We start from the raw sequence: 71930 nt of genomic DNA, 5'->3' as shown, positions 1-71930 counted from the left end.
AATCCCGGATTGTCCATTTAACAAATATCATACCTCCCCCCAAAAATGCTAACCTCTCACCATTACAATAACAGGGGAGGTTAGCATGTCTTGTGGGTATGATATTTGTGCGTCTAACTTTCTCACTCATCATTATTCACAAGTCGTTCAGGATTAACTGTAATCATGGTAGCATCCACATGAATGTAGATGTGTTTAGAAACATATTATATTCTTATTTCCAATAAAAGTGACAACAATTAAACAATACATTATTTACCATTAATTTCTATTGGGCACAAAATAATCTGAAACACAACCAAAACAAACAGAAAATGCATCCAACAAATTTGTAGAGTCACAAGCTTGATGTAATTATTGCATGGGACCAAATACTAAACCTTTTACTTCTTTAATAAACATATAAGTGAATTTGGAAACACTTCCTTTTAAGGGGTCATCATTACAGTGTAATTACCCTGTAACCAGTAGTGTAGTTGACTGTAAAAAAAATCATAGTTACAGTGTAATAACAACATGTAACTTGTAGTAACTGCGGTCTGTAATTACAGAAGTGTAACAACGAATGCTTCTTACCATGTTTGTTACAAATGTGTAGGTTTCTACTAAAATAAACAATTTATTGTTTCGATTATTCTCAGCTGCATCCGATTAATTAACAACTGTGACAAAGGTTGGGATCCCTTGTGGATGCAGTGGGTGTCTGAGAGATTATAGTCTATGCTCAATAGGGTCTAATTACTTAACCATGAATGTGAACTGTTCAAAATATATCTCCAGTATACATTGTTGCTAGCACTTGCTCCCAAAATAAAGTGTACCATCTGGGTTAACTTGGTTGAGTTTACAAAAACTGATCTAATACGAGTGTCATCCCAGATGAGGAATAAGACACTATTTCAAAGCACATGTAATGTTTGCCTAAGTACAATGTAATTACTAGTTGTTACACAGGATTTAGCTAGGTAAAATGAAGTGTATCTTGAGGAGTACTTACTTGTAATTAATGTGTACTTATACAGTACATTACCCATCCTGACAACCTGACCAGATATGCATCTGTTGGTCACAGATACCTTTAAAAAAAAGGTAGGGACGTGGATCAGAAAACCAGTCAGTATCTGGTGTGACAACCATTTTCCTCTTGCAGCGTGACACATCTCCTTCGCATAGAGTTGATCAGGCTGTTGATCGTGGAACGTTGTCCCACTCCTCTTCAATGGCTGTGCGAAGTTGCTGTATATTGGCATCCCAAACATGCTCAATGTGTGACATGTCTGGTGAGTATGCAGGCCATGGAAGAACTGGGACATTTTCAGATTCCAGCAATTGTGTACAGATCCTTGCGACATGGGGTTGTGTATTATCATGCTGAAACTTGAGGTGATGGTGGCGGATAAATGGCACGACAATGGGCCTCAGAGGGATCTCGTCACGGTATCTCTGTGCATTACCATTTCCATCGATAAAATGCAATTGTGTTCGTTTTCCGTATCTTATGCCTTCCCAAACCATAAACCCACTGCCACCATGGGGCACTCTGTTCACAACGTTGACATCGGTAAACCACTCACCCACACAATGCAATACAGCGCACACTTCTCCAGCGTGCCAGTGGCCATCGAAGGTGAGCATTTGCCCACTGAAGTCGGTTGCCGAACTGCAGTCAGGTCAAGACCCTGGTGAGGACGACGAGCACGCAGATGAGATTCCCTGAGATGGTTTCTGACAGTTTGAGCAGAAATTCATCGGTTGTGCAAACCCACAGTTTCATCAGCTGTCCGGATGGCTGGTCTTCGACAACCCCAGCATGTGAAGAAGCCGGATGTGGAGGTCCTGGGCTGGCGTGGTTACACGTGGTCTGCAGTTGTGAGCCCGGTTGGACGTTGGAGGCGGCTTATGGTAGAGAAATTTGCATTAAATTCTCTGGCGGACATTCCTGCAGTCAGCAGGCCAATTTCACGCTCCCTCAAACTTGAGACATCTGTGGCATTGTGTTGTGTGACAAAACTGCACATTTTAGAGTGGCTTATTTTACTGTCCAGAGCACCTGTGTAATGGTCATGCTGTTTAATCAGCTTCTTGATATGCCACATATGTCAGGTGGATGGATTATCTAGGCAAAGGAGAAATACTCACTAACAGGGATGTAATCAAATTTGTGCACAACATTTGAGAGAAATACGCTTTTTGTGCTTATGGAACATTTCTGGGATCTTTTATTTCAGCTCATGAAACATGTTACGAAAACAGCCGAGGCTGCCCCTCCTCCTTGCTCGGGCAGGCTTCGGCATTCGTCGTCACCGGAGTACTAGCTGCCACCGATCGATGTTTCTGTGTTACACTAGTCTTGTCTTTATTAATCACACCTGTTACCCATTATGCTTATTTGTGTCCCGTTTGGTGAGCTGTTGTTCTGCTCTTCCCTGCGTGGAGGGTTTGTTTTGGTTTACTTTTGTTTAGTAAATCCATTCATTTTCTCAGTTCTGTGTCCTGCGCCTGATTCCGTTTCACCACTTCACCCAGACGTTGACAGAATCACGCACCACCTATGGAGTCAGCAGGCATGTCCGATCACAGCGCCTCTGTGGAGGAACGCATCCAGCAGCACTCGACCATGCTGCAGGCTTTAGGGTCAGCTATGGATCGAGTGGTGAACACCATGGATCGATGGGAGAGAAGTGGGTTTCCTACACTTCCTCATCCTCCGATTTCTCCCCCATCAAGACCATCAAACCCTGGATCCAGTGGAATTCGGCTCTCGCTCCCGAGGGAATATGATGGGACAGCTGCCGGGTGTAAGGGTTTCCTGCTCCAGGTGGAGCTCTACCTGGCAACCATCCACCCGGCTCCCTCGGGATACGAGAGCATGTCTGCCCTCATCTCTTGTCTGTCGGGCAGAGCGCTGGAATGGGCCAACGCGGAGTGGGGTGGAATAGACGCTGAGTCCGTACGTTACAAGGATTTCACCCGCCATTTCCGGGCTTTATTCGATCATCCGCCAGAGGGGAGAGCGGCGGGGGAGCGTCTGTTTCACCTCAGACAGGGGAGGAGGAGCGCACAGGACTTCGCCCTGGATTTCAGGACACTGGCAGACAGCGCGGGATGGAATGAGAGGGCCCTGATTGACCACTACCGATGCAGTCTACGGGAGGACGTTCGTAGTGAGCTGGCCTGCAGGGACACAAATCTAAACCTGGACCAGCTGGTAGATTTATCGATCCAGCTGGATAACCTGTTGGCCACCCGCGGACGTCCGGATCAGGGTCCGTCCAGTCCATCCCCCAGCACTTCCGACTCCACTCCTATGGAGCTTGGAGGTGCTGATGTGGAGAGACCCGGCAAGGGGGTGGTCTCCTGCACCAACTGTGGCCGCAGAGGACACATGGCGGGCCGGTGCAGGAGAGGACCCTCATGGAATCGAGGCAGCAGGCAGGGCCCTGGTGGACCATCCCAGGTGAGTAGGCTTCACCTCACCCAGAGCTCCCTGTTGCTCACATGACGGTCAATGTACATTTCCCTGGGTTTTCCCCAGATTCCCAGCATAAGGCGCTCGTAGATTCCGGTGCAGCTGGGAATTATATGGATAGGCTGGTTGCACATAAATTAGGGATTCCTATATTGCCTATAGATGTGCCCTTCCCCATACGTGCCCTAGATAGTCGCCCTTTAGGGTCGGGTATGGTTAGGGAGGTCACAGTTCCACTCCGGATGGAGACGCAGGGGGGTCATGAGGAGAGAATTAGTCTCTTCCTTATCGATTCTCCTGTGTTTCCCGTGGTGCTGGGGCTTCCCTGGCTAGCCAACCATGACCCCAGGATATCGTGGCAACAGAGGGCTCTTAAGGGATGGTCAACTCAGTGCTCGGGAAGGTGTGTAGGTGTTTCCGTAGGGGCAACTACGGTGGAGAGTCCAAACCATGTCTCTACAATGCACATTCCCTCAGAATATGCCGATTTGGCTCTCGCCTTCAGTAAAAAGAAGGCGACTCAATTACCACCCCATCGACGAAGGGATTGTGCGATAGATCTCCGGGAGGGCGCTGCACTTCTCAGAAGTCACGTGTATCCTCTGACACAGGAGGAGACGGTGGCTATGGCGACATATGTCACCGAATCTCTGGGACAGGGATACATTCGGCCCTCCACTTCCCCTGCCTCCTCGAGTTTCTATTTTGTGAAGAAGAAGGATGGAGGTTTACGCCCGTGCATTGACTATCGAGGTCTAAATCAGATAACCGTAAAATACAGCTATCCTCTACCTCTCATAGCAAGTATGATGGAGTCAATGCATGGGGCGCGCTTCTTCACAAAATTGGACCTCAGGAGCACGTACAATCTGGTTCGTATCCGGGAAGGGGACGAGTGGAAGACGGCATTTAGTACCACCTCTGGTCACTATGAGTACCTCGTCATGCCGTACGGGTTAATGAATGCTCCCTCTGTCTTTCAATCCTTTGTCGATGAGATTTTCAGGGATCTGCACGGACAGGGTGTAGTGGTGTATATAGATGATATTCTCATCTATACACGCAACAATCATGTGTCCCTGGTGCGCAAGGTGCTTGATAGACTGTTGGAGCATGACCTGTACGTTAAGGCTGAGACATTTTCTGTTCTTCAAACAATCCGTCTCTTTCTTACGATACCGCCTGTCAGAGTCAGGGGTCGAGATGGAGTGTGACCGCATTCAGCCCTGCGTAATTGGCCGACTCCTACCACGGTAAAGGAGGTTCAGCGATTTTTGGGGTTTGCCAACTACTACCAGAGATTTATCCGGGGCTTTGGTCAGGTAGCAGCTCCCATAACCTCTTTGCTGAAGGGCGGACCGGTGCGCCTGCAGTGGTCAGCTGAAGGCGCTGTTCACTTCGGCTCCCGTGCTGGCTCATCCGGATCCTTACTTGCAATTCACAGTAGAGGTGGACGCGTCCGAGGCTGGGATAGGAGCTGTACTGTCTCAGCGCTCGGGTACGCCTCCCAAACTCCGCCCCTGTGCTTTCTTTTCGAAGAAGCTCAGCCCGGCGGAGCAAAACTATGATGTGGAGGACCGGGAGCTGTTAGCTGTTGTGAAAGCTCTTAAGGTGTGGAGACATTGGCTTGAGGGGGCAAAACACCCTTTTCTCATTTTGACTGACCACTGCAATCTGGAGTACATATGGGCAGGGAGGAGACTGAACCCTCGTCAGGCAAGGTGGGCCATGTTTTTCACGTGTTTTGTGTTCACCCTATCGTACTGACCAGGTTCCCAGAATGCTAAGGCAGACGCTCTGTCCCGGCTGTATGACTCAGAGGAGCGGACTAGGGAGCCCACTCCCATACTTCCGGCTTCTTGTCTGGTGGCACCGGTGGTATGGGAGGTTGACGCGGACATCGAGCGGACGTTACGCATGGAGTCCACTCCCCCCCAGTGTCCAGTGGGTTGTGTGTACCGTCCGTCTGAGGTTCGCGATCGTTTGATCTATTGGGCTCACACGTCACCCTCTTCTGGCCATCCTGGCATCGGTCGGACAGTGCGCTGTCTTAGTGGGAAGTACTGGTGGCCTACCTTAGCTCAGGACGTGAGGGTTTATGTTTCTTTCTGTTCGGTGTGCGCCCAGTGCAAGGCACCTAGACACCTGCCCAGATTACAACCTCTCTCCGTTCCGCAACGGCCGTGGTCACACCTATCGGTGGACTTTGTTACTGATCTTCCTCCGTCACAAGGTAACACCACGATCCTGGTCATTGTGGATCGGTTTTCTAAGTCCTGTCATCTCATTCCTTTACCCAGTCTCCCTACTGCCCTACAGACCGCAGAGGCCCTGTTTACACACGTCTTCCGGCACTACGGGGTACTTGAGGATATAGTGTCTGATCGGAGTCCCCAGTTTACATCAAGGGTCTGGAAGGCGTTCATGGACCATCTGGGGGTCTCGGTAAGCCTGACCTCAGGGTTTCACCCCGAGAGTAATGGGCAGGTGGAGAGAGTAAACCAGGATGTGGGTAGGTTTCTGAGGTCATATTGCCAGGACCGGCAGGGGGATTGGTCAGTTTACATCCCCTGGGCAGAGATGGCACAAAATTCCCTCCGCCACTCCTCCACTGACCTGTCTCCCTTTCAGTGTGTACTAGGTTACCAGCCGGTCCTGGCACCATGGCATCAGAGCCAGATCGAGGCACCTGCGGTGGATTAATGGTTTCGGCGCTCGGAGGAGACATGGAACGCTGCTCATGTACGCCTGCAAAGGGCTATTAGGAGACAGAAGGCGAGTGCCGACCGCCACCGCAGTGAGGCTCCGGTGTATGCACCGGGGGACCGGGTCTGGCTCTCAATCCGAAACCTGCCCCTTTGCCTGCCCTGCCGGAAGCTGGGTCGGCGGTTTGTGGGGCCCTTTAAATTCCTGAGGAGGTTGAATGAGGTTTGTTATAGGTTACAACTCCCCCCTGATTATCGTATTAACCCCTCGTTCCATGTGTCTCTCCTCAGGCCGGTGGTAGCTGGTCCGCTCCAGGAGTCTGAGGTGCGGGAGGTTCCTCCGCCCCCATTGGACATCGAGGGGGCACCGGTGTACTCGGTCCGTTCCATTCTGGATTCAAGGCGTCGGTTGGGAGGCCTGCAGTATCTCGTGGAGTGGGAGGGGTACGGTCCGGAGGAACGGAGCTGGGTTCCCAAGAGGGACATCCTCGACCCCTCCTTGTTAAGGGATTTCCATCGTCGTCATCTGACTCGCCCTGCTCCGCATCCGACTCGCCCTGCTCCGCGTCCTCCTGGCCGTCCCCGAGGCCGGTGTCGAGCGTCGGGGGGGGGGGGGGGGGGGGGGGGGGTACTGTGATGAATACAGCCGAGGCTGCCCCTCCTCCTTGCTCGGGCAGGCTTCAGCGATCGTCGTCACTGGAGTACTAGCTGCCACCGATCGATGTTTCTGTGTTACACTAGTCTTGTCTTTATTAATCACACCTGTTACCCATTATGCTTATTTGTGTCCCTATATTACCTCTGTTTTCCCTCCTGAGTTTGTGCGTGATTGTACGTTGTCTTACGTCATTTGGTGAGCTGTTGTTCTGCTCTTCCCTGCGTGGAGGGTTTGTTATGGTTCACTTTTGTTTAGTAAATCCATTCATTTTCTCAGTTCTGTGTCCTGCGCCTGATTCCATTTTCACCACTTCACCCAGACGTTAACAAAACATGGGACCGACCCACACTTTATATGTTGCTTTTATATTTTTGTTCAGTGTAGGTAGGCCTACCAACTTGGCTAGCTAGCTAACAAAAACGCCAGCTAACTTTTTCTATATAGCTAGCTACGGCTCTGCAGTTAGATAGTTCGCTAAACAACACTTGGCTAGGCAGCTGGCAAATGCTAGCTAGATGGCTAACTTCCTATGCTAAATTGTCCAGCAGAATTCATGTATCCCCCCAAAACACTAAACAAATTGCATGAAAAACGTACTTTCTCTCTCCTGTCTTGACATTTTTGTCTGGTCTACAAAACGTTTCTTATTTCGCGGCAATATATAATGTCTGGAGTTTGCACATTGACCTTCTTCTTGACCCCGTTCTTTTACAAAGGGACAAGTTCGGGGTCATCGTTATTTTAAGCGTGTAGCGCAGATTGGGAGATATTAAGCTTTAATTACTTGACATGCCTTATATCCTGGGATAAATAATTGCACCAATGCATCACATCCAAAAGTGAGAATGTTCTTCAACATTGCAAGGTTATATGATGGAATAAGAGTTTGTCTCATGACAATTTTAAGTGCATTTATAAACCATTATTCAACCAAGCTTACAATTTGGCAAGCACAAATTACTATCTCAGAATTGTAACCATAACTGTTTATTAATGAGTCATTTTTTTTTGACCCATTGTCAATTTAAACTCCTTTGACTCATGCCCACCACTTTCAAAACTACTGGCTGAAATTATACAAACGTTTGAGAGTGCATCTTTAAGTAAACATACTTCAAAGTACTACTTAAGTCGTTTTGGGGGTATCTGTACTTTACTACTTTTACTTTTCCTCCACTACAGTTCTAAAGAAAAATAATGTACTTTTTACTCAATACATTTTCCCTGACACCCAGCAGTACTCATTACATTTCGAATGCTTAGCAGGACAGGAAAATAGTCAAATTCACACTCTTATCAAGAGAACATCCCTGGTCATTCCTACTGCCTCTGAGCTGGCGGACTAACTAAACACGAATGCTTTGTTTGTAAATTATGTCTGAATGTCAGAGTGTGCCCCTGGCTATCCATAATATGTTTTGAATTTTTTTAATGTTTGCCGTCTAGTTGGCATAATGTAAGGAATGTGAAATAATTTATACTTTTACTTTTAGACTTTTACTCAAGGAGTATTTTACTGGGTGACTTTCACTTTTACTTCAGTCATTTTCTATTAAGGTATCTTTATTTTTATTGAAGTGTGACAATTGGATACTTTTTCCACCACTGGCTATCGGGACACTATCATTACAAGTAAGTGCCCCTCAAGATAAACTTCATTACAACTAGCCACATCCAGTGTAACAACTAGTAATTATATTGTACTTCACATAGTAATTACATATTACATGTACTCTATGGTGTACTAGTGTGTTTATTCTCCCACTTGGATCGCACTTCCAGAAGCTTCAAAATGAGGGCCAGGTTGTCAGGATGGGTAATGTACTGTATAAGTACATATTAGTTACAAGTAAGTACCCCTCAAGATACACTTCATTTTTACTAGCTAAATCCTGTGTAACAACTAGTAATTACATTGTACTTGGGCAAATATTACATGTGCTTTGAAATAGTGTCGTATTCCTCATCTGGGATGACACTCGTATTAAATCTGTTTTCGTAAACTCAACCAAGTTAACCCATATGGTACGCTTTATTTTTTAGACAAGTGCTAGCAACAATGTTGACTGGAGATATATTTTGAACAGTTCACATTCATGGTTAAGTAATTAGAGCCTATTGACCATAGGCTATAATCTCTCAGACACCCAGCGCATCGACAAGATATCCAAACCTTTGTCACAGTTGTTAATGAATCAGATGCAGCTGAGAAGAAGCAAAACACTAAGTTGGTGAATTTAGTGGAACACTGCCCATTTGTAACAAGCATGGTAATAAGCATTTGTTGCTACACTTATGTAATTACAGACCACAATTACTACCAGATACATTGTAACTATGAGTCGCTTCAATGCTTATTAGTGTAATTACACATGTAGATACACTGTAATAAGGACCCCTTAAAAGGAAGTGTTACCGTGAATTTGGCCCAATACCTTTGGTCCCATAAAATGGGGGGACTAAGTACAAAAAGGGCTGTAATTTGTAAACGTTTCACCCAATATGGATGAAAATACCCTCAAATTATAGCTGACACTTTAACCTCATAGTCATTATATCATTTCAAATCCAAGGTGCTGGAGTACCGAGCCAAAACAACAAGACCTTTGTCACTATCTCAATACTTTTAGAGCTCACTGTATGTTGAACAATAACTAAGCAGACCCTGATTGTTTGGCGCCCTCTTGCTGTAGAGTCAAAATACGACTGCAATAGTGAAATATGATGTATCTTCAGACTGATGGAGGCGGTCTTTGTCCAGTCATAATTTCTTCACATAAACCTTTCAGGAGACTGAGTTAAAGTGGCACTCCAGTCTCCTTTTCACCTCATTTAACACCTGATTTACTTAACAAAAGGCACATCTGAATTGAGTACCACAGTATGAGTCATAATACCCATAAAACTTACGGTAAAGCCCCGAAATGGTTCCAATCGTTTTTCCACCATTCATTTTTCCGTAAGGATTTTAGAACTATACTCTTCCTGTTTCTTCAAGAACGTTGTGGTGGGAAGCTAGCTAGCAAGATGGCAGAGAAAACAGCCTTCACATGGTGGAAGTATTCACATTATTTTTAATTGGTAGAAGAAAAGGAGAGAAACAAGAATAACATGCAAACTGTGCCTCTGGGATAAGCGCCTGTCAGCTGTGAAGAACCCAACTTCAAATATCAAGAAGCACTTTCAGGCCAAGCACAGTAACACCAGACTGGTGGAGAAAGACCCATGCCAGAGTATGACGGTGCTTCTACTCCAAAACAGCAAAAGTTAGATTTCTGTTCAACTAAACCTGTCACCCCAAGAACTAAATGAACATGTATGCGTCTTTGATGATTGTAAGTAATTCCTTTGATTGCATGCCATTTATTTCAATGCATTATGTTTTGGATTTCTTTGACAGTTTGCATTCATGGTCAGCAGTTTAGTGCACAGGTTAAATATATGTTCATGTTGAGCTTGTTGACTTAATAGCCTGTATTTAGTGACTTTAATATGTATATTTCGTTTAATAAAGCTGCTTAAATGTTGTTTTTGATTCATGGACAATGTTCCTTTGATGCAACACTTTGCATTCATCAGACATTTCGATAGTTGAATTTAGAATTTCTTTAGAACACTTGGACATAGGCTATTATTTATACATCTTTCTTTATTATCATAATGTGTATACATTTCTCCTCCATCATGCATTCTTTGTGGAACAGTTACATTTCAATAGGCTTCTGAACTACAAAGGCCAAATAATAATGCAATAAAAAAAAGAAGACATTGTTTCTTGCAAAATACACACTTCAATTTACTAAAAGAACTGAAAAAAACTATTAGGAAATCTGACAGAGATCTCGGTCTTGAGCTCTCCCATGATGTCCGATGACATCAGTGCTGCCTACAGTGTGGCGCATTGCCAACTCTTTAGGTGCTTATATATCCGGCGAGTACTAAGTAGGCAAGCCATTCTAAGGTAGTGTGCACCCTCTACTGGGCATAGCAATGACTAACACGCCCAAAGCATTTTAAGAGGGTTTTCTGTTTTTGGTAACACAAAAGTAATGTAAGGACTAGCAAGTTACTTTCCACAGTAAGTAACGGTGTAATGTAACAAGTTACTTTTAATGGTAGTAAAGTTGTAACCAAACGAGTTACTTTTAAAAATACCTTTCCCCAACACTGGTGTTTCTTGTAGGCTTACCCTGGCGTGCCGTTTTGATATTCGTGCAAATCTCTCTCGGACAAGGTAACTTTTATCAATATATTTGCCTGTAATTACCCCCAAAAATGAAATGCTAATTATCCGCTAATGTGGCTATCATACAGAACTACACATCCTGTCGCAAGCTTTGACGTAATCACTCAAGACCCAGGGTGGGGAAAAACCTCCATGTTTCTCCATGCAAACTCTCATCGACAAGTTGCAAGTAACATAGCGAATAGATATTATAGCCATTTTAGTTTCTCGTGTAAATAATTGATTTTGTATATTTCTCGTGTGATTTCTTGTTTAGCATTTTTCAATTATCTAGTTAGCTACCTTAGGTTTTTTAAATTACTAGAATTTTTTTAAATTACCCTGGCCTTTGTAGCGATCAGAAACAAGGATGGTTCTGTGCTAGGTACCGGATTGTAACCCCTACCCTGTTCAACACGTGCATTTGATCATTTTCCGACCTCTGTAAGCGAGAGGCATCGCTGGAGCTGTGTGATAAGGTAAGCCCTGTTTGCTAGCTGCTAACAAGCTATAATGGTTAGGTCAAAGATCTGTGGTTAGCTAGATGCTTTTGAAAATTATCTACATAACCACTGACTGTAGTTACGTGTACAACATACGTTACCTTCTTTACAAGTAAAAAGAAATCCAGCATTGGCTAGCATAATGACTGTTGTTACCTCTTGTGAGCTAGCCAGCTAGTTAACGTTAGCTCACAGTTTGTGTAGTAATACTTTTTCACATGCTAACTAACGTAAGCCCAAGGTGCTAGTTAGGCACCTTGGTTGGCTAGTTGGCTTCATTAGCTAATGTTGCACCGTATCTCACCGTGGTGTAGTCAGACATTCCTGACAGGTAGTGTCACCACCCGTGGGGTCAGGGGAAAAGTCTGACTACACGAACGATAAGCTAACATAACTATCTAGCTAAACGTTAACTAAATATCCATGCCCTGGTTGGGTAACATTAGCTAGCATGTCACCACGTGGAAAAGTGTGTACACGAACGATGAGCTAACGTTAACTAGCTGGCTAACTAGCTCACAAAGGACTTGTGGGCTCAATGTTTTTTCATAGAAAAAACAAATGGTTTTGTTCCACAAGTGCATCTGTTGTACATGACTAATAAAATGACCTTTAAGTCAGTTATACATGTCAGCAGCGATGGAAAGTAAGCTAGCCCAAGGCTAGTACTTTTCAGACTGGGCTAGTAGACATTGTGCCAAACTTGCCTGGCACAGTAGTGACATTTTTCCTTTACAAACATCGCATGCCACAGATTTAGGACCTGAATGTTACCCGGGCTAGTAGAAATCGTGGTCTGCTGGCCAGTGGCCAAAATTATTATGTTACATCCCTGCATGTCAGTCCCTTTCAGACTTTTACCATTACTATAATCAAGTCTGTGGGTTTTGGGATTGTAATATAGATTTTACCATTTTAGTAATCAAATTAGCTAACTAGTAAAAGTCACTTTTTTTTGTCTTTCAGATGGGTGGATCGGAAACCCAGTGACAACACCCGGGTTTGCAGCTGCCATTTTCCAGTGGGAAAGAGAAATGGCCCTTTATTTACCAGAAAAGGTGGCTCATCCACCATGGCAGAAGAGGAAGATCCAGACTGTTGATTGGGAATCAAGAACAAACAATGAGGCATGAGGATTAGGTGTTGAGGGACCACTTGTCACATTGTCCAAGGTAGGTTTGTGGTATGATAAACAATGCATTTTCTGTCTAGATAAAGATGTTTATACAGCATTGAAAAATACCCACCACTGACCAACAGGAGTGCATGGACATTCTGTGCCAGTGTGATCTGAGCGCAAGCGTCCAGTTGTGGAGACTACAGCTCATCGAGCCTGTGGACGGACAGGTCAGGAACTCATCAAATATGATACAATATTGTGTAAAACATTGACTTTGTAGATGCAACGAAATGTTGACTTTGTCTCCCCTTTTCCACATGTTTTAGACAGTGCATGAACAATTCAGCAAGGAGATCTGCTGGAAGTGATGTACTCTCTCTCTCTCACTTTGGGGGTAAGACATAATTTAAACATCACAGATATAAATTCTAACTGTGTCGATGATAAAATGCAATGTGAATTGTTTTGTACTACTGAATGAAACTGAGGAGATGAGCTCAGACCAGCCTTTGTGATTGAACTTGCATTAACTACATTACTTTAGTTGGCTGCTTTGAGCAAAACCTGAATGTAATATAACCTATTCTAGGAGCCTATTGTTTTTGTACGATCTTTATTCATTGTTCACTTGTTTTTCAAAAATGTCAGGTACAGGCAGGGATGGACTGGGGCCTTCAGCAAATAAGACGCAAGTGGCAATAAATAATTTGAACGTCACAGATATAAATCCCCAATGTGCCCATGATAAATTTAACTACAATACTTTAGTTGGCTGCTTTGAGAAAAACGTGTCTGTAATATAACCTATTCTGGGAGCTTAGTGTGTGTGTATGAACTATGTGGAATATTTTTGGACCATTGGCTTCCATGAAAACAGGTACTGACAGGAAGAGTAATATGAGTCTGCCAGAGGTCGTCACGCTGGATGGAGATGATGATGGAGGCTTTGGTGGTCAACACAACGAAGAAGCAGGTGTCCCTTCCAGTGATGTGGAGTTGACCTTGGACCTGGTTCCAGTAAGAATTGTCTTCACGGAGGCTGGACATTTGACCTCCACCACTGCTGTGGTGCACACCAGACCATCCGGTGAGGCACTCAGGATCCCAGAACCCGTGACCGAAAGCCATGACTCCTGCACATCCATCCCTGTAGCCATTTTGAATGCCTTGATGCCCTCCTCTTTGTTATCTGTGCCCCCACTTTGTAAAATATTTAATAAACTTTAATTTTCACATGAGGACATGTGCAGTTTTTCCATGAACTTTTAATTGCTAACTTGGGATTTTATCACTTGACATATCATATAGTGGAAGGATCCTATATATCAAGACTGTGTGAATGCATGTAACACTCCGAATAAATAAATACTGTACCTTTGAAGATGTCTCTGGTCGTGAACCTACAACACAAGCTGGATGTCTAAACAAAGTCCATTTTGAATGACAACATTCTAGAACTGAGTTATCACTCATTGAAGTCTTGTATCTGGGGTAATCTGGTTAATGATTATATAATTGATTAAGTGTCTCTTTCCTTGTAGAATGTTGACAGCTGTATAGAACACATTGTATTGTTAAGATGCTCAAACTTAACTTAATAGCTATACTCACCGACACAGGATAAATGTTATCCCTCATGCTGGCCCTGACCAAACTGGTAAGTTGCCCCTCACTATAGCTGCACTTCTCCACATGGCCAGACTTATAGTGATCTTCTCCCCTTTTAAATGCTCTTATGCTCATCCTTAAAAAATGCCATAAGTTCTGTAATAGACACCAAAGTCAACATACTGTACAAACAATTATCTAGGCTAAGTAAAACCAAACTATTTTTTGATATCCTGCTCTGGTAACTAGCTAAAGTGTAATCGGTGGCTAGCTAAGACAGAGAAAGAGGACATAAGTTCATGGATTGGGCACAGAAGGTCTCTGGGCACAAAGGTCTCTGATCGAGCTGGTGAACGGTAGCTGACAGTGTCGGCAAGACATGACGTGCAAGAGCTTCCTGCAGGAATTTGTAGTCTTGCTGAGGTCTTTGTTGCTAATTTGCTTTTCATTTTTTTTTTGTAAGTTGAGGCGAATATATTGCGAAAACTCAACTTGTCCGAGAGAGAATTACATGGCTATCAAAACGTAACGCCAGGGTAAGCCTACACAAAACACAGACCTTATATGAAGTAGTTCTAAAATTCCAGACGCAAAAATTAATGGGGGAAAAAACTATTGGAACCATTACCGAGTTTTACCACTAGGTTTTATGGGTATTATGACGCATCCACTGTGCCGGACTATTGTAGCTAGCTTCTCACAGGTGTGCACTGCAGAGTTGTTGAAATACCAAACACATGGCAGAGTTGTTAGTTCGGCACTGTTGATCAGCACACATATGGATTAAAATGTCAAGAAGACAGAAGAAGGAGCATACTGTAATGTATTATGAATGTTGGAATCTGGTGAGTTTGCAAAAACCCATTCCATACATTATAAGATAGCAGCATGACAATTTGCCCAAAGTTTGGTGTTAGTTTTGAACTTATGTGCGTTAGCTAGCAAGCTAGCTAGCTAGGTTTTGTGGAAAAATGTAGGACTGGCATTTGAACTTAAACTAGCTACCCTTAGCTGGATTCTGTGTCAAAGTCAGCTTTAGTTGTCTGGCTCAAGCTAGCTAGATAGCTAAGTAGCTAACGGCTGAAGTTATTTGTATAACAAACCTTCCGTTAACAAATATAACTAGCTACCTTTCTTTGCCTGTTCGTTAGGTAGCTAGCTACAGAGGCTAGCTGCTGGACTTTGGGCAAACAAGCTAACATTAGCTAACAGCAGCTGTGTTGTTGCCGAGTAAAAGAGTTGCTGACCTGGTTAGATAGAACTCTTAGAATCAGCTGAGAAGATGTTAGTATTGTCAGAAATGCTACAAAAAGGTAGCACATCGTTGGTTCTGAATGGACAGAAATGTGCACGTGAGAGCGATACATTTAAATTTAACAAAAACTGTTGCACCTACAAATTTAGGAAATCCAACATTTTTTAAGTCCAATGGTCACTTTATGGATGTTATAGTCTCTTTTTAATCTGACGTCTAGAATTTGAGCTAGGTAGGCGCAGACAATAATCTGTTAAAAATACGGTTTGTGGTTCTCTGTAACAGCCGGGCGGCTCATGATGAGGGGTGGGGAGTGTGTTGTGTACCTCCAATTAAGTTAATTTTCATCGACATTGGTGTTATATTGGCTTAGATATGATGGTATGAAGATTTGAAGTTAACATTAGGTTCAACCAATGCATACTATAGTCTCGCCAATAATAATAACCTTAAGGCCCGTCATTGGAACTGCTTTCATCCAGCGGGGCGGGGGGTTAGATTCCTGCAGCCCTGCATAGGGCTACCTGCCATCACATCATCTGGCTCTGAGGATCTTCCCTCGGAGAAGAGGCCATTCCCAAAACTATTAAATACAATTTAATATTGTATTCCGTATTTGTTGTTCATTCAGTTAAGCCTGTACTCGATTGAAGTACTTACTCAGCTAAGCTCTGTATCTACTTTGATACTACTCATGGGTGATTTAAACATACACATTGATGACTCCTACAGCAAACTTGCTGATGAGTTTTTCTCTGTACTGGACTGTTTTGATTTGTGTCAAGATGTTGATTTTCCCACACATAATCGGAGGCTCATTTTGGATCTAGTCTACTCTGCTGGAGTAGGCATTAGTTATCTGACCACAGAGCCATTCTCATGACTTCCATCCCAAAGCCAGCCCTGTGTAAAAAGAGATGGATATGCTTCCAGACTATCACCCCCAGCTCATTTTCAGAAGCATTATCAGGTGTGCAATTGCTCCCTACATCTTCAACCTCACTTGAAATGGCAGTTGAACAATATAATTACCATATCTAAGTGCTTGCTTGTCAGCAAATTAAAAAATGAAAAAAAGATTTCATGTTGCTAAAATGCTGTCAGTTCCACTTTTTCCATAACCTTAACCAGACTGTTAACCTTAACCCTAACCTTAAATTAAGACCAAAAAGCTAATTGAATTTTTCGATACAGCACATTTTGACTTTGTGGCTGTGGTAACTAGTTACAACCGCAAAGTAGCCTACGCGGGAAATGGCGCAATCATTCCAAAACTGAAGCTCATTGTTGGAACACATATTTCCCTACTTCAGTCAACCAGTACATTTACAATTTGTGATAAAACTGTCAAGAAATGTAGCTTGTTGAAATGCAATTGAGATAGTGGGACAGAACTGTGTGATGCTTGGCTTGGTTTATTTTTAGTTGTGTCCCGCAAATGCACATGTACAAATGCAACACTACAGTCAAATCAAATTAACTTTGTCTTCAATACAAAATTTCGACCAACAAGTTTGACAGTATTTCAAGAAAATGTGATCTCTGGTTAAACATTGAGTTTTGATTTCAATTTGAGTACTCCAGTACTTGATTACTCATGCTCATCTCTGTCCCACAGCACTTATGAAATCCAGCCTCACTCTTCTCACTCCAACAATAACCAAAATCATAAATTACAGTCTTAATACAGGTACTGTGCCTAATTCCCTGAAAACTGCCTCCGTTACACCAACATTGAAAAAACCTGGACTTGACCCCAACACCCTTGACAATTACAGACCAATTTCCAACCTGCTCTTTCTATCAAAGGTCCTTGAATGTGTAGTCTCAATACAGCTACAGAATTACCGTTCAACCAACAGTCTCCATGATCCCTTCCAGTCTGGCTTCCGTGCACAGCACATCACAGAGACAGCCCAGGTAAGAGTATGAAATGACTTATTGATGGCAGCTGATGATGGGGACACTAGCATCCTTTTGCTTCTGGACATGACATCAGCCTTTGACACTGTGAATCATGACATTCTCATCAACAGACTACACAACTTGTGTGGATACTCTAGCACAGCTCTCCAGTGGTTTCGCTCCTATCTGATGACAGACAACAATTTGTGACATTTGCCAATTATAAATCCAACCCTGCCACAGTCACTCAAGGGGTCCCACATGGCTCTGTTCTGGGGCCACTCCTGTTCTCTATATACATGCTGCCACATGGTATACTTACAGTGGTGGAGAATGTACTAAATTGTTATAATTGAGTAAAAGTAAAGATACCTTAATAGAAAATGACTCGAGTAAAAGTGAAAGTCATCCAGTAAAATACTTCTTGAGTAAAAGTAAAAGTATTGCTTTAAAATTTACTTAAGTATCAAAAGTAAATGGAATTGCTAAAATGTACTGAAGTATCAAAAGGAAAAGGAAAAGAATGGAGTAAAAAGTACATTATTTTCTTTAGGAATGTAGTGAAGTAAAAGTAAAAGTTGCCAAAAATATGAATAGTAAAGTATGGAGACCCCAAAAAACTATTTAAGTATTACTTTAAAGTACTTTACACCACTGTATACCTATCCGAAGATTTGGACTGAACTGTCATTATTATGCTGATGACACACAAATATATGTAAGGACAAATGGGGACACTGAGACTGTAAAAACTAAACTGACAGACTGTCTAAATGCAATCAAGAGATGGATGCAGTTGAACTTCCTGAACTTTAATTGCAGCAAAACAGAGCTTGTGCTTAATGGCTCTAAGAGTGCATGGAGCAAGCTGAGCACATTCTCAATTTCTCTGGATGATGACACCACGCAGCTTACCCCACCACCAGAATTTTTTTTTTTTACTGTAATCACTCATTTGAAGCACACATCCGCAACACCAAGAGTCATATTTACATCTACATAACATCGATTTGATCATGTAGTTCTTGTCCACTGTCGATGCTGAGAAGCTTGTGCATGTCCTGGTAACATCATCTTGACTACTGCAATGCACTGCTGACAAGAATCCCAGTAAGGCTCCTGTCTCAACTCCAGATGATCCAGAATGCAACTGTCAGAATAATCTCACACACCACACAAAAATAACACATCATCCCTGTTTTATTAAACCTCTAATGGCTGTCTGTTTAATATAGGAACAAGTTCAAGATTATTCTGCTCACCTTTAAGGCCCTCAAAGGTGATGCACCTAAATACATATGCCAACTTCTAGAGAACTATTCTCCAGCACGCACTCTATGATCATCAGGCTCAAACAGCCTGGTCATACCAGCCACAACCCTGCACAGCATGAGTGACAGGAGCTCCTCACATGTGGCCCAATCAGCTCTGGAACACTCTATCTGTACATGTCAAGGAGGCAGCTTATATTTCCTCATTTAAAAAACAACTAAAGTCATAACCATTCAAGCTACCTTTTAATGTTTGATTGCTTAATTTGCTTAAAGTCTATATTTTGCATTAGTAGGTAATGTTTTTATGTATTGTGATCGGTTTCTACTTTTTTATGTATTGACGCTGTTTTTAGTTTAGCTTTTGTTTTCTACCTTATGTGCATTGAACTTAGGAAATGCGTTCTAAAAATGAAATGTTGTTATTTTTATCATTATAATAACCCAGGTGTAATAATGGGTTGCAAAAATGGAGCAGTAGCTTTTCAAGGTTGTGCTAATTAGCTGGGCACTATGCCCAAAAGTGATCAATACAATCAGTTGATCTAAAAACAAATGATTTTGTGCAACTTGTTTCTAACCAGCAACATGTATCACTTCTGAACTTGTACATGCTCCCTGAGGGGGATGGCTGACTCAACTTGTCTAATTGTTCAAAGCAGAGCCTTTTTGGCTAATAAGGAACGTTGCCATGGATGTAATGTGTGTGCAATTCAGTTATGCTTGCTAGGCGAAGAGAACATGTTTATTTTTTTAGGGTGTAATTTTTTAGGGTGTGACAGCTTTAGTTTGTAAGGCTCATATTGCCCAACCTATTCACGGAGTAATATGACATTTCACATTCAACAAAACCTGAGATGACATAGTCTCGGATATCTCAGACCTTGGAGCATCGTAAGCTATAGCCTGGTTACCCATCCACATCGTTCTGGCCAACTGACGTTTCTTCTCCTCTATGAGTCTGGAAATGCCTCCGTCCCTGATGATTTCTAGAATGCAAACACATTCTGACCGTTCTGATTGCTCCCAGAAATCAATGGGTTGGGCCAGAGCCGGCCTACATGATGACGTTATCTGTATTGATGAGGTTGTGAGTGATTGTTTATGACACTCTTTTACAACACCTGTGGTATATATGGTGGCAATGGCGGAATAACATTAAAAGGCCATACTGATGGCCTTGCAGTGGATAGAGGAAGTCAAACAAGACAGAGTAGTTATTTGCTCTGATTCATGTGCAGTGTTAATGAGTCTCCAGTCCTTTAGCTCACGTAGCAGACAAGACCTGCTTTATGAGGTGCTACAAACCCATGGCAGGATTAAGCAGATGGGTTTTCAGATAAGATTTACTTGGGTCCCAGCCCATGTGGGGGTGGAGGGGAACGAGGCAGTTTTATGTACTGGCTGAACAAGCACTTAGTAGTGGGGATGTTGATGTTGTAGTTTCAATGAGCAAGGCAGAGGCAAAAGGCCTGATATATTCAGTGATGGTGCAGAGATGGCAGGAGCAGTGGAATAGAGATAATAAGGGAAGGCATTTATTTCATGTACAGAGGAAGGGGAGGGGAGGATGGCAGGAAGGGACAGAAGAGAGGACGCTTTTTTTACAAGATTAAGGGTCGGACACAGCCAGTTGAATAAGACATTACATGTGATAGGAAAGCATCCAACAGGAAAGTGTGATTATTGTTATGAAACAGAGACCGTGGAGCATGTATTGCTGCAGCGTGGGCAGTATCAGAGGGAAAGAGAGAGGATGAGATCTAGTATGAGGGAGAAGGGGATACAGGAAATTAGTTTAAAGAGTATATTGAGTAGAACGTCATTAGATATAGTCTCAAATATTTTGTTATCTTTTTAAAGAGCAACGGGACTGGCAGGTAGGATTTAGTTTCTCTCTGTCTCAGGCCCACACTCCAGTACAGTAGGTGGCGGTAATGCACCATAACGTTGGATACCAACCGCCGATAAACCCCACTGAAGATGAAGAAGAACATTAGAACTTGTTTAATATGATTGATGGTGTTGGGTGTGCTTGCCCGCTGTGACCCACTAAGTAATACTTGGTACCATGAGTGAAAATCGTGTTTTTTTCTGTGAATGTGGGAGTTTATGGATGTTATCAAGCCACCAAAGGCTTTGAGCCTGGATTGGAATGTGGACGCGAATTGGAAATCATTTCTGCAGCAGTTTTTGCTGTATATGTCTGCTATTGGAGTTACAAAGGAGCCGGATGATTGCCTATGCTACCCTCCAGTCCCTCGACTTCTTGGCGCTGACCGAAACATAGATTACCACTGAAAACACTGCTACTCCTACTGCTCTCTCCTCGTCTGACCATATGTTCTCGCATACCCCGAGAGCATCTGGTCAGCGGGGTGGTGGCACAGGAATCCTCATCTCTCCCAAGTGGACATTCTCTCTTTTTCCCCTGACCCATCTGTCTATCTCCTCATTTGAATTCCATGCTGTCACAGTCACTAGCCCATTCAAGCTTAACATCCTTGTCATTTATCGCCCTCCAGGTTCCCTTGGAGAGTTCATCAATGAGCTTGACGCCTTGATAAGTTCCTTTCCTGAGGATGGCTCACCCCTCACAGTTCTGGGTGACTTCAACCTCCCTACGTCTACCTTTGACTCATTTCTCTCTGTCTCCTTCTTTCCACTCCTCTCCTCTTTTGACCTCACCCTCTCACCGTCCCCCCCTACTCACAAGGCAGGCAATACGCTTGACCTCATCTTTACTAGATGCTGTTCTTCTACTAATCTCACTGCAACTCCCCTCCATGTCTCCGACCACTACTTTGTATCCTTTTCTCTCTCGCTCTCCTCCAACACTACTCACTCTGCCCCTACTCAGATGGTAATGCGCCGTCGCAACCTTCACTCTCTCTCTCCCGCTACTCTCTCCTCTTCCATCCTATCATCTCTTCCCTCTGCTCAATCCTTCTCGCTCCAATCTCCTGATTCTGCCTCCTCAACCCTCCTCTCCTCCCTTTCTGCATCCTTTGACTCTCTATGTCCCCTATCCTCCCGGCCGGCTCGGTCCTCCCCTCCTGCTCCGTGGCTTGACGACTCATTGCGAGCTCACAGAACAGGGCTCCGGGCAGCCGAGCGGAAATGGATGAAAACTAGACTCCCTGCGGACCTGGCATCTTTTCACTCCCTCCACTCTACATTTTCTTCATCTGTTTCTGCTGCTAAAGCCACTTTCTACCACTCTAAATTCCAAGCATCTGCCTCTAACCCTAGGAAGCTCTTTGCCACCTTCTCCTCCCTGCTGAATCCTCCTCCCCCCCCCTCCTCCCTCTCTGTGGATGACTTCGTCAACCATTTTGAAAAGAAGGTTGACGACATCCGATCCTCGTTTGTTAAGTCAAATGACACTGCTGGTCCTGCTCACACTGCCCTACCCTATGCTTTGACTTCTTTCTCCCCTCTCTCTCCAGATGAAATCTTGCGACTTGTGACGGTCGGCCACCCAATAACCTGCCCGCTTGACCCTATCCCCTCCTCTCTTCTCCAGACCATCTCCGGTGACCTTCTCCCTTACCTCACCTCGCTCATCAACTCATCCTTGACCGCTGGCTATGTCCCTTCCGTCTTCAAGAGAGCGAGAGTTGCCCCCCTTCTCAAAAAACCAACACTCGATCCCTCTGATGTCAACAACTACAGACCAGTATCCCTTCTTTCTTTTCTCTCCAAAACGCTTGAGCGTGCCGTCTTTAGCCAACTCTCTTGCTATCTCTCTCAGAATGACCTTCTTGATCCAAACCAGTCAGGTTTCAAGACTGGTCATTCAACTGAGACTGCTCTTCTCTGTGTCACGGAGGCTCTCCGCACTGCTAAAGCTAACTCTCTCTCCTCTGCTCTTGTCCTTCTAGACCTGTCTGCTGCCTTTGATACTGTGAACCATCAGATCCTTCTCTCCACCCTCTCCGAGTTGGGCATCTCCGGCGTGGCTCACTCTTGGATTGCGTCCTACCTGACCGGTCGCTCCTACCAAGTGGCGTGGCGAGAATCTGTCTCCGCACCACGTGCTCTCAACACTGGTGTCCCCCAGGGCTCAGTTCTAGGCCCTCTCCTATTCTCGCTAGACACCTATCATTGCTACGCAGACGACACACAACTAATCTTCTCCTTTCCCCCTTCTGATAACCAGATGGCGAATCGCATCTCTGCATGTCTGGCAGACATATCAGTGTGGATGACGGATCACCACCTCAAGCTGAACCTCGGTGAAATGGAGCTGCTCTTCCTCCCGGGGAAGAACTGCCTGTTCCATGATCTCGCCATCACGGTTGACAACTCTGTTGTGTCCTCCTCCCAGAGTGCGACGAGCCTTGGCGTGACCCTGGACAACACCCTGTCGTTCTCCGCTAACATCAAGGCGGTGATCCGATCCTGTAGGTTCATGCTCTACAACGTTCGGAGAGTACGACCCTGCCTTACACAGGAAGTGACACAGGTCCTAATCCAGGCACTTGTCATCTCCCGTCTGGATTACTGCAACTCGCTGTTGGCTGGGCTCACTGACTGTGCCATTAAACCCCTACAACTCATCCACAATGCCGCAGCCCGTCTGGTGTTCAACCTTCCCAAGTTCTCTCACGTCACCCCGCTCCTCCATACACTCCACTGGCTTCCAGTTGAAGCTCGCATCTGCTACAAGACCATGGTGCTTGCCTACGGAGCTGTGAGGGGAACGGCACCTCCGTACCTTCAGGCTCTGATCAGTCCCTACACCCAAACGAGGGCATTGCGTTCATCCACCTCTGGCCTGCTGGCCCCCCTACCTCTGCGGAAGCACAGTTCCCGCTCAGCCCAGTCAAAACTGTTCGCTGCTCTGGCACCCCAATGGTGGAACAAACTCCCTCACGACGCCAGGACAGCGGAGTCACTCACCACCTTCCGGAGACACTTGAAACCCCACCTCTTTAAGGAATACCTGGGATATGATAAAGTAATCCTTCTACCCCACCTTACCCCCCCCCCCAAAAAAAATAACATAAAAAAAAAACATATTATAAAGTGGTTTTCACACTGGCTATAAGGTGAATGCACCAAATTGTAAGTCGCTCTGGATAAGAGCGTCTGCTAAATGACGTAAATGTAACGTAAATGGATGAACATATGGTTGCTCTCTTTCTTACTGTAGCGGGACCACAGGCAATCGATATATTCAATACCTTCACGTTTCCAAATGAGGAGGATGAAGACGAGTTTGCGGAGGTACTGGGTCAGTTTGATATATATTGTTTACCTAAGAAGAACGAGACATATGAACGTTGTGTGTTTCGTTGTCGTATAAAACTGCAAGTTGAAAAGTTTGGCGTCTTTCTTACAGATTTGAAATTAAAAGCACAGACGTGTAATTTTATAGACCTAACCTCCTTTATGCTTCGAGATCAGATTGTGTTTGGTATAAATGACTCCAGAGTTAGAGAAAAATGTCTGCGGGAAAATGAGTTACATTTGGACACTGCAGTAAAAATATGTCAGGCGAATGGCCTGGCACAATTGCATATTAAAACTTTTCGTTCCACACCAGCAAACACTGCTATGGAGGTGGAAAATACAGCAGTGAATTTTGTAGACAAAGACACAAGGTGGCGCTATGAGCAAAGGAGACACAAGCAATATGACTTTGACCCAAGGAGTCACAACCAATATGAGTGTAATAGGAGTGGCACCATGCACCAGGCCAGGAAGTGCCCTGCTTTTGGAAAATGTTGCTACAAATGCAAGGGTAAAAATGTGTTTTGCAAAGGACAAGTATGGGAGACAGAAAGTTCACACCATTGAAATGGAGGAGAATGAACAAAGTGATTTGTTTGTGGGTACTGTGGATTGCATGGAGGACGGGCAAGAACCATCACAGGTCCATACTGGAGCTAGTGACCATTGGGTTGTACCACTCGTGGTACAACCCAACCTGATCAATATGAGGGATTTTCATGAGCTAAAGCACAAGCCAGCCATCATGCAAAATGCTGTGGCTCTCAAAGCGTACAATGGCCAGGCAATTGAGGCTAAAGGTTTGTGTCAGCTAACTGTAAAGGGGAAAACAAGAAGCCACACACTTATGTTTGTGATTGTACCAGAGGGGCATGATTCTCTTTTGGGGGATACAGCATGTGAGTCGTTGGGACTGGTTAAGCGAGTGTACACCATTATTGACTTTGACTGGCTGCACAGTGTTCAACGGGTGACAAGTAATCAAAATGGTGAGGAGATTGCTCAAAGATATTCTGATGTGTTCACAGGATTCGTGGCATTGCCTCTCATTCACTCTATTACTCTCACAGAGAATGCCAAGCCAGTGATTCATGCACCACGCAGAGTTCTGGTGCCACTATGGTAGGATCTAAAGAAGGAGTTGGGAATAATGGGGAAACTCAATGTGCTCGTGAAAACAGAGGAGCCAACAAACTGGGTCAATTCCATGGTGTGTGTGCGGAAAAGGAATGGAGATCTGAGAGTCTGTATGGACCCCAACGACCTTAATAAATGTATCAAAAGGGAGCATTTTCAGATTCCTAAGAGGGAGGAGATAGGATGCTTCAAATGGATTCTGGCAGGTGAGGTTGGATGCAGCCAGCACCAAACTGTGTACAGTCAATACTCCTTTTGGAAGATATTCCTTTAAGAGGTTACCTTTTGTCATAAGTTCTGCCCCTGAGCTCTTTCACAAGGCCATGGAAAGTGTTTTTGAGGGGTTAGAGGGAATTTGGATGATCTTGGGGTCCACTATGCAAGAACACAATGAGCGGCTGGAAAAGACTGCAGAGGGTTCAGATGCATGGTTTGAAGCTAAATCAGGCTAAATGTCAGTTCTGTGTTAAGGAAATCACATTTTTGAGGGATAAACTGTCCTCAGAGAGTGTGCAGCCTGATCATGCCAAGGTCAAAGCAGTGAGGGAGATGGCAAATCCCACAGATAGGAAAGGCATTCAGAGTGTTTTGGGTATGGTCAATTATTTGGGGATGTTTGTACCAAACCTGTCAGCTAAAACAGTGAACTTAAGGACACTCCTTCAGGACAAGACAGAGTTCTCATGGAACAGAGAACATGAAAGAGAGTGGAACGATGAAAATAACATGTGCTAACCTTTTTCAAACCTGACAGGCCTACTAAGGTGTCCACGGACGCCTCCAAAAGATGGCATTGGAGCAGTGCTGCTTCAGGAGCATCAAGGTATGTGGAAGCTTGTGGCTTATGCGGCCCATTCTTTGACTGATGCTGAGAAGCGTTATGCTCAAATAGGAGTGCCTAGGGTTGGTCGTTAGTTGTGAGAAGTTTCACTGTTACATTTATGGCTTACCAAAGGTGATTCTAGAAACGGACCAGAAACCCCTTATTTCAATCTCTCAAAAAAATCTGAATGACATGCCTCCTCGTCTTCAAAGGATGATGATGAGGTTGCAACGCTGTGATTTTGTTCTAACCTATGTGCCTGGGTCAACTTTAGTGGTAGCAGATGCCCTCTCAAGGGCTCCACTAGTGGTGAGCCAAATCAGCCTCAGTCAGGAGTCAATGGAGGAGAAGGTTGCCTTGCATGTGGGTATGGTCATGGAGTCACTTCATGTTTCTGAGCAGTAACTAAGGAGAATAGCTGAAGAGACCTGATAGATTAATTTGTATTTTAAGAATAATGACTAAAGGATTTCACCCCAAATACAGTATAAATGTGTGAACGATGTTAGTTATAATGTAGTGTCAACCCACTAACAGAGGGGGGGAGTTAGAAACTGTTGAGAAAGCATTCCAGGGTGAAGGGGACTAAGAAACGGTTTAAAGGTGGGCGGAGCAAAGTGCCTTTGTGTGTCAAGGGATATAAAAGCTGTATGTATGTTTTTTGGCGCCAGAGCTCTCCATGATTAAAAATACAGATCATTCTTGCTGGTTGCGGACCTTTGTTTAATTCATGATTAAACCAGAGAATTTACACCCTCTGGGAATTATTCAGAGCATTAAGTTTGATTAATTAGAGATAGAAATTCTCGTGACAAGACCATAACAGATCCCATTCTTTGCAAGGTGATCCAGAATCTGGAATTGGCTGTCAAAAAGGCTCTTGTGAGCAGTACTTCCCACTAAGCGCAGAGCTGTTTGTGGTCAATGGTGTGCTGTTGAAGAATAACAGAATAGTGACAACTACTTCAATGCGTCAGGAGATGCTACAGAGAGTGCATGAAGGACATCTGGGAGCTGAGAAATGTAAGAGAAGGGCCAGAGAGTCCCTTTATTGGCCAAATATCAATTCTGACATTGAGCAAATGGTGGGAAATTGTGACACGTCTCAAATTTCATTATAGACAGCACAAGGAGCCCATGGTTATGGGAGCGGTACCCACCACAGCCTGGGAGAAGGTTGGAGTCGACTTGTTTCACTGCAATGGTAAGGACTATTTGTTGACTATCGACTACTTGTCAAATTACCCTAAAATTGCACTCTTGTCCAGCACAACATCAAAGACTGTCATTTTGCATTTGAAATATTTTTTTGCTAGGCATGGGATTCCCCTAGTGGTGGTTTCTGATAATGCTCCTAAATTTGCTTGCATTGAGTTTTAAGATGTTTGCAGAGCATTATGAGTTCAGACATATAACCTCTGGTCCGCTATATCCTAAAAGTAACGGAAAGGCTGAAAAAGGTGTGCAAATCGTGAAGAGACTCTTAAAAACATGTGGTCCTCTGTAGCTCAGCTGGTAGAGCACGGTGCTTGTAACGCCAAGGTAGTGGGTTCGATCCCTGGGACCACCCATACACAAAAATGTATGCACGCATGACTGTAAGTTGCTTTGGATAAAAGCGTCTACTAAATGGCATATTATTATAAAAAAGGCAGCACACAGTGGGACTTATCCATACTTGGCTTTATTGTGAGCAGTGTCCTTGGAATGTTTCCGGTCACCTGCAGAAATCTTAATGGGACGCAAGTTGCATTCCAGGTTGCCTATTTTCTGCCTGAATGACTGCCCATTAGCTGTGCAGGACAGGGCCCTGCAGTTGAAGGCAAGACAAAAACTCGACTATGACAAAACTGCTAGAGTGTTGTCACCGTTGGCAGCTCAGGATGTGGTTCGAATTCTGGGTCCGGATTCATGGGATTGAAAGGCTACTGTATTGGAGGAGGTTGCGCCTCGGTCATATACAGTCAGGACAGAAGATGGGACTGTGTATCGACGCAATAGACAAAGCCTTTTGAGAACACGAGATGTTTGAGGACGCTCAGGACACAGGTATACTGCCACTGAACACACAGGACAAAGAAAGGAGAACAAGTGGGAATGCTTCTGTGACAGTAGCTTCGGACACAGTGCCTCAGACCCTGCGCAGGTCTGAGAGGGCCAGCAGGCCTCCAGAAAGACTGGTGATGTTTAATGGACCAAAGATTGAGAGGCTGACTCATTGAGTTGTTGGGGTTTGTTTTGATATTTTCACTATTGACTATTTTGAAACAGGGATGAGTTGGTATTTGTGAATGTATGTTTGTTTTTTTAAAAAGCTGGGGAAAAAAGGAAGATGTATTGATGTGATTGTTTACGCCACTCTTTTACGACACCTGTGGTACAGTGGGGAAAAAAAGTATTTAGTCAGCCACCAATTGTGCAAGTTCTCCCACTTAAAAAGATGAGAGATGCCTGTAATTTTCATCATAGGTACACGTCAACTATGACAGACAAATTGAGATTTTTTTTTCCAGAAAATCACATTGTAGGATTTTTTATGAATTTATTTGCAAATTATGGTGGAAAATAAGTATTTGGTCACCTACAAACAAGCAAGATTTCTGGCTCTCACAGACCTGTAACTTCTTCTTTAAGAGGCTCCTCTGTCCTCCACTCGTTACCTGTATTAATGGCACCTGTTTGAACTTGTTATCAGTAGAAAATACACCTGTCCACAACCTCAACAGTCACACTCCAAACTCCACTATGGCCAAGACCAAAGAGCTGTCAAAGGACACCAGAAACAAAACTGTAGACCTGCACCAGGCTGGGAAGACTGAATCTGCAATAGGTAAGCAGCTTGGTTTGAATAAATCAACTGTGGGAGCAATTATTAGGAAATGGAAGACATACAAGACCACTGATAATCTCCCTCGATCTGGGGCTCCACGCAAGATCTCACCCCCTGGTGTCAAAATGATCACAAGAACGGTGAGCAAAAATCCCAGAACCACACGGGGGGACGTAGTGAATGACCTGCAGAGAGCTGGGACCAAAGTAACAAAGCCTACCATCAGTAACACACTACGCCGCCAGGGACTCAAATCCTGCAGTGCAAGACGTGTCCCACTGCTTAAGCCAGTACATGTCCAGGCCCGTCTGAAGTTTGCTAGAGTGCATTTGGATGATCCAGAAGAGGATTGGGAGAATGTCATATGGTCAGATGAAACAAAAATATAACTTTTTGGTAAAAACTCAACTCGTCGTGTTTTGAGGACAAAGAATGCTGAGTTGCATCCAAAGAACACCATACCTACTGTGAAGCATGGGGGTGGAAACATCATGCTTTGCGGCTATTTTTCTGCAAAGGGACCAGGACCACTGATCCGTGTAAAGGAAAGAATGAATGGGGCCATGTATCGTGAGATTTTGAGTGAAAACCTCCTTCCATCAGCAAGGGCATTGAAGATGAAACGTGGCTGGGTCTTTCAGCATGACAATGATCCCAAACACACCGCCCGGGCAACGAAGGAGTGGCTTCGTAAGAAGCATTTCAAGGTCCTGGAGTGGCCTAGCCAGTCTCCAGACCTGAACCCAATAGAAAATCTTTGGAGGGAGCTGAAAGTCCGTATTGCCCAGCGACAGCCCCGAAACCTGAAGGATCTGGAGAAGGTCTGTATGGAGGAGTGGGCCAAAATCCCTGCTGCAGTGTGTGCAAACCTGGTCAAGACCTACAGGAAACGTATGATCTCTGTAATTGCAAACAAAGGTTTCTGTACCAAATATTAAGTTGTGCTTTTCTGATGTATCAAATACTTATGTCATGCAATAAAATGCAAATTAATTACTTAAAAATCATACAATGTGATTTTCTGGATTTTTGTTTTAGATTCCGTCTCTCACAGTTGAAGTGTACCTATGATAAAAATCACAGACCTCTACATGCTTTGTAAGTAGGAAAACCTGCAAAATCGGCAGTGTATCAAATACTTGTTCTCCCCACTGTGTATATATATATATATATATATTATGATATAGTTTTGCATCAATTGTTATAAAAATTCTGCAATACTCACTATTGTCTTCATTACACTCAATCAAATGAACCCTGTTTTACTCCATTGTTTGTAAATAATGGATAGCTTAAACCAGTTAAAACTATCATTTTCGTCTTTGGACTGTCAGTCCTTGCACTAGACGAAATGTCTATGAGAGGGGTTACATTTCCCTCATCTTTCAGCTATTTACCAAGTGGCAGAGCCATAGTTTTTTTTACTTTAAAGCTTTAAAGAGATTCTTACCTCGGTCCTTTTTGTATATTTTTTAGCAAGTAGTACCTGATCACTGAAGACAATGAGACTGCCTATAAAGAGGAGGTCAGTGATTTGGCAGTGTGGTGCCAGGACAACAACCTCTCCCTCAACTTCAGCAAGACAAAGGTGCTGATCGTGGACTACAGGAAACGGAGGGCCGAGCATGCCCCCATCCACATCGACAGGGCTGTAGTGGAGCAAGTCGAGAGCTTCAAGTTACTCAGTGTCCATATCACTAAAGAATTAACATGGTCCACACACACCAATACAGTCGTGAAGATGGCACAGCAATGCCTCTTCCGCCTCAAAAGGCTGAAAAGATTTGGCATATGCCCACAGATCCTCAAAAAGTTATACAGCTGCACCATTGAGAGCATTTTGACTGGTGGCTGCATCACCGCTTGGTATGGCACCTGCTTGGCATCCGACAACAAGGCGCTACAAAGGGTAGTGGGTACGGCCCAGTACATCACTGGGGCCGAGCTCCCTTCCATCCAGGACCTCTATAAAAGGCGGTGTCAGAACAGCGGAAGGCCCTAAAAATGGTCAAAGATTCCAGCCACCCAAGTCATAGACTATTTTCTTTTCTACCTGATGGCAAGCGGTACCGATGCACAAAGTCTGGAACCAACCGGACCCTGAACAGCTTCTACCCCCAAGCTATAAGACTGCTAAATAGTTAACCATAGAGTCAGTGCGTCAATATAAGTTACATTACAAAATAATGGCCATCAAAATATGTCAATTTAAGCTAGAGATATCGTTTTTTTGGCATATCAACCTCATAGTGTTGAAATATACAGTGCCTTCAGAAACTATTAACACCCCTTGACTTTTCCACATTTTGTTGTGTTACATGTTGGGATTAAAATGGATTTAATTTACATTTCTTGTTAAATATCTACTCTATATGGTAAAAGTGGAAGAAAAATTCTAACATTTGTAAAATAAAATATGAAAAATAAAACACTAATATATCTTGATTACATAAGTATTCAACCCACTGAGTCAATACATTAGAATCACCTTTGGCAGCAGTGAATACAGCTGTGAGTCTTGGGTAAATCTAAGAGCTTTCCACACCTGGATTGTGCAACATTTGCCCATGATTCTTTTCAAAATTCTTCAAGCTCTGTCAAATGTGTAGTTGATAATTGCTAGACAACCATTTTCAGGTCTTGCCATGGATTTTCAAGCAGATTTAAGTCAAAACTGTAACTCGGCCACTCAGGAACATTCACAGTCTTCTTGGTTTAGTTTATAAGGATCCCCATTAGCTACTTCACATTCAGAAGCTACTCTTCCTGGGGTCCACATAAAACATGGAAATACATGACAAAGTTCAGAACATATATCATTGTGAGCAGGTTATTTTTTCGATTATTGAATCTCCTGCTTTCCCTGTGGTATTAGGTATCCTGTGGCTAGCACTCCACAACCCCACCTTCTCATGGCCGCAGAGGGCTCTCACGAGAGTGTCAGGGTAGGTGTCTAGATGTTTCCGTTGGTGCAACCACGGTGGAAAGTCCAGACAGTACCTCCACCGTGCGCATTCCCCCTGAATACCTCGATCTGGCGCAAGCGTTCTCTAAAACGCAGGGGACTAAATTACCACCTCATCGGGCGGGGGATTGCGGCGATAAACCTCCGGGTAGACGCTGTACCTCCCAAGAGTCATATATACCCCCTGTCACAGGCTGAAACAGTGGCTATGGAAACATATGTCACCGAGTCCCTGCGCCAGGGGTATATACGTCCCTCCACTTCACCCGCCTCCTCAAGTTTCTTCTTTGTGAAGAAGAACGGAGGAGGGCTGCGCCCGTGCATTGATTATCGACCACTGAACAGGGAGACGATAAGATTTAGTTATCCTCTCCCCCTCATTCCTTCAGTGATTGAATCAATGCAGTGGTCGGTGTTCTTGCTATGGGCAGAATATGCCCAGAACTCTCTCCGCCACTCCTCTACTAACCTAACACCATTCCAATGTGTTTTAGGTTACCAACCGGTTCTGGCACCATGGCACCAGAGCCAGACCGAGGCTCCTGCGGTGGATGACTGGTTTTGGCGCGCGGAGGAGACGTGGGACGCTGCCCACGTTCATCTCCAGCGCGTCGTGTGTTGTCAGAAGGTCAGCGTTGGCCTTCTGACAACATCATCACCACAATCATCACCACAATTGTCTTGTCTCGTTATCACACACACCTGGTTCTAATCCCCTAATTAGTCAGTGTATAAGTGTTCCCTCTGCCCCCTTGTCCTTGTGGGTGATTGTTTATTGTGAAGGTTAGTGAAGCTCGGTGGAGCTCGTGTATTTTGTTCGACGGCAGTATTTTCCTATGTGCCTTGTATTTTCCAGTGCACCTGTTTTGTGCCCTGGAGTGTGTAACCCTGTGTTTTTGCGGATTAAAGCCTGTTATTCTGTGATTTTGCCTCCTGTGCCTGACTCCTTCAACACCACCTCATCACAAGTTCAGTTAGTATTGTGGAGTAAGTACAATGTTGTTGGTCCATCCTATGTTTTCTCCTATCACAGCCATTAAACGTTGTAACTGTTTTAAAGTCACCATTGGCCTCATGGTGAAATTCCTAAGCGGTTTTCTTCCTCTCTGGCAACTGAGTTAGTAAGGATGCCCGTATCTTTGTAATGACTGGGTGCATCATTGATACACTATATAAAGTGTAATTGATAACTTAACCATGCTCAAAGGGCTATTCAATGTCTGCTTATTTTTTTATTTTTTTATCTACCAATAGGTGCCCTTCTTTGCGAGGCATTGGAAAACCTCCCTGGTCTTTGTGGTTGAATCTGTGTTTGAAATTCACTGCTCGACTGAGGGACCTTACAGATAATTGTATGTGTGGGGTACAGAGATGAGGTAGTCATTCCAAAATACTATTGTTGCACACAGAGTCCATGCAACTTATTATGTGACTTGTTATGTTAACTTATTTAAGCTTGGTTTGCATAGATCTTTAAGGTGCCAAGTCGGACAATTTCGACTACTTTTGATGTGTAGATGTGTTGTCTGTAATCACCATGCAGTCAAACCCATTCATAAAGTATTTTTATTACATTTGTCAAACTGTAAGATGAAGTAACAAGTACTGTATTGCAGATTTTAAAATAAATTAGTTCATAGTTAATCAAGAGAGGAAATAACAAAACAACAATAAATATTATTGTAATGAAGCTTATTATACATTAAATAAATAAGTGATAACCGTTTGTCAGTGGACAGCACAGCTTGAAACCACACATGACATAGTTAATAAATATATAAACATACTTTGTTCAGCTCAGCTGTAACGTTGATTAACAACCAGATGCATTATATAAAAAGTAGTACATTGCACAAAAAACATGTTGCCTATTATCAATTTTCTTTTTATGATAAAAATATATGGAAGTCCTCACTTGATCTTCTCAGATGCAATGGTGTGTAGTCACAAGTGATTTTCCATGCATTAAAGTCCCGTGATTAGCAGATATAGATGATTGGCTGTTCTTGTGATGACAGTTGCCCACAGATGTTAGTGTTGTCACCTCAGAAGAGGCCGTTTCTGGTGGTGTACTGTACATTGTAAGATCTACGTCTGTGACAGCGTCTCCTTACAGCTGCACAGCAGCCACACAGCATGCACTACAAAACAAAGATGGGGAAGTATGATTCACATGTTAAATCAATATCATTGCAGAGATTGAACAGCTTATTTGATAATATACTTTGTAGAGTATTTTCAGAGTACACAAGTGAACACAAGCCTATACGTACACAAAGCAGGATCCACAGTGGTACCAGAATGATAGCGATGCCACAAGGGATGATAATGGCCAGAGCCCAGCCAGGAAAACCTCCACCACTTGTGGTATTGAAAGGAGTGGTCAGCAAAACGGTAGACAGTGGTGTGGTGCTGGTAGTTGTTGGGGCAACAGTGGTTGTCAGGAGACCTAGAATATAAATGAAAATACATTTAAGAGTGATTATAAACTTGTAATATGTCATATACAGTACCACAGATGTGAACGTGTTTTTTTGAGATTGAGTATTACACATATTTTATATGGGGTTTGATAACTCATTGTAATAAAAAACAGAAATAGCAACAAAAGCAGCATACCTGAGACTTTTAAGACTTCCTCTAGAATAGCACTAGGGAGGTTGATTTCTCCCTCTTTGTATAAATACATCACGTCTGCCCTGATTTGAGTGCCAACAGTACTGTGGACGTAAAAATTGGTTTTGTGTGAGAGTTGAACATGTTCCCTCCATCCTGTTTAGCTGTACAAACAGCAGCTGTATGACATCTGCAGACATTCTAAAGAGTGAGTTGAGAAAGCTGGGTTGGTTCACGGACATGACGTTGTACTTACGTGAAGTCGGGCTTGGGAAAGTCAAACTGTTTGCTGTCTGGTTTACAAAGAATAGCACGGAGCTAAAAGGGGAGAAAACACCAAGTTGTCAATTACTATCATGACCTGAAGATGACCATGGATGTATCTTATGTATAAAAGTATCTTACTAGGCTGTTAATTGAATCCTGTATCTGGATGTAGGTCTCACTGGTGAATGTGATTCTGTTACTTCGCGACTCCATGGTTACATTGGTTATTTTGAAACCAAGATCGATGGCAAATGAAGTATCTGTAAGTTCTGTGAGCACACAAATAATTGTAACTATAGCAACAGACAAAATGAATTGCTACAATTTAGGAGTTTCAAAAATTAGAAAAAATTCAAGAAGTATTTACATAGCAGAAGCAGTTGAATGTTTTATCTATAAAACATTTTGTAGAGTGGAAATAAATGTATTTATGATATAAGCCTAATTTGTTGAACTCACTGATATAAGTTCCATTATGGAAGGTGGTTTGAGTGTTTGTCTGAATGTTGAATTGATGATACAGTTGTTTGTTGAAGGCACCAAGGACATCATCCTCAGTGGGGACTGGTGTGTTGAGCTGGAACATCAGTCTAACAAAAACCACCACTGTTCCAAATCTAAGAGAAAATAATAATAAATAGAAAAGTAAATTTCCTAAAGAAAATGTGTGTTCTTGCTAGGTTGTCTTAAGGTATTTATGGTTGTGAAATAAGTTATAGTAGTGGTAGTCACTGCAGTAGTAATGGAAGTGACTGGTTATAGTTGGGAAAAGTAGGTAGATTGAAAAATTGATAGATTGGATAGGATAGCCAGAACATGTCAACGTTGGTTTGTGTCTCTAGCTTGAATGGTTCAATAGTTACTATTATTGTTGGTAGGTTATTATATGCTAGTTTATACTTGTTTGAATTAGTATAGTTTATGACGTTTTGAAAATGTTAAAGTTGTTTTAAAAGTTTGTAGCTAAAATGGTTAAGGAGCAGCAGCATTTTAAATGTTTACCACTGTGTTCCCATGATTGGCATTGAATCCATAAAGTGTCACGGTAATTTATGCAAATTATATCATTACAGTTTATAAAGGTTTTAGAAAATGTGAGGCTTTTGACAAGCAATCTAAGATGGGTCAGTCTGTACATTTCAACGTTGGTTTGGTCTTTGTAGCATAAATAGTTCAAGACAAGTGGTGTAACCAAATATTTCTCATTAAAGCCTATGGAGCTTTTATGCAACTTTTAAATGGTTATAGTTCAACAAGTATAAATAGTATAAAAAAGCTGAATAAAAGCAATCTATGTTGGGTCAGTCTGAAAATATCAATGTTGGTTTGGTGTTGAAATTCATTGGGAGCTGATTTAAATATTGTTGTACGTCTAAAGGTATTAATGCAAAAAAATATTTTCTCAAGTAATCTAAATTGGTTCCGTGTTCATAACTTGAAGCGTTTAGGTGCTAAAAAAGGCTAAATGAATCAAATAATTAGAAGAAGTATGTAATAAATCTAGTGGTCTTGCCTTCAGCAAGCACACGAATAAAAATTGATTGGATTTATATAGCGCCTTTCTACCAACTGACGTACTCAAATACATTTTCTAAAGAAAGGCTGACATTTTGAATGCTTTATGAAAATATCAGTATTTAACGACACAAACACGGATATACATGGTTATTCGCTTCAAAGGTTCCTTGATTGACAAAGTGTTAATTGAATTGCATAAAATAATTATACTAAATTATCTTGCTTACCTAGTTGTTGATGTCACTGAAGCCATAGAAGTTGAGGTAAAAGTTGCAGTTATCGTTGTCAAGGTAGGAAGTACAATTGTGGTTGTACTTGTAGATGCTGCAGTTATAGTCATTGTAGGAGCAGCAGTTGTGGTTGTTGTTGTAGGACCTGCAGTTTTAATTGCCGTAGTAGAAGCCACAGTGGTGGTGGTGGTTGTTGGGGCAACAGTGGTTGGCAGGAGACCTAGAATATAAATGAAAATACATTTTAGGGGGGATTATAGACTTGTAATATGTCATATACAGTACCATAGATGTGAAAGTGTTTTTTCGAGATTGAATATTATGCATATTTGACATGGTGTTTGATAACTCACTGTAATAACAAACAGAAATAGCAACAAAAGCAGCATACCTGAGACTTTTAAGACTTCCTCTAGAAAAGCACTAGGGAGGTTGATGTCTTCCTTTTTGTATACATACATCACGTCTGCCCTGATTTGAGTGCCAACAGTACTGTGGACGTAAAAATTGGTTTTGTGTGAGAGTTGAACATATTCCCTCCATCCTGTTTAGCTGTACAAACAGCAGCTGTATGACATCTGCAGACATTCTAAAGAGTGCAGTTGAGAAAGCTGGGTTGGTTCACGGACATGACGTTGTACTTACGTGAAGTTGGGTTTGGGAAAGTCAAACTGTTTGCCGTCTGGTTTACAAAGAATATCATGGAGCTAAAAGGGGACAAAACACCAAGTTGTCAATTACTATCATGACCTGAACATGACCATGGATGTATCTTATGTATAGAGGTATCTTACTAGGCTGTTAATTGAATCCTCTATCTGGCTGTAGGTCTCATTGGTGAGAGTGAGGCTATTGCTTTGCGACTCCATGGTTACATTGGTTATTTTGAAACCAAGATCGACGGCAAATGAAGTATCTGTAAGTTCTGTGAGCACACAAAACAATGGTCACTATAGCAACAGACAACATGAACTGCTACAATTTAGGAGTTTCAACATTAGAAAACATTCAAGAAGTATTTACATAGCGGAAGCAGTTGAACGTTTACCTATAAAAAAATATATATAGAGTGGAAATAAATGTCTTCATGATATAAGCCTAATTTATTAAACTCACTGATATAAGTTCCATTCTGGAAGGTGATTTGAGTGTTCGTCTGATTGTTGAATTGACGATACAGTTGCTTGTCGACGGCACCAAGGACATCATCCTTAGTGGGGACTGGTGTGTTGAGCTGGAACATCAGTCTAACAAAAAACATCACTGTGCCAAATCTAAGAGAAAATAATAATAAATAAAAAAAAGTTAATTTCCTAAAGAAAATGTGTGTTCTTGCTAGCTTGTCTTAAAGTATTTATGGTTGTGAAATAAGTTATAGTAGTGGTAGTCACTGCAGTAGTAATGGAAGTGAATGGTTATAGTTGGGAAAAGTAGGTAGATTGAAAAATGGATAGATTGGATAGGATAGCCAGAACATGTCAATGTTGGTTTGTGTCTCTAGCTTGAATGGCTCAAGAGTTACTATTATTGTTGGTAGGATATTATATGCTAGTTTATACTTGTTTGAATTAGTATAGTTTATAACGTTTCGAAAATGTTAAAGTTGTTTTAAATGTTTGTAGCTGAAATGGTTAAGGAGCAGCAGCATTTTAAATGTTTACCACTGTGTTCCCATGATTGGCATTGAATCCATAAAGTGATATGGTAATTTATGCAAATTATATAATTACAGTTTATAAACGTTTTAGAAAATGTGAAGCTTTTGACAAGCAATCTAAGATGGGTCAGTCTGTGCATTTCAACGTTGGTTTGGTCTTTTTAGCATAAATAGTTCAAGAGAAGAGGCGTAACCAAATATTTCTCATTAAAGCCTATGGAGCTTTTATGCAACTTTAAAATGGTTATAGTTCAACAAGTATAAATAGTATAAAAAAGCTGAATAAAAGCAATCTAAGTTGGGTTAGTCTGAAAACATCAATGTTGGTTTGGTGTTGAAATGCATTGGTAGCTGATTTAAATATTGTTGTTTGTCTAAAGGTATTAATGCAAAAAAATATTTTCTCAAGTAATCTAAGTTGGTTCCGTGTTCATAGCTTGAAGCGTTTAGGTGCTAAAACAGGCTAAATGAATCAAATAATTAGAAGAAGTATGTAATAAATATAGTGGTCTTGCCTTCAGCAAGCACACTAATAAAAATAGATTGGATTTATATAGCGCCTTTCTACCAACTGAGGTACTCAAATACATTTTCTAAAGAAAGGCTGACATTTTGAATGCTTTATGAAATATCAGTATTTAATGACACAAACACGGATATACATGGTTCTTCGCTTCAAAGGTTCCTTGATTGACAAAGTGTTAATTGAATTGCATAAAATAATTATACTAAATTATCTTGCTTACCTAGTTGTTGATGTCACTGAAGCCATAGAAGTTGAGGTAAAAGTTGCAGTTGTCGTTGTCAAGGTAGGAAGTACGATTGTGGTTGTACTTGTAGATGCTGCAGTTGTAGTCATTGTAGGAGCAGCAGTTGTGGTTGTTGTTGTAGGACCTGCAGTTTTAATTGCCGTAGTAGAAGCCACAGTGGTGGTGGTGGTTGTTGGGGCAACAGTGGTTGGCAGGAGACCTAGAATATAAATGAAAATACATTTTAGGGGGGATTATAGACTTGTAATATGTCATATACAGTACCATAGATGTGAAAGTGTTTTTTCGAGATTAAGTATTTTTCGAGATTAAGTATTACGCATATTTGACATGGTGTTTGATAACTCACCGTAATAACAAACAGAAATAGCAACAAAAGCAGCATACCTGAGACTTTAAAGACTTCCTCCAGAAAAGCACTTGGGAGGTTGATGTCTTCCTTTTTGTATACATACATCACGTCTGCCCTGATTTGAGTGCCAACAGTACTGTGGACGTAAAAATTGGTTTTGTGTGAGAGTTGAACATATTCCCTCCATCCTGTTTAGCTGTACAAACAGCAGCTGTATGACATCTGCAGACATTCTAAAGAGAGCAGTTGAGAAAGCTGGGTTGGTTCACGGACATGACGTTGTACTTACGTGAAGTTGGGTTTGGGAAAGTCAAACTGTTTGCCGTCTGGTTTACAAAGAATATCATGGAGCTAAAAGGGGACAAAACACCAAGTTGTCAATTACTATCATGACCTGAACATGACCATGGATGTATCTTATGTACAGAGGTATCTTACTAGGCTGTTAATTGAATCCTCTATCTGGCTGTAGGTCTCATTGGTGAGAGTGAGGCTATTGCTTTGCGACTCCATGGTTACATTGGTTATTTTGAAACCAAGATCGACGGCAAATGAAGTATCTGTAAGTTCTGTGAGCACACAAAACAATGGTCACTATAGCAACAGACATAATGAACTGCTACAGTTTAGGAGTTTCAACATTAGAAAACATTCAAGAAGTATTTACATAGCGGAAGCAGTTGAACGTTTACCTATTTTAAAAAAATTATAGAGTGGAAATAAATGTCTTCATGATATAAGCCTAATTTATTAAACTCACTGATATAAGTTCCATTCTGGAAGGTGGTTTGAGTGTTTGTCTGATTGTTGAATTGAAGATACAGTTGCTTGTCGACGACACCAAGGACATCATCCTTAGTGGGGACTGGTGTGTTGAGCTGGAACATCAGTCTAACAAAAAACATCACTGTGCCAAATCTAAGAGAAAATAATAATAAATAAAAAAGTCAATTTCCTAAAGAAAATGTGTGTTCTTGCTAGCTTGTCTTAAAGTATTTATGGTTGTGAAATAAGTTATAGTAGTGGTAGTCACTGCAGTAGTAATGGAAGTGAATGGTTATAGTTGGGAAAAGTAGGTAGATTGAAAAATGTATTGATTGGATAGGATAGCCAGAACATGTCAACGTTGGTTTGTGTCTCTAGCTTGAATAGTTCAAGAGTTACTATTATTGTTGGTAGGATATTATATGCTAGTTTATACTTGTTTGAATTGGTATAGTTTATAACGTTTCGAAAATGTTAAAGTTGTTTTAAATGTTTGTAGCTGAAATGGTTAAGGAGCAGCAGCATTTTAAATGTTTACCACTGTGTTCCCATGATTGGCATTGAATACATAAAGTGATATGGTAATTTATGCAAATTATATCATTACAGTTTATAAACGTTTTAGAAAATCTGAAGCTTTTGACAAGCAATCTAAGATGGGTCAGTCTGTACATTTCAACGTTGGTTTGGTCTTTGTAGCATAAAGAGTTCAAGAGAAGTGGCGGAACCAATATTTCTGATTAAAGCCTATGGAGCTTTTATGCAACTTTAAAATGGTTATAGTTCAACAAGTATAAATAGTATAAAAAAGCTGAATAAAAGCAATCTAAGTTGGGTTAGTCTGAAAACATCAATGTTGGTTTGGTGTTGAAATGCATTGGTAGCTGATTTAAATATTGTTGTACATCTAAAGGTATTAATGCAAAAAAATATTTTCTCAAGTAATCTAAGTTGGTTCCGTGTTCATAGCTTGAAGCGTTTAGGTGCTAAAACAGGCTAAATGAATCAAATAATTAGAAGAAGTATGTAATAAATATAGTGGTCTTGCCTTCAGCAAGCACACTAATAAAAATAGATTGGATTTATATAGCGCCTTTCTACCAACTGAGGTACTCAAATATATTTTCTAAAGAAAGGCTGACATTTTGAATGCTTTATGAAATATCAGTATTTAATGACACAAACACGGATATACATGGTTCTTCGCTTCAAAGGTTCCTTGATTGACAAAGTGTTAATTGAATTGCATAAAATAATTCTACTAAATTATCTTGCTTACCTAGTTGTTGATGTCACTGAAGTCATAGAAGTTGAGGTAAAAGTTGCAGTTGTCGTTGTCAAGGTAGGAAGTACGATTGTGGTTGTACTTGTAGATGCTGCAGTTGTAGTCATTGTAGGAGCAGCAGTTGTGGTTGTTGTTGTAGGACCTGCAGTTTTAATTGCCGTAGTAGAAGCCACAGTGGTGGTGGTGGTTGTTGGGGCAACAGTGGTTGGCAGGAGACCTAGAATATAAATGAAAATACATTTTAGGGGGGATTATAGACTTGTAATATGTCATATACAGTACCATAGATGTGAAAGTGTTTTTTCGAGATTAAGTATTTTTCGAGATTAAGTATTACGCATATTTGACATGGTGTTTGATAACTCACCGTAATAACAAACAGAAATAGCAACAAAAGCAGCATACCTGAGACTTTAAAGACTTCCTCTAGAAAAGCACTAGGGAGGTTGATGTCTTCCTTTTTGTATACATACATCACGTCTGCCCTGATTTGAGTGCCAACAGTACTGTGGACGTAAAAATTGGTTTTGTGTGAGAGTTGAACATATTCCCTCCATCCTGTTTAGCTGTACAAACAGCAGCTGTATGACATCTGCAGACATTCTAAAGAGAGCAGTTGAGAAAGCTGGGTTGGTTCACGGACATGACGTTGTACTTACGTGAAGTTGGGTTTGGGAAAGTCAAACTGTTTGCCGTTTGGTTTACAAAGAATATCATGGAGCTAAAAGGGGACAAAACACCAAGTTGTCAATTACTATCATGACCTGAACATGACCATGGATGTATCTTATGTACAGAGGTATCTTACTAGGCTGTTAATTGAATCCTCTATCTGGCTGTAGGTCTCATTGGTGAGAGTGAGGCTATTGCTTTGCGACTCCATGGTTACATTGGTTATTTTGAAACCAAGATCGACGGCAAATGAAGTATCTGTAAGTTCTGTGAGCACACAAAACAATGGTCACTATAGCAACAGACATAATGAACTGCTACAGTTTAGGAGTTTCAACATTAGAAAACATTCAAGAAGTATTTACATAGCGGAAGCAGTTGAACGTTTACCTATTTTAAAAAAATTATAGAGTGGAAATAAATGTCTTCATGATATAAGCCTAATTTATTAAACTCACTGATATAAGTTCCATTCTGGAAGGTGGTTTGAGTGTTTGTCTGATTGTTGAATTGAAGATACAGTTGCTTGTCGACGACACCAAGGACATCATCCTTAGTGGGGACTGGTGTGTTGAGCTGGAACATCAGTCTAACAAAAAACATCACTGTGCCAAATCTAAGAGAAAATAATAATAAATAAAAAAGTCAATTTCCTAAAGAAAATGTGTGTTCTTGCTAGCTTGTCTTAAAGTATTTATGGTTGTGAAATAAGTTATAGTAGTGGTAGTCACTGCAGTAGTAATGGAAGTGAATGGTTATAGTTGGGAAAAGTAGGTAGATTGAAAAATGTATTGATTGGATAGGATAGCCAGAACATGTCAACGTTGGTTTGTGTCTCTAGCTTGAATAGTTCAAGAGTTACTATTATTGTTGGTAGGATATTATATGCTAGTTTATACTTGTTTGAATTGGTATAGTTTATAACGTTTCGAAAATGTTAAAGTTGTTTTAAATGTTTGTAGCTGAAATGGTTAAGGAGCAGCAGCATTTTAAATGTTTACCACTGTGTTCCCATGATTGGCATTGAATACATAAAGTGATATGGTAATTTATGCAAATTATATCATTACAGTTTATAAACGTTTTAGAAAATCTGAAGCTTTTGACAAGCAATCTAAGATGGGTCAGTCTGTACATTTCAACGTTGGTTTGGTCTTTGTAGCATAAAGAGTTCAAGAGAAGTGGCGGAACCAATATTTCTGATTAAAGCCTATGGAGCTTTTATGCAACTTTAAAATGGTTATAGTTCAACAAGTATAAATAGTATAAAAAAGCTGAATAAAAGCAATCTAAGTTGGGTTAGTCTGAAAACATCAATGTTGGTTTGGTGTTGAAATGCATTGGTAGCTGATTTAAATATTGTTGTACATCTAAAGGTATTAATGCAAAAAAATATTTTCTCAAGTAATCTAAGTTGGTTCCGTGTTCATAGCTTGAAGCGTTTAGGTGCTAAAACAGGCTAAATGAATCAAATAATTAGAAGAAGTATGTAATAAATATAGTGGTCTTGCCTTCAGCAAGCACACTAATAAAAATAGATTGGATTTATATAGCGCCTTTCTACCAACTGAGGTACTCAAATATATTTTCTAAAGAAAGGCTGACATTTTGAATGCTTTATGAAATATCAGTATTTAATGACACAAACACGGATATACATGGTTCTTCGCTTCAAAGGTTCCTTGATTGACAAAGTGTTAATTGAATTGCATAAAATAATTCTACTAAATTATCTTGCTTACCTAGTTGTTGATGTCACTGAAGCCATAGAAGTTGAGGTAAAAGTTGCAGTTGTCGTTGTCAAGGTAGGAAGTACGATTGTGGTTGTACTTGTAGATGCTGCAGTTGTAGTCATTGTAGGAGCAGCAGTTGTGGTTGTTGTTGTAGGACCTGCAGTTTTAATTGCCGTAGTAGAAGCCACAGTGGTGGTGGTGGTTGTTGGGGCAACAGTGGTTGGCAGGAGACCTAGAATATAAATGAAAATACATTTTAGGGGGGATTATAGACTTGTAATATGTCATATACAGTACCATAGATGTGAAAGTGTTTTTTCGAGATTAAGTATTTTTCGAGATTAAGTATTACGCATATTTGACATGGTGTTTGATAACTCACCGTAATAACAAACAGAAATAGCAACAAAAGCAGCATACCTGAGACTTTAAAGACTTCCTCTAGAAAAGCACTAGGGAGGTTGATGTCTTCCTTTTTGTATACATACATCACGTCTGCCCTGATTTGAGTGCCAACAGTACTGTGGACGTAAAAATTGGTTTTGTGTGAGAGTTGAACATATTCCCTCCATCCTGTTTAGCTGTACAAACAGCAGCTGTATGACATCTGCAGACATTCTAAAGAGAGCAGTTGAGAAAGCTGGGTTGGTTCACGGACATGACGTTGTACTTACGTGAAGTTGGGTTTGGGAAAGTCAAACTGTTTGCCGTTTGGTTTACAAAGAATATCATGGAGCTAAAAGGGGACAAAACACCAAGTTGTCAATTACTATCATGACCTGAACATGACCATGGATGTATCTTATGTAAAGAGGTATCTTACTAGGCTGTTAATTGAATCCTCTATCTGGCTGTAGGTCTCATTGGTGAGAGTGAGGCTATTGCTTTGCGACTCCATGGTTACATTGGTTATTTTGAAACCAAGATCGACGGCAAATGAAGTATCTGTAAGTTCTGTGAGCACACAAAACAATGGTCACTATAGCAACAGACATAATGAACTGCTACAGTTTAGGAGTTTCAACATTAGAAAACATTCAAGAAGTATTTACATAGCGGAAGCCGTTGAACGTTTACCTATTTAAAAAAAATTATAGAGTGGAAATAAATGTCTTCATGATATAAGCCTAATTTATTAAACTCACTGATATAAGTTCCATTCTGGAAGGTGGTTTGAGTGTTTGTCTGATTGTTGAATTGAAGATACAGTTGCTTGTCGACGACACCAAGGACATCATCCTTAGTGGGGACTGGTGTGTTGAACTGGAACATCAGTCTAACAAAAAACATCACTGTGCCAAATCTAAAAGAAAATAATAATAAATAAAAAAGTCAATTTCCTAAAGAAAATGTGTGTTCTTGCTAGCTTGTCTTAAAGTATTTATGGTTGTGAAATAAGTTATAGTAGTGGTAGTCACTGCAGTAGTAATGGAAGTGAATGGTTATAGTTGGGAAAAGTAGGTAGATTGAAAAATTGATAGATTGGATAGGATAGCCAGAACATGTCAACGTTGGTTTGTGTCTCTAGCTTGAATGGCTCAAGAGTTACTATTATTGTTGGTAGGTTATTATATACTAGTTTATATTTGTTTGAATTAGTATAGCTTATAACATTTTGAAAATGTTAAAGTTGTTTTAAAAGTTTGTAGCTAAAATGGTTAAGGAGCAGCAGCATTTTAAATGTTTACCACTGTGTTCCCATGATTGGCATTGAATCCATAAAGTGATATGGTAATTTATGCAAATTATATCATTACAGTTTATAAACGTTTTAGAAAATGTGAAGCTTTTGACAAGCAATCTAAGATGGGTCAGTCTGTACATTTCAACGTTGGTTTGGTCTTTGTAGCATAAATAGTTCAAGAGAAGAGGCGTAACCAAATATTTCTCATTAAAGCCTATGGAGATTTTATGCAACTTTAAAATGGTTATAGTTCAACAAGTATAAATAGTATAAAAAAGCTGAATAAAAGCAATCTAAGTTGGGTCAGTCTGAAAATATCAATGTTGGTTTGGTGTTGAAATGCATTGGTAGCTGATTTAAATATTGTTGTACGTCTAAAGGTATTAATGCAAAAAAATATTTTCTCAAGTAATCTAAGTTGGTTCCGTGTTCATAGCTTGAAGCGTTTAGGTGCTAAAACAGGCTAAATGAATCAAATAATTAGAAGAAGTATGTAATAAATATAGTGGTCTTGCCTTCAGCAAGCACACTAATAAAAATAGATTGGATTTATATAGCGCCTTTCTACCAACTGAGGTACTCAAATACATTTTCTAAAGAAAGGCTGACATTTTGAATGCTTTATGAAATATCAGTATTTAATGACACAAACACGGATATACATGGTTCTTCGCTTCAAAGGTTCCTTGATTGACAAAGTGTTAATTGAATTGCATAAAATAATTATACTAAATTATCTTGCTTACCTAGTTGTTGATGTCACTGAAGTCATAGAAGTTGAGGTAAAAGTTGCAGTTGTCGTTGTCAAGGTAGGAAGTACGATTGTGGTTGTACTTGTAGATGCTGCAGTTGTAGTCATTGTAGGAGCAGCAGTTGTGGTTGTTGTTGTAGGACCTGCAGTTTTAATTGCCGTAGTAGAAGCCACAGTGGTGGTGGTGGTTGTTGGGGCAACAGTGGTTGGCAGGAGACATAGAATATAAATGAAAATACATTTTAGGGGGGATTATAGACTTGTAATATGTCATATACAGTACCATAGATGTGAAAGTGTTTTTTCGAGATTAAGTATTTTTCGAGATTAAGTATTACGCATATTTGACATGGTGTTTGATAACTCACCGTAATAACAAACAGAAATAGCAACAAAAGCAGCATACCTGAGACTTTAAAGACTTCCTCTAGAAAAGCACTAGGGAGGTTGATGTCTTCCTTTTTGTATACATACATCACGTCTGCCCTGATTTGAGTGCCAACAGTACTGTGGACGTAAAAATTGGTTTTGTGTGAGAGTTGAACATATTCCCTCCATCCTGTTTAGCTGTACAAACAGCAGCTGTATGACATCTGCAGACATTCTAAAGAGAGCAGTTGAGAAAGCTGGGTTGGTTCACGGACATGACGTTGTACTTACGTGAAGTTGGGTTTGGGAAAGTCAAACTGTTTGCCGTCTGGTTTACAAAGAATATCATGGAGCTAAAAGGGGACAAAACACCAAGTTGTCAATTACTATCATGACCTGAACATGACCATGGATGTATCTTATGTAAAGAGGTATCTTACTAGGCTGTTAATTGAATCCTCTATCTGGCTGTAGGTCTCATTGGTGAGAGTGAGGCTATTGCTTTGCGACTCCATGGTTACATTGGTTATTTTGAAACCAAGATCGACGGCAAATGAAGTATCTGTAAGTTCTGTGAGCACACAAAACAATGGTCACTATAGCAACAGACATAATGAACTGCTACAGTTTAGGAGTTTCAACATTAGAAAACATTCAAGAAGTATTTACATAGCGGAAGCCGTTGAACGTTTACCTATTTAAAAAAAATTATAGAGTGGAAATAAATGTCTTCATGATATAAGCCTAATTTATTAAACTCACTGATATAAGTTCCATTCTGGAAGGTGGTTTGAGTGTTTGTCTGATTGTTGAATTGAAGATACAGTTGCTTGTCGACGACACCAAGGACATCATCCTTAGTGGGGACTGGTGTGTTGAGCTGGAACATCAGTCTAACAAAAAACATCACTGTGCCAAATCTAAAAGAAAATAATAATAAATAAAAAAGTCAATTTCCTAAAGAAAATGTGTGTTCTTGCTAGCTTGTCTTAAAGTATTTATGGTTGTGAAATAAGTTATAGTAGTGGTAGTCACTGCAGTAGTAATGGAAGTGAATGGTTATAGTTGGGAAAAGTAGGTAGATTGAAAAATTGATAGATTGGATAGGATAGCCAGAACATGTCAACGTTGGTTTGTGTCTCTAGCTTGAATGGCTCAAGAGTTACTATTATTGTTGGTAGGTTATTATATACTAGTTTATATTTGTTTGAATTAGTATAGCTTATAACATTTTGAAAATGTTAAAGTTGTTTTAAAAGTTTGTAGCTAAAATGGTTAAGGAGCAGCAACATTTTAAATGTTTACCACTGTGTTCCCATGATTGGCATTGAATCCATAAAGTGATATGGTAATTTATGCAAATTATATCATTACAGTTTATAAACGTTTTAGAAAATGTGAAGCTTTTGACAAGCAATCTAAGATGGGTCAGTCTGTACATTTCAACGTTGGTTTGGTCTTTGTAGCATAAATAGTTCAAGAGAAGAGGCGTAACCAAATATTTCTCATTAAAGCCTATGGAGATTTTATGCAACTTTAAAATGGTTATAGTTCAACAAGTATAAATAGTATAAAAAAGCTGAATAAAAGCAATCTAAGTTGGGTCAGTCTGAAAATATCAATGTTGGTTTGGTGTTGAAATGCATTGGTAGCTGATTTAAATATTGTTGTACGTCTAAAGGTATTAATGCAAAAAAATATTTTCTCAAGTAATCTAAGTTGGTTCCGTGTTCATAGCTTGATGCGTTTAGGTGCTAAAACAGGCTAAATGAATCAAATAATTAGAAGAAGTATGTAATAAATATAGTGGTCTTGCCTTCAGCAAGCACACTAATAAAAATAGATTGGATTTATATAGCGCCTTTCTACCAACTGAGGTACTCAAATACATTTTCTAAAGAAAGGCTGACATTTTGAATGCTTTATGAAATATCAGTATTTAATGACACAAACACGGATATACATGGTTCTTCGCTTCAAAGGTTCCTTGATTGACAAAGTGTTAATTGAATTGCATAAAATAATTCTACTAAATTATCTTGCTTACCTAGTTGTTGATGTCACTGAAGCCATAGAAGTTGAGGTAAAAGTTGCAGTTGTCGTTGTCAAGGTAGGAAGTACGATTGTGGTTGTACTTGTAGATGCTGCAGTTGTAGTCATTGTAGGAGCAGCAGTTGTGGTTGTTGTTGTAGGACCTGCAGTTTTAATTGCCGTAGTAGAAGCCACAGTGGTGGTGGTGGTTGTTGGGGCAACAGTGGTTGGCAGGAGACCTAGAATATAAATGAAAATACATTTTAGGGGGGATTATAGACTTGTAATATGTCATATACAGTACCATAGATGTGAAAGTGTTTTTTCGAGATTAAGTATTACGCATATTTGACATGGTGTTTGATAACTCACCGTAATAACAAACAGAAATAGCAACAAAAGCAGCATACCTGAGACTTTTAAGACTTCCTCTAGAAAAGCACTAGGGAGGTTGATGTCTTCCTTTTTGTATACATACATCACGTCTGCCCTGATTTGAGTGCCAACAGTACTGTGGACGTAAAAATTGGTTTTGTGTGAGAGTTGAACATATTCCCTCCATCCTGTTTAGCTGTACAAACAGCAGCTGTATGACATCTGCAGACATTCTAAAGAGTGCAGTTGAGAAAGCTGGGTTGGTTCACGGACATGACGTTGTACTTACGTGAAGTTGGGTTTGGGAAAGTCAAACTGTTTGCCGTCTGGTTTACAAAGAATATCATGGAGCTAAAAGGGGACAAAACACCAAGTTGTCAATTACTATCATGACCTGAACATGACCATGGATGTATCTTATGTATAGAGGTATCTTACTAGGCTGTTAATTGAATCCTCTATCTGGCTGTAGGTCTCATTGGTGAGAGTGAGGCTATTGCTTTGCGACTCCATGGTTACATTGGTTATTTTGAAACCAAGATCGACGGCAAATGAAGTATCTGTAAATTCTGTGAGCACACAAAACAATGGTCACTATAGCAACATACAACATGAACTGCTACAATTTAGGAGTTTCAACATTAGAAAACATTCAAGAAGTATTTACATAGCGGAAGCAGTTGAACGTTTACCTATAAAAAAAAATTATAGAGTGGAAATAAATGTCTTCATGATATAAGCCTAATTTATTAAACTCACTGATATAAGTTCCATTCTGGAAGGTGGTTTGAGTGTTCGTCTGATTGTTGAATTGAAGATACAGTTGCTTTTCGACGGCACCAAGGACATCATCCTTAGTGGGGACTGGTGTGTTGAGCTGGAACATCAGTCTAACAAAAAACATCACTGTGCCAAATCTAAGAGAAAATAATAATAAATTAAAAAAGTCAATTTCCTAAAGAAAATGTGTGTTCTTGCTAGCTTGTCTTAAAGTATTTATGGTTGTGAAATAAGTTATAGTAGTGGTAGTCACTGCAGTAGTAATGGAAGTGAATGGTTATAGTTGGGAAAAGTAGGTAGATTGAAAAATGTATTGATTGGATAGGATAGCCAGAACATGTCAACGTTGGTTTGTGTCTCTAGCTTGAATGGTTCAAGAGTTACTATTATTGTTGGTAGGATATTATATGCTAGTTTATACTTGTTTGAATTAGTATAGTTTATAACGTTTCGAAAATGTTAAAGTTGTTTTAAATGTTTGTAGCTGAAATGGTTAAGGAGCAGCAGCATTTTAAATGTTTACCACTGTGTTCCCATGATTGGCATTGAATCCATAAAGTGATATGGTAATTTATGCAAATTATATCATTACAGTTTATAAACGTTTTAGAAAATCTGAAGCTTTTGACAAGCAATCTAAGATGGGTCAGTCTGTACATTTCAACGTTGGTTTGGTCTTTGTAGCATAAATAGTTCAAGAGAAGTGGCGGAACCAATATTTCTGATTAAAGCCTATGGAGCTTTTATGCAACTTTAAAATGGTTATAGTTCAACAAGTATAAATAGTATAAAAAAGCTGAATAAAAGCAATCTAAGTTGGGTCAGTCTGAAAATATCAATGTTGGTTTGGTCTTGAAATGCATTGGGAGCTGATTTAAATATTGTTGCAGTACCAAAGGTATTAATGCTAAAAATATTTTCTCAAGTAATCTATGTTGGTTCCGTGTTCATAGCTTGAAGTGTTTAAGTGCTAAAGCGGGCTAAATGAATCAAATAATTAGAATAAGTATGGAAGAAATCTAGTGGTCTTGCCTTCAGCAAGCACACTAACAATAATAGATTGGATTTATATTGTGCCTTTCTACCAAATGAGGTGCTCAAAGAGCTTTTCCAAAGAAAGGCTGACATTTTAAATGTTTTATGAAAATATCAGTAGTTAACGACACAAGTACGGATATACATGGTTCTTCGCTTCAAAGATTCCTTGATTGACAAAGTGTTAATTGAATTGCATAAAATAATTATACTAAATGATTTTGTTTACCTAGTTGTTGATGTCACTGAAGCCATAGAAGTTGAGGTAAAGGTTGCAGTTGTCGAGTTAGGAAGTACAATTGTGGTTGTACTTGTAGGTGCTGCAGTTGTAGTCATTGTAGGAGCAGCAGTTTTGGTGGTTGCTGTAGCACCTGCAGTTTTAAATGCCGTATTAGAAGCCACAGTGGTGGTGGTGGTTGATAGAGCTGGAGTTGCCATTGTTGGAGCTTCATTTGTAGTTGTCATTATGGCAGCTAATGTTGTTGTTGTCATAGTAGAATCTACAGTTCTGGTGGTTATAGGAGCTGCAGTTATAGTTGTGGAAGTATGAGCTTCTATGGTACTGTTGGTAGTAGGAACAGTGGTAGTTCTCGTAAAAGCTGCAGTTGTGGTTCTCATAGTAGGAGCTGTAGTTGTGGTTGTCGTAGCAGGAGCTGCAGTTGTGAATGTCGAAGGAGCTTCAATTATGGTTGTGGTGGGAGCTGCAGTGGTACGTTTTGCAATTGTTGTTGTAGTAGGAGCTGCAGTTGTTGTCATATTAGGAGCTACAGTTGTTGTTGTAGGAGCTGCTGTTATGGTTGTGGTAGGAGCTGCAATTGTTGTAGGAGCTGCAGTTGTGGTTGTCATAATAAAAGCTGCAGTAGTGATTTTCAAAGGTGCTACAGTTGTTGTTGTAAGAGCTGAAGTTATTGTAGTAGGAGCGGTTGTTGTGGTTGTCATAGTAGGTGCTGCAGTTGTAGTGGTCATAGGAGTGACAGTTATTGTAGTAGGAGCTGCATCAGTGGTTGTCGCTGGAGCTACTGTTGTGGTTGTCGTAGGAGCTACTGTTGTGGTTGTTGTAGCAGCTACTGTTGTGGTTGGTGTAGAAGCTAGAGTTGTGGTTGTTGAAGGAGATGCCTTTGTAGTGGTCGTTGTAGTTGCTGCAGTTGTAGTGGATGTAGGAACTACAGCTGTTGTAATCAGAGCAGCAATTGTGGTTGTCGTAGTAGGAGCTGTGTTTGTTGCTGTAGAAGCTGCAGTTGTTATCTTCAGATATGTGGTTGTTGAAGAAGCTGCACTGGTTGTTGTAGGAGCTACTGTTGTGGTTGTTGAAAGAGCTGCTGTTTTGGTTGTCATAGGAGCTACAGTTGTTATTGTAGGTGCTGCAGCTGTGGTTGATGTAGGAGCTGCATTTGGGGTTGTCCTAGGAGCTGCAGCTGTGGTTGTCGTAGGAGCTGCAGCTGTGTTTGTCATAGGAGCTGCAGCTGTGGATGTCATAGCAGCTTCCGTTTTTGTAGTAGGAGCTGCAGTTGTGGTTGTCGTAGGAGCTGCAGTTATAATAGGAGCTACAGTTGTCTTTGTAGGTGCTGCAGTTGTGGTAGTCGTAGCAGCTACAGTTGTGGTTGTTGAAGCAGCTACTGTTGTGGTTGTCGTAGGAGCTGGAGTTGTGGTTTTCAAGGGAGCTACATTTGTTGTAGTAGGAGCTTTAATTGTGGTTGTCGTAGGAGCTGCAGTTGTAGTTGTCGTAGTTGCTGCAGTTGTAGTGGTCGTAGGACCTAGAGAGGTTGTAGTAAGAGCTGCAGTGGTTGTCGTAGCAGCTGTTGTTGTGCTGGTTGAAGGAGATACAGTTGTTGTATTAAAAGCTTTAGTTGTTGTTGTAGTTACTGTAAATGTAGTGGTCGTAGGTGCTACAGTTGTCGTAGGAGCTACAGCTGTTATAGTAGGAGGTGCTGTTATGGATGTAGCTTTAGCTGCAGTTGCGGTTGTCGTAGGAGCTTCAGTTTGAGATGTCGTTGTAGGTGCTGCAGTTGTAGAAGTCGTAGGAGCTACAGTTGTCATTGTAGTAGTAGGAGTTGCAGTTGTGGTTGTCGTAGGAGCTTCAGTTGTAGTTGGAATAGTAGATGCTGCTGTTGTAGTAGTCATAGGAGCTTCAGTTGTAGTTGTCGTAGCAGGTGCAGCAGTTGTGGTTGTCGTAGGAGTTTCAGTTGTAGTTGAGGTAGTAGGTGCTGCAGTCGTAGTGGTCGTGAGACTTATAGTTGATGTCGTAGAAGCTACAGTTCTCATTGTAGTAGTAGGTGCTGCTGTTGTGGTTGTCGTAGGAGCTTCAGTTGTAGTTGTCGTAGTAGGTGCTGCTGTTGTAGTGGTCGTAGGAGCTACAGTTGTTGTTGTAGAAGCTACAGTTGTTGTTATAGGTGCTTCAGTTGTAGTTGTCGTAGTAGGTGCTGCTGTTGTAGTGGTCGTAGGAGCTACAGTTGTTGTTTTAGAAGCTACTGTTGTTGTTATAGGTGCTTCTGTTGTAATGGTTGTAGTAAGTGTTGTGGTTGTCATTGGAGCTTCAGTTGTCGTTGTAGGTGCTTCTGTTGTAGTGGTCGTAGGAGCTACAGTTGTTGTTTTAGAAGCTACAGTTGTTGTTATAGGTGCTTCTGTTGTAATGGTTGTAGTAGGTGTTGTGGTTTTCATTGGAGCTTCAATTGTTGTTGTAGGTGCTTCTGTTGTAGTGCTCGTAGGAGCTACAGTTGTTGTTTTAGAAGCTACAGTTGTTGTTATAGGTGCTTCTGTTGTAATGGTTGTAGTAGGTGTTGTGGTTGTCATTGGAGCTTCAGTTGTCGTTGTAGGTGTTTCTGTTGTAGTGGTCGTAGGATCTATAGTTGTTGTCGTAGAAGATACATTTGTCATTGTAGTAGTAGGTGCTGCAGTTGTGGTTGTCGTAGGAGCTTCAGTTGTAGTTGTCGTAGTAGGTGCTGCTGTTGTGGTGGTCGTAGGAGCTACAGTTATTTTTGTAGAAGCTACAGTTGTTGTTATAGGTGCTTCTGTTGTAATGGTTGTAGAAGGTGATGTGGTTGTCGTTGGAGATTCAGTTGTCGTTGTAGGTGCTTCTGTTGTAGTGGTCGTAGGATCTATAGTTGTAGTAGGAGCTGCAGTTGTGGTTGTCGTAGGAGCTGAATTTGTAGCTGTTGCAGTAGGTGCTTCAGTTGTAGAAGTCATAGGAGCTACAGTTGTCGTTGTAGGCGCTTCTGTTGTAGTGGTAGTAGGATCTAAAGTTGTTATTGTAGGTGCTGCAGCTGTGGTTGATGTAGGAGCTGCATTTGGGGTTGTCCTAGGAGCTGCAGCTGTGGTTGTCGTAGGAGCTGCAGCTGTGTTTGTCATAGGAGCTGCAGCTGTGGATGTCATAGCAGCTTCCGTTTTTGTAGTAGGAGCTGCAGTTGTGGTTGTCGTAGGAGCTGCAGTTATAATAGGAGCTACAGTTGTCTTTGTAGGTGCTGCAGTTGTGGTTGTTGAAGCAGCTACTGTTGTGGTTGTCGTAGGAGCTGGAGTTGTGGTTTTCAAGGGAGCTACAGTTGTTGTAGTAGGAGCTTTAATTGTGGTTGTCGTAGGAGCTGCAGTTGTAGTTGTCGTAGTTGCTGCAGTTGTAGTGGTCGTAGGACCTAGAGATGTTGTAGTAAGAGCTGCAGTGGTTGTCGTAGCAGCTGTTGGTGTGCTGGTTGAAGGAGATACAGTTGTTGTATTAAAAGCTTTAGTTGTTGTTGTAGTTACTGTAAATGTAGTGGTCGTAGGTGCTACAGTTGTCGTAGGAGCTACAGCTGTTATAGTAGGAGGTGCTGTTATGGATGTAGCTTTAGCTGCAGTTGCGGTTGTCGTAGGAGCTTCAGTTTGAGATGTCGTTGTAGGTGCTGCAGTTGTAGAAGTCGTAGGAGCTACAGTTGTCATTGTAGTAGTAGGTGCTGCAGTTGTGGTTGTCGTAGGAGCTTCAGTTGTAGTTGGAATAGTAGATGCTGCTGTTGTAGTAGTCATAGGAGCTTCAGTTGTAGTTGTCGTAGCAGGTGCAGCAGTTGTGGTTGTCGTAGGAGTTTCAGTTGTAGTTGAGGTAGTAGGTGCTGCAGTCGTAGTGGTCGTGAGACCTATAGTTGATGTCGTAGAAGCTACAGTTCTCATTGTAGTAGTAGGTGCTGCTGTTGTGGTTGTCGTAGGAGCTTCAGTTGTAGTTGTCGTAGTAGGTGCTGCTGTTGTAGTGGTCGTAGGAGCTACAGTTGTTGTTGTAGAAGCTACAGTTGTTGTTATAGGTGCTTCAGTTGTAGTTGTCGTAGTAGGTGCTGTTGTTGTAGTGGTCGTAGGAGCTACAGTTGTTGTTTTAGAAGCTACTGTTGTTGTTATAGGTGCTTCTGTTGTAATGGTTGTAGTAAGTGTTGTGGTTGTCATTGGAGCTTCAGTTGTCGTTGTAGGTGCTTCTGTTGTAGTGGTCGTAGGAGCTACAGTTGTTGTTTTAGAAGCTACAGTTGTTGTTATAGGTGCTTCTGTTGTAATGGTTGTAGTAGGTGTTGTGGTTTTCATTGGAGCTTCAATTGTTGTTGTAGGTGCTTCTGTTGTAGTGCTCGTAGGAGCTACAGTTGTTGTTTTAGAAGCTACAGTTGTTGTTATAGGTGCTTCTGTTGTAATGGTTGTAGTAGGTGTTGTGGTTGTCATTGGAGCTTCAGTTGTCGTTGTAGGTGTTTCTGTTGTAGTGGTCGTAGGATCTATAGTTGTTGTCGTAGAATATATATTTGTCATTGTAGTAGTAGGTGCTGCAGTTGTGGTTGTCGTAGGAGCTTCAGTTGTAGTTGTCGTAGTAGGTGCTGCTGTTGTGGTGGTCGTAGGAGCTACAGTTGTTTTTGTAGAAGCTACAGTTGTTGTTATAGGTGCTTCTGTTGTAATGGTTGTAGAAGGTGATGTGGTTGTCGTTGGAGATTCAGTTGTCGTTGTAGGTGCTTCTGTTGTAGTGGTCGTAGGATCTATAGTTGTAGTAGGAGCTGCAGTTGTGGTTGTCGTAGGAGCTGAAGTTGCAGTTCTCGTAGTCAGAGATTCAGCTGTAGAAGTTGTAGGAGCTACAGTTGTCATTGTAGTACTAGGTTCTGCAGTTGTGGTTGTCGTAGGAGCTAAAGTTGTAGTTGTAGTAGTAGGTGCTGCTGTTGTAGTAGTCATAGAAGCTACAGTTGTCATTGTAATAGTAGTTGCTGCAGTTGTGGTTGTCGTAGGAGCTTCAGTTGTTGTTATAGGTGCTTCTGTTGTAATGGTCGTAGGATCTAAAGTTGTTGTAGTAGGAACTGCAGTTGTGGTTGTCGTGGGAGCTGAAGTTGCAGTTGTCGTGGTAGGTGATTCAGTTGTAGAAGTCGTAGGAGCTACAGTTGTCATTCTAGTAGTAGGTGCTGCAGTTGTGGTTGTCGTAGGAGCTTCAGTTGTAGTTGTAGTAGTCATAGGAGCTACAGTTGCCATTGTAGTAGTAGGTGCTGTAGTTGTGGTTGTCGTAGGAGCTTCAGTTGTAGTTGTAGTAGTCATAGGAGCTACAGTAGTCATTGTAGTAGTAGGTGCTGCAGTTGTGGTTGTCGTAGGAGCTTCAGTTGTAGTTGTAGTAGTAGCTGCTGCTGTTGTAGTAGTCATAGGAGATTCAGTTGTAGTTGTCGTTGCAGGTGCAGCAGTTGTGGTTATCGTAGGAGTTTCAGTTGTAGTTGTGGTAGTAGGTGCTGCAGTCGTAGTGGTCATGAGAGCTATAGTTGTTGTCGTAGAAGATACAGTTGTCATTGTAGTAGTAGGTGCTGCAGTTGTGGTTGTCGTAGGAGCTTCAGTTGAAGTTGTCGTAGTAGGTGCTGCTGTTGTAGTGGTCGTAGGTGCTACAGTTGTTGTTGTAGAAGCTACAGTTGTTGTTATAGGTGCTTTTGTTGTAATGGTTGTAGTAGGTGTTGTGGTTGTCGTTGGAGCTTCAGTTGTCGTTGTAAGTGCTTCTGTTGTAGTGGTCGTAGGATCTATAGTTGTTGTAGTAGGAGCTTCAGTTGTGGTTGTTGTAGGAGCTGCATTTGTAGTTGTTGTAGTAGGTGATTCAGTGGTAGGGGGTACAGTTGTCATTGTAGTAGTAGGTGCTGCAGTTGTGGTTGTCGTAGGAGCTTCAGTTGTAGTTGTAGTACTAGGTGCTGCTGTTGTAGTAGTCATAGGAGCTTCAGTTGTAGTTGTCGTAGCAGGTGCAGCAGTTGTGGTTGTCGTAGTAGTTTCAGTTGTAGTTGTGGTAGTAGGTGCTGCAGTCGAAGTGGTCGTAGGAACTACAGTTGTTGTCATAGAAGCTACAGATTTCATTGTAGTAGTAGGTGCTGCAGTTGTGGTTGTCGTAGGAGCTTCAGTTGTAGTTGTAGTAGTCATAGGAGCTACAGTTGTCATTGTAGTAGTAGGTGCTGCAGTTGTGGTTGTCGTAGGAGCTTCAGTTGAAGTTGTCGTAGTAGGTGCTGCTGTTGTAGTGGTCGTAGGTGCTACAGTTGTTGTTGTAGAAGCTACAGTTGTTGTTATAGGTGCTTTTGTTGTAATGGTTGTAGTAGGTGTTGTGGTTGTCGTTGGAGCTTCAGTTGTCATTGTAAGTGCTTCTGTTGTAGTGGTCGTAGGATCTATAGTTGTTGTAGTAGGAGCTTCAGTTGTGGTTGTTGTAGGAGCTGCATTTGTAGTTGTTGTAGTAGGTGATTCAGTGGTAGGGGGTACAGTTGTCATTGTAGTAGTAGGTGCTGCAGTTGTGGTTGTCGTAGGAGCTTCAGTTGTAGTTGTAGTACTAGGTGCTGCTGTTGTAGTAGTCATAGGAGCTTCAGTTGTAGTTGTCGTAGCAGGTGCAGCAGTTGTGGTTGTCGTAGTAGTTTCAGTTGTAGTTGTGGTAGTAGGTGCTGCAGTCGAAGTGGTCGTAGGAACTACAGTTGTTGTCATAGAAGCTACAGATTTCATTGTAGTAGTAGGTGCTGCAGTTGTGGTTGTCGTAGGAGCTTCAGTTGTAGTTGTAGTAGTCATAGGAGCTACAGTTGTCATTGTAGTAGTAGGTGCTGCAGTTGTGGTTGTCGTAGGAGCTTCAGTTGTAGTTGTAGTAGTAGGTGCTGCTGTTGTAGTGGTCGTAGGAGCTACAATTGTTGTTGTAGAAGCTACAGTTGTTGTTATAGGTGCTTCTGTTGTAATGGTTGTAGTAGGTGATGTGGTAGTCGTTGGAGCTTCAGTTGTCGTTGTCGTAGCAGGTGATTCAGTTGTAGAAGTCGTAGGAGCTACAGCTGTAGTTTTCGCAGTAGTTGATTCTGTTGTAGAAGTCGTAGGAGCTACAGTTGACATTGTAGTAGTAGGTGCTGCAGTTTTGGTTGTCGTAGGAGTTTCAGTTGTAGTTGTGGTAGTAGGTGCTGCAGTCGTAGTGGTCATAAGAGCTATAGTTGTTGTCGTAGAAGATACAGTTGTCATTGTAGTAGTAGGTGCTGCTGTTGTAGTGGTCGTAGGAGCTACAGTTGTTGTTATAGGTGCTTCTGTTGGAATGGTTGTAGTAGGTGTTGTGGTTGTCGTTGGAGCTTCAGTTGTTGTAGTAGGTGCTTCAGTTGTAGAAGTCATAGGAGCTACAGTTGTCGTTGTAGGGGCTTCTTTTGGAATGGTTGTAGTAGGTGTTGTGGTTGTCGTTGAAGCTTCAGTTGTTGTTGTAGGTGCTTCTGTTGTAGTGGTCGTAGGATCTATAGTTGTTGTAGTAGGAGACACAGTTGTGGTTGTCGTAGGAGCTTCAGATGTAGTTGTAGTAGTCATAGGAGCTACAGTTGTCATTGTAGTAGTAGGTGCTGCAGTTGTGGTTGTCGTAGGAGCTTCAGTTGTAGTTGTAGTAGTAGGTGCTGCTGTTGTAGTGGTCGTAGGAGCTACAATTGTTGTTGTAGAAGCTACAGTTGTTGTTATAGGTGCTTCTGTTGTAATGGTTGTAGTAGGTGATGTGGTAGTCGTTGGAGCTTCAGTTGTCGTTGTCGTAGCAGGTGATTCAGTTGTAGAAGTCGTAGGAGCTACAGCTGTAGTTTTCGCAGTAGTTGATTCTGTTGTAGAAGTCGTAGGAGCTACAGTTGACATTGTAGTAGTAGGTGCTGCAGTTTTGGTTGTCGTAGGAGTTTCAGTTGTAGTTGTGGTAGTAGGTGCTGCAGTCGTAGTGGTCATAAGAGCTATAGTTGTTGTCGTAGAAGATACAGTTGTCATTGTAGTAGTAGGTGCTGCTGTTGTAGTGGTCGTAGGAGCTACAGTTGTTGTTATAGGTGCTTCTGTTGGAATGGTTGTAGTAGGTGTTGTGGTTGTCGTTGGAGCTTCAGTTGTTGTAGTAGGTGCTTCAGTTGTAGAAGTCATAGGAGCTACAGTTGTCGTTGTAGGGGCTTCTTTTGGAATGGTTGTAGTAGGTGTTGTGGTTGTCGTTGAAGCTTCAGTTGTTGTTGTAGGTGCTTCTGTTGTAGTGGTCGTAGGATCTATAGTTGTTGTAGTAGGAGACACAGTTGTGGTTGTCGTAGGAGCTTCAGATGTAGTTGTAGTAGTCATAGGAGCTACAGTTGTCATTGTAGTAGTAGGTGCTGCAGTTGTGGTTGTCGTAGGAGCTTCAGTTGTAGTTGTAGTAGTAAGTGCTGCTGTTGTAGAAGTCATAGGAGCTTCAGTTGTTGTTGTCGTAGCAGGTGCAGCAGTTGTGGTTGTCGTAGGAGTTTCAGTTGTAGTTGTGTTAGTAGGTGCTGCAGTCGTAGTGATCATAGGAACTACAGTTGACATTGTAGTAGTAGGTGTTGCAGTTGTGGTTGTCGTAGGAGCATCAGTTGTAGTTGTTGTAGTAGGTGCTGCTGTTGTAGTGGTCGTAGAAGCTACAGTTGTTGTTATAGGTGCTTCTGTTGTAATGGTTGTAGTAGGTGATGTGGTTGTCGTTGGAGCTTCAGTTGTCTTTGTCATAGTAGGTGATTCAGTAGTAGAAGTCGTAGGAGCTACAGTTGTAGTTGTCACAGTAGGTGATTCAGTTGTAGAAGTTGTAGGAGCTACAGTTGTTGTTATAGGTGCTTCTGTTGGAATGGTTTTAGTAGGTGTTGTGGTTGTCGTTGAAGCTTCAGTTGTTGTTGTAGGTGCTTCTGTTGTAGTGGTCGTAGGATCTATAGTTGTTGTAGTAGGAGCCACAGTTGTGGTTGTCGTAGGAGTTGTATTTGTAGTTATTGTAGTAGGTGCTTCAGTTGTAGAAGTCGTAGGAGGTACAGTTGTCATTTTAGTAGTAGGTAATGCAGTTGTGGTTTTCGTAGGAGCTTCAGATGTAGTTGTAGTAGTCATAGGAGCTACAGTTGTCATTGTAGTAGTAGGTACTGCAGTTGTGGTTGTCGTAGGAGCTTCAGTTGTAGTTGTAGTAGTAAGTGATGCTGTTGTAGTAGTCATAGGAGCTTCAGTTGTAGTTGTCGTAGCAGGTTCAGCAGTTTTGTTTGTAATAGGAGTTTCAGTTGTAGTTGTGGTAGTAGCTGCTGCAGTCGTAGTGGTCGTAGGAACTACAGTTGACATTGTAGTAGTAGGTGCTGCAGTTGTGGTTGTCGTAGGAGCTTCAGTTTTAGTTGTCGTAGTAGGTGATTCAGTTGTAGAAGTCGTAGGAGCTACAGTTGACATTGTAGTGGTAGGTGATGCAGTTGTGGTTGTCGTAGGAGCTTCAGTTGTAGTTGTAGTAGTAGGTGCTGCTGTTGTAGTGGTCATAGGAGCTACAGTTGTTGTTATAGGTGCTTCTGTTGGAATGGTTGTAGTAGGTGTGGTTGTCGTTGGAGCTTCAGTTGTTGTTGTAGGTGCTTCTGTTGTAGTGGTCGTAGGACCTATAGTTGTTGTAGTAGGAGCCGCAGTTGTGGTTGTCGTAGGAGCTGCATTTGTAGTTGTTGTAGTAGGTGCTTCAGTTGTAGAAGTCGTAGGAGCTACAGTTGTCATTGTAGTAGCAGGTTCTGCAGTTGTGTTTGTCATAGGAGCTTCAGTTGTAGTTGTAGTAGTCATAGGAGCTACAGTTGTCATTGTAGTAGTAAGTTCTGCAGTTGTGGTTGTCGTAGGAGCTTCAGTTGTAGTTGTAGTAGTAGGTTCTGCAGTTGTGGTTGTCGTAGGAGCTTCAGTTGTTGTTGTAGTAGTAGGTGCTGCTGTTGTAGTGGTCGTAGGAGCTACAGTTGTTGTTATAGGTGCTTCTGTTGGAATGGTTGTAGTAGGTGTGGTTGTCGTTGGAGCTTCAGTTGTTGTTGTAGGTGCTTCTGTTGTAGTGGTCGTAGGATGTATAGTTGTTGTAGTAGGAGCCGCAGTTGTGTTTGTTGTAGGAGCTGCATTTGTAGTTGTTGTAGTAGGTGCTTCAGTTGTTGAAGTCGTAGGAGCTACAGTTGTAATTGTCGTAGTAGGTGATTCAGTTGTAGAAGTCGTAGGAGCTACAGTTGTAATTGTCGTAGTAGGTGATTCAGTTGTAGAAGTCGTAGGAGCTACAGTTGACATTGTAGTGGTAGGTGATGTAGTTGTGGTTGTCGTAGGAGCTTCAGTTGTAGTTGTAGTAGTAGGTGCTGCTGTTGTAGTGGTCATAGGATCTATAGTTGTTGTAGTAGGAGCCGCAGTTGTGGTTGTTTTAGGAGCTGCATTTGTAGTTGTTGTAGTAGGTGCTTCAGTTGTAGAAGTCGTAGGAGCTACAGTTGTCATTGTAGTAGCAGGTGCTGCAGTTGTGGTTGTAGTAGGAGCTTCAGTTGTAGTTGTAGTAGTAGGTTCTGCAGATGTGGTTGTCGTAGGAGCTTCAGTTGTTGTTTTAATAGTAGGTACTACTGTTGTAGTGGTTGTAGGAACTACAGTTGACATTTTAGTAGTAGGTGCTGCAGTTGTGGTTGTCATAGGAGCTTCAGTTGTAGTTGTAGTAGTAGGTGCTGCTGTTGTAGTGGTCGTAGGAGCTACAGTTGTTGTTGTAGAAGCTACAGTTGTTGTTATAGGTGCTTCTGTTGTAATGGTTGTAGTAGGTGATGTGGTTGTCGTTGGAGCTTCAGTTGTCATTGTCGTAGTAGGTGATTCAGTTGTAGAAGTCGTAGGAGCTACAGTTGACATTGTAGTGGTAGGTGATGCAGTTGTGGTTGTCGTATGATCTTCAGTTGTAGTTGTAGTAGTAAGTGCTGCTGTTGTAGTGGTCATAGGAGCTACAGTTGTTGTTATAGTTGCTTCTGTTGGAATGGTTGTAGTAGGTGTGGTTGTCGTTGGAGCTTCAGTTATAGTTGTTGTAGTAGGTGCTTCAGTTGTAGAAGTCGTAGGAGCTACAGTTGTCATTGTAGTAGCAGGTGCCTCAGTTGTGGTTGTCGTAGGAGCTTCAGTTGTAGTTGTAGTAGTAGGTTCTGCAGTTGTGGTTGTCGTAGGAGCTTCAGTTGTTAATGTAGTAGTAGGTGCTACTGTTGTAGTGGTTGTAGGATCTACAGTTGACATTGTAGTAGTAGGTTCTGCAGTTGTGGTTGTCATAGGAGCTTCAGTTGTAGTTGTAGTAGTAGGTGCTGCTGTTGTAGTGGTCGTAGGAGCTACAGTTGTTGTTGTAGAAGCTACAGTTGTTGTTATAGGTGCTTCTGTTGTAATGGTTGTAGTAGGTGATGTGGTTGTCGTTGGAGCTTCAGTTGTCATTGTCGTAGTAGGTGATTCAGTTGTAGAAGTCGTAGGAGCTACAGTTGTAGTTGTCGTAGTAGGTGATTCAGTTGTAGAAGTCGTAGGAGCTACAGTTGACATTGTATTAGTAGGTGCTGCAGTTGTGGTTGTCGTAGGAGCTTCAGTTGTAGTTGTAGTAGTAGGTGCTGCTGTTGTAGTGGTCGTAGGAGCTACAGTTGTTGTTATAGGTGCTTCTGTTGGAATGGTTGTAGTAGGTGTTGTGGTTGTCGTTGGAGCTTCAGTTGTTGTTGTAGGTGCTTCTGTTGTAGTGGTCGTAGGATCTATAGTTGTTGTAGTAGGAGCCACAGTTGTGGTTGTCGTAGGAGCTGCATTTGTAGTTGTTGTAGTAGGTGCTTCAGTTGTAGAAGTCGTAGGAGCCACAGTTGTCGTTGTAGGGGCTTCTGTTGTAGTGGTAGTAGGAACTAAAGTTGTTGTAGTAGGAGCTGCAGTTGTGGTTGTCGTAGGAGCTGAAGTTGCAGTTGTCGTAGTAGGTGATTCAGTTGTAGAAGTCGTAGGAGCTACAGTTGTCATTGTAGTAGTAGGTGCTGCAGTTGTGGTTGTCGTTGGAGCTTCAGTTGTAGTTGTAGTAGTCATAGAAGCTACAGATTTCATTGTAGTAGTAGGTGCTGCAGTTGTGGTTGTCGTAGGAGCCTCAGTTGTAGTTGTCGTAATAGGCGCTGCTGTTGTAGTGGTCATAGTAGCTACAGTTGTTGTTTTAGAAGCAACATTTGTTGTTATAGGTGCTTCTGTTATAATGGTTGTAGTAGGTGTTGTGGTTGTCGTTGGAGCTTCAGTTGCCGTTGTAGGTGCTTCTGTTGTAGTGTTCGTAGGATCTATAGTTGTAGTAGGAGCTGCAGTTGTGGTTGTCATAGGAGCTGCATTTGTAGTTGTTGTAGTAGGTGCTTCAGTTGTAGTGGTCATTGGAGCTACAGTTGTTGTAGTAGGAGCTGCAGTGTTTGTCATAGAAAGTGCTGTAGTGGTTGTCGTAAGAGCTATAGTTTTAGGAGGAGCTGTAGTTGTGGTCGTTGTAGTAGGTGCTGCTGGTGTAGTTGTCGTAGGACCTACAATTGTAGTAAGAGCTGCAGTGGTTGTCGTAGGAGTTGTTGTCGTAGTAGCTACAGTTGTCATAGGAGCTTCAGTTGTGGTCATTGTAGTAGGAGCTGCAGTTGTGTAAACTGCAGTTGTGGTCGAGACTCCATGGATAATCCAGCATAAAAACACTGTGGTTTATCAGAAGAATGGTTAATATATTTATTGCTCAAAATATCAATATTTCTAAGATTACCCTTCATCAGCAATTTGCAGTTTTTTACATCTTTATATACAATAAACAATTATAATTTGTTGCCACATAAATTACATACTGAAATAAATCCCTTGATTGTTAATAATATTACCTATAATACCTTATTGAGATTACCACACTTTAGTTGTATTTTTTGTTTGTTTACAAGATGGCACATTTTTCATTACAGATGTGTGGTAATATAATTCAAATAATATACGTTACAGCAGTGTGGTAATGTTTACCGCTTACAATTCATTCATTTTCCTTTTTAATATTTTGGAAATGTATTTAATCGAGGTGTGACATTTGACAGTAGACTAGGCAAAATGTAGAATTGCCCCCATGAAATGTCAAATTAAACATATTTTGAAAAAATCAGATGCATTGTAGCATCATATGCAAAGAATATGTACATCATTGCTCATTATTATAATTACATTATCCAAATGTACATGGTCTATTCTGTCACCATCTTGCCTTTTTGGTATGATTCGGGTTGGCATGAAGTTAACAATTAGTAAAAAAATAAGTTAGAAACACAGAATGAAATTCAATTCACTACATACCCGTGGTGAAAAAAGTAGCTGTTAGTTTCTGTGTCTTCATTTTGAACTCAGTTGATGCAGTGGTTTTCTGAATAGAAAGAAAAGTATACATTTTATTGACAGGTCATATGAACCACTATTAACGTGCAACAGTGGACACTTTTCAATTTAATGTGTAACTTGGTAAGGAAACTTATGCACTTGAACTCATTTAGGTGTGCCAGATCAAGAGGTGTATATAATTATGCATTCAAGACATCTCAGTGAATAAAAACTTCTATGGTTTTATCGTGGAGTAGCTTGGGAAGAATAAGGCAACAAAATGTGAAAACATTGCAAGGGTGTGAATAATTTCACCATAGGCACTATAACTGCTGTAAACATGGATTTATACACCCTAATGAAAATATACAGAAAAATCCAGATTAATTCCATGAGTAATCAGCCTTTTGCTGCATCACTTCAATCATGTTACTTCATAAAAGAGTAAAAGTAATTTAGAATATTCAAACGGTCTGCCAGCGCACAGCAATTCACTCTGAATTCTATACATATTCTGTAACAGTAATAGGTATAGTTAATTAAAAATGGAGTAAAAAATATATATAACACATAATACGTGAAATAATATAGTAAAATCCACATTAGCGTTGCATTTTTTCAAGAGAAAACAGCCTTTTACTGCTTAAAAACAATAGTATATAAATTTGGCTATCATAAAGCTCACAAATCCAATATCTATATTCTTCAAAGGATGAGAAAATAATAAGAAACCCGAACACTGCTCTTGCTAGTATAACTGCTCTATATTAAGCTTTACGTATCGGCCGCAAGGCCTTCGTCAGAGCTTTTGTGAGTGTTTTTCATTTGCACCCTTATGTAGACATTGCTCCACCCACATCCATTCAATGCATCGAATGGGGTTGGAGTATAAGGAAAACAAGCATATGTTACCAAATATAACAATGTGCATTTCATAAGTATTCTAATAATTCTAATAAAGTGTGCACATAAAATGTATTAAACAAGACTGTGAAACCACAATGAGGACATCGACCTATCAAGTAAGTTTTCATAAATCATTGTGTACACTACGAGATAAAACGTCAGAGTAATCTGAAGTGGCGGCTATAACTCATGTTCACATTTACAACATAACATGAATGGGCATTTCATCATTAAGACCTTTTGGCTATAATGTCTGCAGGGTGAAAATCCAAAAACATTCTCTTTTTCTCAGAGTATTATTTATATCACCTCCCCGGTCTGATATCTTGACTTTCTCTATGCCACAAAATCCAAAGGTAGAAATGTCATATTTTTGGTCATTCAAATGTACTGCGACTGGATAATCCCTGTCGTTTCTCTTGATTGAACTTTTATGTTCAATAGTTCTCTGTTTGAGAATGTTATGAAATCTCAATTTAATCCATTATAAATCCAGGCTGTAACACGACAAAATGTGGAATAGGTCAAGGGGTATGAATACTTTCTGAAGGCACTGTAAATCATGTAACTGTTACTTCATAAAAGAGAAAATAATTTGAAGTTATTAAATGGTCTGCCAGCAATTCACTCTGAATCCTATACATATTCTGTAACAGAATAGTAGTTGTAGTTCATCAAAAGTGTATGGGTGTTCACATATAACACATACATAATAACCATCATCTTCATAGTTTCAATGTTTTTGCTTTACATGATCAATTTAGGATTGTGATCCTTTCTTATAAGACCATTTTACCCTATTATATTTGTATGGATTTCAATTTTTTTAAATAAAAGCTTTTCTATTTATATATTCCATTATACAGTAAAGGTTATTACTTACCTACAGCAAAGACTTCAATGCCAGCCTCGTATTTCAGTAATTTCTCCAAATATCAATTGAGTAAGGTCTTGGTTAATGACAATAAACAATCACAATATCTAGCTTCTATCTGCTCTAAAATCGCATTATCTGTCTAGTTATGCTAGCCATTTCAAGCTTACAATTGAACTGTTCATATGTATACTGTCATGCCAATGTATTTCTAGTTTCTATTTATATTACTATAGGGCTGGTTTGATGCCACACATTGTTTGTCTTTCAAGTGACGTAATATTTTGGGAGGCACTAAAGATATTAAGTTAAAGGTGATGAAAAAAGGGAGTGACAATGGATGGGCAGAGGAATGCACGTGAGAGGTATTTAGGTTAATAATGTTTTTGTTTTTTTCACAGATACTGACGTTGTATGGAAAACTGGTTAGGTGTTCTGTCAAAAAATGTTGGGAGGGACAAAAGATAATCTGAAAAAAGGGAGGTGCGAAGATGGGCAGGTGAATCTCTTTGAGAATATAATAGCAGTTTTGAACTGACCTTATTGTCTTGAAAATTACAATTTCTTAAAGATTTTCTATAGCCAGAAACTAGCTTCATTGCACTTAATTGACTTAACTTTTGAGCCATTCATTTTATTTAGTCGTGGCCTAAAGTAAACACTCAGCCTTTTTCTATTTAACAGTCCTACTCTCACACACGTGCTACTTCCCATAACTTTTTACATAACATAGCTGTTTCTTTTAAAGGTAGATTCAGTTTATGAATCTCTAACAAAAGAGATGTCAAGATATGTTGTAATCAGCTGGTAACTATGATTGAGGGTCACAATGACACCACATGGTGAGCACAACAATGAAGGAGATCATCTTGGATTTCCTGATTTCTAGTTTTATTGGGAGTTGGACTTCATTAATTGTATTAATAAAAATAATATATTTGTATAGCACTTTTTCCAGATGCTCAAATAATTTAACAATGATTACTTACACTAAAGAATGTTGACACCTAAACGTTTGTGTGTGTGTGCTGAAAAGCAAGAAAGAAATGCATTAAAATAACAAAAAACGAATTTCTGAAAAAGGAATGTGTGTGAACTACCCTTAATTTTCGGGACTTCACAGTTAATATATTTCGAGAAATGAATATAAATCTGTATCTTGTGGCTGAATAATAGTATTGACCTATTTCTGGGTGCATATTTAACCTCTTCAAGGTTCATGGCAACACTAATGTGCATCTGAAGTATGCATGTTTTCCCTCTTCAGCTGATCGTCAGCATCACTTTATTTAGGGTTAAACCTTGATGCTCTGTTTTCCTGTCTTCCTCAGGGAGTTCCTCTTTTTCTTCAGGACTCTCGACCAAGGGGAATCTTCTGCATGCCAATGTTGCATTAGTTGATCTGAAACAAATGGGGGTATACATAACAACTTTATGAGAGTTCCAGTATCATTCATAACAACTATTAGAACACTTTTATTCAAAATCTTTCATGAGGAATTTGCTAAATATAAGTCCCCTTGAAAAGCTTTTTATATATCAGTACAATGAAAATGTGTACAGTACCCAACCTTCTGACATACACTGCTAAAAAAAATAAAGGGAACACTTAAACAACACAATGTAACTCCAAGTCAATCACACTTCTGTGAAATCAAACTGTCCACTTAGGAAGCAACACTGATTAACAATACATTTCACATGCTGTTGTGCAAATGGAATAGACAACAGGTGGAAATTATAGGCAATTAGCAAGACACCCCCAATAAAGGACTGGTTTTGCAGGTGGTGACCACAGACCACTTCTCAGTTCCTATGCTTCCTGGCTGATGTTTTGGTCACTTTTGAATGCTGGCGGTGCTTTCACTCTAGTGGTAGCATGAGACGGAGTCTACAACCCACACAAGTGGCTCAGGTAGTGCAGCTCATCCAAGATGGCACATCAATGCGAGCTGTGGCAAGAAGGTTTGCTGTGTCTGTCAGCGTAGTGTCCAGAGCATGGAGGCGCTACCAGGAGACAGGCCAGTACATCAGGAGACGTGGAGGAGGCCGTAGGAGGGCAACAACCCAGCAGCAGGACTGCTACCTCCGCCTTTGTGCAAGGAGGAGCAGGAGGAGCACTGCCAGAGCCCTGCAAAATGACCTCCAGCAGGCCACAAATGTGCATGTGTCTGCTCAAACGGTCAGAAACAGACTCCATGAGGGTGGTATGAGGGCCCGACGTCCACAGGTGGGGGTTGTGCTTACAGCCCAACACCGTGCAGGACGTTTGGCATTTGCCAGAGAACACCAAGATTGGCAAATTTGCCACTGGCGCCCTGTGCTCTTCACAGATGAAAGCAGGTTCACACTGTGCACGTGACAGACGTGACAGAGTCTGGAGACGCCGTGGAGAACGTTCTGCTGCCTGCAACATCCTCCAGCATGACCGGTTTGGCGGTGGGTCAGTCATGGTGTGGGGTGGCATTTCTTTGGGGGGCCGCACAGCCCTCCATGTGCTCGCCAGAGGTAGCCTAACTGCCATTAGGTACCGAGATGAGATCCTCAGACCCCTTGTGAGACCATATGCTGGTGCGGTTGGCCCTGGGTTCCTCCTAATGCAAGACAATGCTAGACCTCATGTGGCTGGAGTGTGTCAGCAGTTCCTGCAAGAGGAAGGCATTGATGCTATGGACTGGCCCGCCCGTTCCCCAGACCTGAATCCAATTGAGCACATCTGGGACATCATGTCTCGCTCCATCCACCAACGCCACGTTGCACCACAGACTGTCCAGGAGTTGGCGGATGCTTTAGTCCAGGTCTGGGAGGAGATCCCTCAGGAGACCATCCGCCACCTCATCAGGAGCATACCCAGGCGTTGTAAGGAGGTCATACAGGCACGTGGAGGCCACACACACTGCTGAGCCTCATTTTGACTTGTTTTAAGGACATTACATCAAAGTTGGATCAGCCTGTAGTGTGGTTTTCCACTTTAATTTTGAGGGTGACTCCAAATCCAGACCTCCATGGGTTGATAAATTTGATTTCCATTGATAATTTTTATGTGATTTTGTTGTCAGCACATTCAACTATGTAAAGAAAAAAGTATTTAATAAGATTATTTCATTCATTCAGATCTAGGATGTGTTATTTTAGTGTTCCCTTTATTTTTTTGAGCAGTGTACTATTCACACAACAGTCTGGGAGCACCAGGTAAGCCTCAAAGCAGTACCCGGGTAGCGGTTTAGGGGTTTATGTGCCTTACTCAGGGCCACAAGAGCAGAAGGGTTGGAACCAGACCTGGCTGTAAATAGTATATTTCAAATACTCTAACTAGCTGTGGTCAATGATTGAGCTTGCCTGACACAATGGAACCATTGTAGCAGTCCTAAAAGAGCAAACCCCATCTTTCTGGCACTCACTCCAGACAAGCTCAATACTATTTGATCCCAGGTCAGAGCAATTGATAGTCTTATAAAGTGTTGAGTAATCTTGCCTGATAGCTGAAGACATGTATTAGCTCCAATCAAATCAATCAATCACATTTATTTTATAAAGCCCTTTTTACATCAGCGGTGGTAAGGAATTGCTTTACAGATACCGGCCTAAACCCCATCGAGCCAGAAGCGTCTGCCTTGGCTTTAGCTCAGGAGAGCCTAATACAGCCTTGTTGTGCACAATAATACTCCAGTCAGTAACACCTGCAACAATACTGTTCACTCAGACCAGATTTTTTCAACTAAAATAACTTCACTTAACAATAACTTAATAACTTACTGTAATGAAAAAATAACTTACTTTGAAGGTTCCTTATGAATGATGTTAAAATATGAAGGTTGTTATGCATGATGATACTTTTAACATTCACAAAGTGTAACCCAAACTATTTACTTACGCAATTTGGGCGAGGAGCTTCTTTCTAACCAGCAACATGTGTTTATCACTTGTGAACATATACATTCCTGAGCGTGATGTCTGACTCAACATGTCCAATTGTTACTATCTCACGCCTTCTTGAATAATAAGGACTGACTGCCATGAATGTACTGTATGTATGTGCATTTCAGTTATACTTGCTAGGTGTAAACACATCACAGGTTTCAAAGTCTGTTAATCTTCAAAGGTGTGATTTTCTTTTTTGGGTGTGACCAGGTGTGACTCATATGGTCCACCAACCTATTCACTGAGACAGTGCTGTGAGTGCGGCTCTGTTCAGCTCAGCAATGTGAAAAGCCCTTTATAGGTTTTACAACTTTAGCACATCCAGAATTGGAGTCAGAATCAAATACCAAATAGGATATATACAGGATATTTCCTAAAACCTAACCAGTCAGGCGCATTTATAACCTTTATTTATACTATTGTACTATCAAAATTGGCCTGATGCATGCCGTTGCACCTCTGTGAAGTGGATTATTTCCATAGAACTCCATCCTGATTATACAATGGCTACTTGCCATAGTAAACTAAACTAACACATGTACTGGTAGAAATGTATTCAGTTTAGAGAAAAGGTATTGTCATCTTACAGAGAGCAAAATCCCCAGTCAGAGCGTGTTGGCAAGTTGCCTCGTGTGTCAGTGTTTTTACCAGTGATTTTTTGGCACATATCCCAACTAACGATTTGCATTGACCCAATCGTAACAACTTATATTTATCAGATGTGAATTGTACAACTTACTCTTTCACAACACAATTTGGATGTTTGTTTTTAATGATTTATTGTTGTCTTAGGCATTGCCCTCCACCAATAACAACACTGTTCTGTGACTAACCACACCCTAAACAATCATGGTTGATTAAACACTGGTTTGGTTTGTCATTAGATGACATATCATAAGATGGAATGTTTTTTCAGGAGTTGTATCACTCCCTGACGTCTTCCTGACGTCTCCTATGACTTTGAAAGGTGTTCGAGTTTCTTTTAGAATCTGTTATATTGAGCATGCCTCTACATCCATAACAAAGAACATCCTCCTTGTTTTATGTTTGAATGCCATGGTATGACATGGAAGATGGTATTAGTGCTTAGTTTATATTATAATTCAGTAGATGCTTTTATCGAAAGCAACATACAGTGGAGCGTGCATACATTTTTGTGTGGCTTATCCCAGCGGGAACCAAACCCACGACCCTGGCATTGGAAGCGCTACACTCTACATAATGGTACATGATGGCGCTTTGAAAACATTTCATGCTAGCTTTCATCATTTCAGACATGTAAGAATGCATTTTCAAAGTATTTAGAACGGGCCTATACGTTGAGCTCCAAAAGTATTGGGACAGTGACAATTTTGTTGTTTTGGCTCTGTACTTCAGCACTTTGGATTTGAAATGATACAATGACTGAGGTTAGTGCATATTGTCAGCTTTAATTTGAGGGTATTTTTATCGATATCGGGTGAACCGATTAGAAATTACAGCACTTGTTGTACATCGTCCCCCCCATTTTAGGGAACCAAAATTATTGGGACAAATTCACTTATATGTGTGTTAAAGTAGTAAAAAGTTAAGTATTTGGTCCCATATTCATAACACTCAATGACTACATCAAGCTTGTGACTCTACATATTTTTTGGATGCATTTGCTGTTTCTTTTGGTTTTATTTCAGATTATTTTGTGCCCGATAGAAATGAATGGTAAATAATGTATTGTGTCATTTTGGAGTCACTTTTATTGTAAATAAGAATATAATATTTTTCTAACCCCCCCAAAAAACGGTGAGAGGTTAGCATGTCTTGGGGGTATGATATTTGTGCGTCTGTAACTTTCTCACTTATCATTATTCACGATTCATTCAGGATTATCCGTAATCGTGGTAACATCCACATTAATGTAGAAATGTTCAGAAACATTCTATTCTTATTTACAATAAAAGTGATAGTTGAACTAAGCTAGAGTATGACAGTTGAACTAATCTCATGAGGCATGTATTAGTTATATTCTTTAAGAATCAATGGCTATATTTCATTCATTAAAAATAAAACAAAAGATGTGCCAATCCCGGATTGTCCATTTAACAAATATCATACCCCCCCAAAAATGCTAACCTCTCACCATTACAATAACAGGGGAGGTTA

General features: G+C 41.2%; 1 protein-coding gene and 2 long non-coding RNA genes across 4 annotated transcripts; 1 reads left to right on the top strand and 2 right to left on the bottom strand.

Annotated features, from left to right (window-relative positions):
* The first annotated feature begins 11210 nt into the window (after positions 1-11210).
* On the top strand, positions 11211-14061 carry LOC311115086. Of its 2 annotated transcripts, XR_014611194.1 has the most exons (6): positions 11211-11536; positions 12527-12732; positions 12821-12907; positions 13007-13074; positions 13329-13368; positions 13558-14061. It is a non-coding gene; the product is annotated as an uncharacterized lncRNA (long non-coding RNA). The 2 variants fall into 2 exon arrangements; XR_014611193.1 differs by lacking the exon at positions 13329-13368.
* A 19199-nt stretch (positions 14062-33260) lies between these two features.
* LOC311111268 (uncharacterized protein) lies at positions 33261-41383 on the bottom strand. Its single transcript, XM_084153984.1, has 17 exons — positions 41167-41383; positions 39883-40040; positions 39561-39691; positions 39412-39473; positions 39158-39258; positions 38747-38969; positions 37460-37617; positions 37138-37268; positions 36989-37050; positions 36735-36835; positions 36341-36563; positions 35055-35212; positions 34734-34864; positions 34585-34646; positions 34332-34432; positions 33986-34161; positions 33261-33853 (listed from the first exon to the last, which is right to left on the bottom strand). Exons 1-17 carry the CDS (start codon positions 41277-41279, stop codon positions 33758-33760), a joined length of 2187 nt encoding a protein of 728 aa, XP_084010110.1. The 5' UTR covers positions 41280-41383; the 3' UTR covers positions 33261-33757.
* A 20325-nt stretch (positions 41384-61708) lies between these two features.
* LOC311108785 lies at positions 61709-66067 on the bottom strand. Its single transcript, XR_014610535.1, has 3 exons — positions 65880-66067; positions 64070-64136; positions 61709-63435 (listed from the first exon to the last, which is right to left on the bottom strand). It is a non-coding gene; the product is annotated as an uncharacterized lncRNA (long non-coding RNA).
* Positions 66068-71930: the final 5863 nt, after the last annotated feature.

This window comes from Coregonus lavaretus (genome assembly GCF_964263955.1).
Source record: "Coregonus lavaretus genome assembly, chromosome: 3".
NCBI lineage: Eukaryota > Metazoa > Chordata > Actinopteri > Salmoniformes > Salmonidae > Coregonus > Coregonus lavaretus.
This window is presented reverse-complemented; position numbering and strand designations above follow the sequence as displayed.

Bases quoted from the DNA above. Each gene is read 5' to 3' on its own strand.
- LOC311111268 (XM_084153984.1), bottom strand. From the start codon at position 41,279: ATGACTACAACTGCAGCATCTACAAGTACAACCACAATCGTACTTCCT. The intron at 36,564-36,734 runs GTATGCTGCTTT...TTTATATTCTAG, and splicing joins GGAAGTCTTAAAAGTCTCAG to GTCTCCTGCCAACCACTGTT. The intron at 34,162-34,331 runs GTATGCTGCTTT...TTTATATTCTAG, and splicing joins GGAAGTCTTAAAAGTCTCAG to GTCTCCTGACAACCACTGTT.